The sequence below is a fragment of the Phalacrocorax carbo genome, chromosome 15 (genome assembly GCF_963921805.1).
Source record: "Phalacrocorax carbo chromosome 15, bPhaCar2.1, whole genome shotgun sequence".
Classification (NCBI taxonomy): domain Eukaryota; kingdom Metazoa; phylum Chordata; class Aves; order Suliformes; family Phalacrocoracidae; genus Phalacrocorax; species Phalacrocorax carbo.
Window position 1 is genome coordinate 6,532,842 of NC_087527.1, and position 58,824 is coordinate 6,591,665.

General features: G+C 41.6%; 5 protein-coding genes across 14 annotated transcripts; 3 read left to right on the forward strand and 2 right to left on the reverse strand.

The window, feature by feature from the left end:
• The first annotated feature begins 2,929 nt into the window (after window positions 1–2,929).
• On the forward strand, window positions 2,930–6,222 carry XBP1 (X-box binding protein 1). Its single transcript, XM_064465940.1, is given in 6 exon segments — window positions 2,930–3,223; window positions 3,299–3,395; window positions 3,476–3,604; window positions 4,209–4,262; window positions 4,265–4,372; window positions 5,210–6,222. Coding segments are annotated over 6 exon segments (1,161 nt in total). The 5' UTR covers window positions 2,930–3,008; the 3' UTR covers window positions 5,768–6,222.
• A 4,565-nt stretch (window positions 6,223–10,787) lies between these two features.
• Window positions 10,788–18,024, reverse strand: CCDC117 (coiled-coil domain containing 117). Of its 2 annotated transcripts, none has more exons than XM_064466772.1 (6): window positions 17,911–18,024; window positions 17,329–17,663; window positions 16,550–16,600; window positions 15,948–16,181; window positions 14,379–14,516; window positions 10,788–13,843 (listed from the first exon to the last, which is right to left on the reverse strand). In XM_064466772.1, the coding sequence occupies exons 2-6, from the start codon at window positions 17,658–17,660 to the stop codon at window positions 13,591–13,593; spliced, it is 1,008 nt and encodes a 335-aa protein (XP_064322842.1). In that variant the 5' UTR covers window positions 17,661–17,663; window positions 17,911–18,024; the 3' UTR covers window positions 10,788–13,590. The 2 variants fall into 2 exon arrangements, with proteins under 2 accessions (XP_064322842.1, XP_064322843.1); XM_064466773.1 differs by having other exon boundaries at window positions 17,329–17,666.
• Window positions 18,025–18,200: 176 nt separating this feature from the next.
• On the forward strand, window positions 18,201–32,652 carry LOC104053711 (solute carrier family 2, facilitated glucose transporter member 11). Of its 4 annotated transcripts, none has more exons than XM_064466763.1 (13): window positions 18,201–18,333; window positions 18,731–18,820; window positions 20,860–20,958; window positions 22,617–22,777; window positions 23,383–23,507; window positions 23,782–23,911; window positions 25,163–25,311; window positions 27,944–28,131; window positions 28,625–28,735; window positions 28,846–28,947; window positions 30,459–30,534; window positions 30,803–30,930; window positions 31,844–32,652. In XM_064466763.1, the coding sequence occupies exons 2-13, from the start codon at window positions 18,767–18,769 to the stop codon at window positions 32,015–32,017; spliced, it is 1,497 nt and encodes a 498-aa protein (XP_064322833.1). In that variant the 5' UTR covers window positions 18,201–18,333; window positions 18,731–18,766; the 3' UTR covers window positions 32,018–32,652. The 4 variants fall into 4 exon arrangements, with proteins under 4 accessions (XP_064322833.1, XP_064322835.1, XP_064322834.1 ...); XM_064466764.1 differs by having other exon boundaries at window positions 18,272–18,445; XM_064466765.1 differs by lacking the exon at window positions 18,731–18,820 and having other exon boundaries at window positions 18,248–18,333.
• Window positions 32,653–33,176: 524 nt separating this feature from the next.
• HSCB (HscB mitochondrial iron-sulfur cluster cochaperone) lies at window positions 33,177–37,142 on the reverse strand. 2 transcript variants are annotated; one of them, XM_064466774.1, is made up of 6 exons: window positions 36,910–37,142; window positions 36,745–36,841; window positions 36,178–36,267; window positions 35,484–35,628; window positions 34,585–34,632; window positions 33,177–33,344 (listed from the first exon to the last, which is right to left on the reverse strand). In XM_064466774.1, exons 1-6 carry the CDS (start codon window positions 37,140–37,142, stop codon window positions 33,253–33,255), a joined length of 705 nt encoding a protein of 234 aa, XP_064322844.1. In that variant the 3' UTR covers window positions 33,177–33,252. The 2 variants fall into 2 exon arrangements, with proteins under 2 accessions (XP_064322844.1, XP_064322846.1); XM_064466776.1 differs by lacking the exons at window positions 36,178–36,267; window positions 36,745–36,841; window positions 36,910–37,142 and adding an exon at window positions 36,331–36,601.
• A 15-nt stretch (window positions 37,143–37,157) lies between these two features.
• CHEK2 (checkpoint kinase 2) lies at window positions 37,158–57,793 on the forward strand. 5 transcript variants are annotated; one of them, XM_064466769.1, is made up of 15 exons: window positions 37,158–37,279; window positions 39,006–39,260; window positions 39,835–39,959; window positions 40,233–40,380; window positions 41,212–41,302; window positions 42,262–42,370; window positions 44,308–44,361; window positions 45,140–45,201; window positions 45,696–45,795; window positions 47,464–47,550; window positions 48,322–48,485; window positions 48,710–48,825; window positions 50,169–50,254; window positions 56,886–56,966; window positions 57,565–57,793. In XM_064466769.1, exons 2-15 carry the CDS (start codon window positions 39,011–39,013, stop codon window positions 57,655–57,657), a joined length of 1,566 nt encoding a protein of 521 aa, XP_064322839.1. In that variant the 5' UTR covers window positions 37,158–37,279; window positions 39,006–39,010; the 3' UTR covers window positions 57,658–57,793. The 5 variants fall into 5 exon arrangements, with proteins under 5 accessions (XP_064322839.1, XP_064322837.1, XP_064322838.1 ...); XM_064466767.1 differs by having other exon boundaries at window positions 37,190–37,279; window positions 38,638–39,260; XM_064466768.1 differs by lacking the exon at window positions 37,158–37,279 and adding an exon at window positions 37,935–38,173 and having other exon boundaries at window positions 38,638–39,260.
• The last annotated feature ends 1,031 nt before the right edge of the window (window positions 57,794–58,824 follow it).

A 58,824-nucleotide genomic window follows, 5' to 3' on the forward strand; every position in this document is an offset into this window, starting at 1 on the left:
TTGAGTAACTAAAGCACTGTCATGTGGATCACAGGCTTGAATCCAATGACTGAAAAAAAAGAAAAGTAGAAAAACAGGAATGTGTAAACACTGAGTTTGAAAAAAAAAAAAAGTGGAAATCAGAATTAAATTTGAAGTCTTTTAATTAAAGCTTTCTGAAAGGGTATCTCAGTGCAAGACCAGCTTTATTGAACTTTTCTTTGCCACTCTTCTACCCAGTCGCTTAACCATGTATTTAATAGAAGCCTTTATGCATTGTAATGGTGGTAACATAATATTTGTGAGCCTACATGTATTCTCAGTAACTATATCACAGATAGCCTTAGCAATGCTACAAAAATTTTTTCAACAGGACTACATTGCAGGGTGTCATGCCCTTCGTTTGCCAGCTATGACTGCCAACACTAGACATGCTAAAAGAAGCCATTATTGCGTTCATCAAAGTGGACACCACCAGTGGGAAGGGCAGCTTCCAGCTTTGTGCCTGCTCACATATCGCTGTGAGGTGGCTCGTGTACCACTACTAGTGCATATGCCTCTGCACTTCGGAAGTTTCTTCATGATCACAATTGTTTGTTGCAAAAGAAAAAAGATGCTTTTGCTCTGGTTCCATATAAAATTAATTAGGAAAATTAAATCACATACAGATAGGAGGTTAGGATTCTTCTTCAGCTGTAATGCTAAGAAAGCTGAATATATATATGATAAATCACATCATGGCTAGTCTCAGCACTGTAACTATAAATATCACAAAGCCACACAAGCGGGGGCAGCCTGTTCAACATTTTTTTGTTGTTGTTGTAAAAAAGGGCAACTTACTTGAAACGAATGTCTGATATTAGAAAAAGATACTAATACCGGACCTGCGTTTTGTTAGGAAACAGTAAAGTTTTTAAATGTGAGTTAGAATTATAGAAGAAACATGAGTCCAAACCCAGAAGAGACAGTCAAAGGAGAAGCGATTTTTCAGTGTTTTCAGTGATGGGTTTCTGAGGGGCTTAGCAGGACCAGAACAACTTTTTTGCACTCAGACTAAAAGGCTTATTGAAAAGTCGCCATATTTTTCACTAAGGTGTCAGAGCAGAAAGGTGAACTCTCGGCCTTAACTAAATGTCATGCTGCAGCAAGTAAGGAAAGAACAAACACAAACTTAGAAATGCAGGGTTTGTTCTTTGTATCATGAAAGCCTGGCAGAACTCCAATACTGGAGTAATGCCAAACCAGCACACCAGTGCCTTTGAACTTTTAAAGCTCATGTTTTTCCTTCACTGTTTTAACACCTTAACTGATTTAAATTCCATGTCCAAATGGATTTCAGAAATAAACCTAAGTAGCCAAAGTTTCAACATTTCATAACTACTCGGGTTGTGGGCAACTGCCACGAGTGAAGCATGGGAAGCTTTGGGCACTGACCTAAAGCTGACATTTAAAAAAAACCTCAGCGCCCGAGGTGGTTGTGTATCGCAGCTTGCATGTTGCTAAACAGCTGCGTGCCCATCTGCAGTGTTTTACGGCTTTCTACTTCCAAAACTTTTGCTTGTCTGGGCCCAAGATATCTGAGATCTGACACTAACCTGTTTTCCCAAAAAGCAGGTTTGTTCGCCCAGTGTGTGAAACGCCAAACTCCACACAGAGTGGAGGTATTTTATTCATTTAATTTTTGCGCAAAGATGGGTGCTAGGTGGTAACTCCAATAAGCTAGCACTCTGCACCAAGAAACCGCAAGGCATTTATGCAGTTAAGTGCATCAGTCACAGCTGATATGCACACCCCCAGCTAATAACTGGTTAATTTCTTTCTCATTTCAGCTTAAAGATACAGCTCCCTTTAAATTTGCCACACATGCTCAGAGTGAGGGGTTTATTTGAGTGGAGGGTTTTCTGGCCTATAGGCATGAGTTTTAGTAGTATAATGAGGATAGTTCACCTAAAGAACACTTAGCTTTAGTTCTTATCAACATTCCAGTTGGTTGTTTTCCTTGACTATACACTTTATCACCCATTTCTCAGCCACCTTCTGTGGTGGCATGTTTCCTTCTGTCAGTCTCTCAGATCTCTTCAAGGATATAGTCGCAACACAAATGCTTCCCTATCTGTCAGCTCTCTTCTCTGGCTGCCAAATTCTGTTTTGCAAGGCTCACATGGTTCATTGTTATTAGCTAGAAGAAAATCCTCTTTTCTTTGGGATATCAAACCCACCACGGTACAGTGGAGTCCTTCGTCAGACAACAGGGAAAGCACTTTTCACTCATCGCACAGGACCGCTACTTCTAAGGAACAGGCTGGATTCAAAGGACAACCCCTGATGTATTTCTGCATGCTCTCTTCCAACTTCTACTGAGCAATCACTAACCTCGTCTGCTTTTTTGTTCTTTTTAGCCCATTTTTAGCCCATTCTCATGGCATCTGTTACAGCACCGTTCTTGGCACTTGGGTTCCCACAAAAGCTGTCCCATTCCCTCGGTTCTGCCCGTGATCACTTTGGGACAGATCGCCTCTGGGAAGGTGGCCACAGAAAAGCTTTAACTGCATCGCCACCTCTGACCCTACCCGGTCCCTCCCCGGGACTCTCCTCAATCCCCACCCAGCGAAGGGACGCCATCGCGCCGCAGCAGCGCGGCGAGGCCCGGACGGGCACAGCCCTGGAGCCGGCCCGGGCAGCGAGAGGCCCGCGTCCCCACATGGGCCGAGCTGCGCTGAGCAGAGCTAGGCCAGGCCAGGCCGGGCCGGGCCGAGCCGGGCCGAGCCAGGCCGGGCTTAGGGGCCCGCGCGCCCCCCCCCGCGCCACGCACCGACACCTCACCAACCCCAACCCCCTCGTCTGATGCAATTCGTTCCCCGCGTACTCTCAGCCGCAGGCCAATCACGGGCTAGCCTGGGCGCACCGTCATGCCGTCCCGGCCAATGGGGAAGAGCCACGATAGTAGAAATCCGGGCGGGGCGCCTGGGCCGCAGAGGGCCGGCAGCCGTGGTGCCGGGCAGCGCCTCACCTCGCCCGCCGCTCCAGCCATGGCAGCGCTGCCCGGTGCCGCAGCCCCGCGGCTGCTCCTCATCCCCGGCCAAGCGGCCGAGCCGCCCCCCAGTCCCGCGGCCGGCCGGCACCTCTCCGTGGTCCTGCCGGCAGGAGCCGCCGCCCCCAGCCCCACGGGCCTGGAGGCCCCGCAGCCGGCCCGCAAGCGGCAGCGGCTCACGCACCTGAGCCCGGAGGAGAAGGCGCTGCGCAGGTGAGTGAGGGCCGGCCGTGCCGCGGGGGTCCCGGCGCGGGGTCCTGCCCCGCTGACCGCCGTCCTGCCCCGCAGGAAGCTGAAGAACCGCGTAGCGGCCCAGAGCGCCCGGGACAGGAAGAAGGCGCGGATGACGGAGCTGGAGCAGCAGGTGGTGGAGCTGGAGGAGGAGGTAAGGGGCCGGGTGGGCCCGCGGGGCGGGGGGCGGCCGTGGCCGGCGCTGGGGCCTGCCCGCCTCACGGCTCTCTGCAGAACCAGAAACTGCTCCTGGAAAACCAGCTCCTGCGGGAGAAGACGTGTAACCTCGCTCTGGAGAACCAGGAGCTCCGCTGCCGCCTGGGTTTGGATGCTCTGAAGACAGAGGAGGAGAATGAGTTCAAGGTGAGCTGTCTGCCAGGCTGGTGGCTTGTCTCCATCTTCCTCGGCCCAACCTGCCAAGAGCTGCTGTGCTGCAAGAGCTGGCTGCGTGGCAGGGGGCGGGCAGCAGTGCTGAGAGCTCTCGGGCTGAAACTGCTGTGCTGTGAACGGGGATACTTTGTGTGCCAGAAATGCCCTTGTCCTCCAAATGGGGGCTTCCCCACAGACTGAACAGATACCGAGTCTGAAGCAGGTGCTGCTGGTAGTGTGGGAGAGAGCAAGCTGACTAGTTTCAAGCTATTTTAAGGTTATCTACTCTTCTATGTTATGTTCTAGAAGTGAAGTAGTAACTGTTAGTCGTGTATGCCTGTCTTAAAAGAACAGGGAGGGTATAGCAGAGGGGGGTCAGGCTCTCATTTAAAAGTGGGGAGCAAAATAAATCTGTGAACGTATGGAATTTTGCGCCAACTTTGGAAGTGGTCGTACCTGCAGGTTCCTCCTGTACAAGCAAGGGGTGAATCTAAAGTTGGAAGCCTTTGCAGGAAGAGGTGATTTTTCAGGACTAGGTGCTGTATTGTCTGCCAGAGCTTCTGTGGTGACTGACTGGAATTTTTTTTCTTTGGTACAGACTGTGAAGGAATCGCAGGTGGATGCGATTAGATTGGTGACCGGGTCCGCTGAGTCCGCAGCACTCAGACTACGTGTTCCTCTGCAGCAGGTGCAGGCCCAGCAGTTACCACTTCTGATAGCTTCCACATGGATTCTGATGGCAGTGACTCTTCAGACTCAGAGGTGAGCATCCACTCCTAGCCAAAATGCCTATGAAATTCAGAACCACTGTGGATTTAAGACTAGTGGTGTAACCTCTTGATGTAAATTCACTTGATGGCTTTCTGTAGCTGACTTGTTTTCTGAGTTTTGGAATGCCATACCTGTGGCTCAGAACAGCTGTGTTAAGCTATATCCAGTGAGTACAGGAGTTTGTTCAAGTCCAGTTTCCATAAAATCTTACAGGATATTGCCTGAAACAGTCTCTTAGCTCTTCCAGCAAAACTGTACAAATAACAAAAGCATACTGTGCTTTTACTACTGCTGAAAACTAACCTGATCATTTTGCTGGCACTTTGCAAAGCTGTTTGAACTTAAAGTCAATGACTTCCAGAAATGTAAGGACAGGTGTCTTTCACCTTAAAAAAACAAAACAAAACAAAAAAAAACCAACAAAAAAACCAACAAAAAAACCCAAAACTCAACCCAAAACAAATGCTGCCACTTTGGTTGTGGGTGGGTCTGCTGAAGCCAGGTTCTGGTACTGGCTGTGTGGAGCCAGCAGGTAGTGTGGTAGTTGTATCTGATGGGTCTGAGATCTTGAGGCTGTGAATAACGAATGCATGTAGAACTCTATGGGGATTGTCAGTAAGTACCCTTACAAGAATTAATGGGCAAAATTGCTGAAAGAAGTAATTGCCTTAACTGTCTGTTCTGATAGTGGTGTTCTTACGAAAACTCCTAGTTCTATGACCATATTAGTGTATTTTAACTTCTAGATGAGGGTTAAGAGATGCCGCAACTAATGTTTTGCTGTGACAGTAGTAGGCTGTCTTTCTAAAGCAGTCTTTCATTCTGCAGTCTGATCTCCTATTGGGCTTTCTGGACAGTCTGGACCCAGAGATGTTTCTCACATATGCTGATTCAGAGTCAACGTGCCTGGAAAAGCTGGAGGAAGAGATCTGTGGAGAAACAAATTCCATACCAACCTCCCCCTCTCCCTCTTTGGGGTCCCCATCAGCTAAGCTGGAGGCCATTAATGAACTGATAAGGTTTGATCATGTGTACACAAAGCCCCTGGTACTGGAGATTCCTGCTAAAATGGGCAACCAAACCAATATGCTAGTGAAAATTGAGGAAGTAGCGCTCTCTCCATCTGAAGACAAAGCTATCCCTGAGGTCCCAGTATCTGTGAAAGAGGAACCTGTAGACAGCTTCATGCCTGAACTAGGCATCTCTCATCTGCTTTCCTCTCATCGTAGCCTTGCAGCCTCAAGCTATCTGTTGGATGCCTGTAGTGACTCTGGATATGAAGGATCCCTCTCACCCTTCAGTGACATGTCCTCTCCGCTTGACACTGACCGTGCCTGGGAGGATAGCTTTGCCAATGAACTCTTTCCCCAACTGATCAGTGTCTAACTTGGTAGTGTTAACTCCCCTTGTAAAACTATCCTGGCAGGATAACAGGATATACCCCTTTGGGGAGTGGGGGGGAAGTCAAGTGTATTCAGAAAAGTACTCATTTCTACCCATGCTAGTAGCTGGAGTGATGGACAGTGCAGTTCTCCTGGTAGAAGAAGCCTAGGGTGTCCTGTCCTGCCTTCCCCCACAGCTGTCAGTGTTGGCTTGGTTTCTCAATAACTTGCCAATTCTACATGAACCTGAAAAAAGTTCATTTTGTTTTCCACTTAATAATTTTAACACCAAAAACTGCAGTGGGATATTCATGTATAGACAACTGGGTTAAAAACTAGTCTGTACATCTTACAGATTTACTATGTAAATGCTTGTTTTCCATTTGCTATGTAGAGTTGCTTTCTCCATTTAATATTTAACTTGTATTGGTGCAATTAAAGTGCAATGCAGCTCAGTGACCCTCTTTTGCCTTGGATCTCAGTGGGGAGGGGAGAGTATCTGCGTCTTGTGGAATTTGGAACTAAAGAAGTCCTAAAGCCTCTCAGCGTCTTGTCCTTCCACTGTCTTAATGCACCAATCCAGCAGCGCTTCTGTGGCGTACGTAGCTGGATGCTTTAGCAGCTTCTTTCTGGGAGTGCTTGATGTTGCAAACTCTCTTCAAGGAAGGTGGGTTTGTATGCTGGCCAGAGCTGCTAGAGCAAAATCTGCAGCCCGACTAGGGAACGCAGGTGGTGGTAGCTTGGTGTCTGAATAAAATGAATACCTTCTTGTTGGCAAGTAATGCCATTCAAAATGCTCAGCCTGAGTGAAGGTGGGTGCATTCCAAGTGGTGTGTCTCGTGTTTGTGAAGCAGTGTGAGACATACATGGTGTGAAAAAGGTGTTACCACAAGAATTCCTGATACATGAAAATAACTTTGCAGGAGCTAATTTCAAATACAGTAGGATTATTTTTGTTATCCTCATCCATTTGTTCTGACTTCACAGTATTAAAAACACTTGAATTGGAGTGACAAGAAACTGAAACTTTATACTGAAAGTGACAGCTGTTCCAGGTGTTTGCACAACTGTTCTTGGTTTAAGTGTTATTTCATGTTTTGCATTTGATTTTCACAAAAATAGCTTGAGGTGGGGGAGGGACAGAAAAGGGGGATGGGACAGGATGGCATTGGTCACATTCAAGGTGACAGGACTGCTGTTACAAACTTGCTTGTTGTAATAAAGCATTCTAGCTGAATATTGGATAGCAGTAAAAACTACAGCTGTGCCATACAGCAGAGATTTAGATAAAATATATAAGTAGTCTGAGAACAAGTTGCTTTACTTCCAAGCTGGAAAACAGGAATGACTGCGGGAGGACCCTTAGTAGCTAATACAGGTTGTTCTGAGTCCAAAAAGCCAAATGGGCAACTGAGAATTTGATCCATAGTTTTGCATTACTTTTGTCAGTATTATTGGAACTTCATATGAAACAAAAAATGTAAGCATGGCAGAAGTAACGTAAGGAAGTTTCATTTCTTTAAAGCTCAGCTCTGTTCTCTAGCATAGAAGTCAAAGACACAGTTTACAGGGATAAGTATGTCATAGTTGAAAGTAGCACCTGTAAAAGGACTGGTATTTCATACAGTTTCCCTGGGGCTAAAGGAAGGTTTGAGACCAGCACACTGAAGATGTGCAGCCCATCCCACTGTTCTTGCAGCTGTTTTTCCTGTTCTCACACAGGCAGCAGCTGGTCTCAGAGGTAGTGCAGTAGAAGACTAAACGTGGTAACTGATGGGACTGTGTCTCAGTTCGGTTGCTGTAGTACTTCCAGGCAATGTGTGTGTTCTTGTGAATTCCATGGTCATGACTGAGTCACTGTAGACATACCCTGTTCCTGTCTTTATGAGGCTCCTGATGATTTTTATATGATACTGCCCAGTATCATATACACATGTCAAAATAACTAAATCCAAGGACTTGATGAGACTAATCCAGCTCAAACCAAGACCAAAGTAGGGCAATCTTCTACCAAATTAGTGAGGGGCACAGAAAAACGGAGCTGCTGTTTTCTTTAAAAAAAAAAAAAAAAAAAAAAAAGGCAAACCAAAACAACCTGGGGAAACTATCTAGGCAGGAAATGGCTGTAGGCAGCTCTCAAAGCTGTTTTTTTTCTTTAAGACAACAGTTGGTGGAAAAACTGAAGGGCCTGCTACCACTGACATGTCTGACAGACATTGAAGTGCAACAGCTGTACATGAAGGGTACGCTGAGAGAAATACGCATACATGCAAGACACAGCCATCCTAAGCAAAAAATCCTGTACCAATACAGCCTTGCCTGCGCTTAAGCCTTAACCAAGACAACCACCAGAAAATCCAACGTTGTAAAGGACCGCTTTGGACAACGTGTGGAATAAAAAAATATTATACCTCTACTGTATATTACTTTCCTGTGTTCTTAAGCCAGCCAAACTACAGTTGTCAGCTGCTGGGCAAGCTTCTGCTCCAGTACTTTTTCTGAGCCACTGGTATAAGAAAGATCAGTGCTCACAACTTTGAGATTTTAAATTACTTTGATAGTCATAGTTTGAAGTAGCATCTTGAGTAAAGTATAGTTTGATAGCGCTCCATGTAAGCTTTCTGGGTCTCCTGTAAACTGAATTCAGCTGAAGAGCCTGCCCTACAGCAGCCAAGCGCCATGAAGCAAAGGCAGCTACTGCAGCAGGGGGAGGAAGCCGTGCTGGCATAGATCCCCTTTTCTCCACCGTAATCCCAGCAGCTGCCAATTGTCACTTTGAAGTAGAGCGCTGCAATCCTCCGAATCATCCTTGTGCTACCGCAGATAGAACAGGGCAAAATGGTAAGAGTGGTGGGGTGAGTGGTATGGAGCAGGAAGCTACTGTCTTCTGTTTGAGGAGTAACTCTACTGCAGCATGTCCTGCTGCTGCCCTCATGGGCAGGAAAAGCACTTCTTGGGTCCTGTGGCCTGAAATGCTTCCAAGTGGGGACTGAAGTACTTCACTGGTGCTGCATCTCTGTCCCTCTCTTTTCTCCTGCAACTGCTCTGGAAGGCTGGAAGACCTGTTATTTTACCACCCCTCTGCCTTCCTCCAAAGCTGCCTCCATGACATGGCTCTTCTACCCAAGCAGCTCGTATGGGTGCCTGCAGCCACCACCCAGCCCTGTCCACCTCTGCAGGGCCAGACCTGTGCTGCCCGGCCGCTGCAGCCCTGTTTGCGTGAGCGTGCGTTGGATGAATTGTGCAGGTGATGCAAGATGAAGTGAAACATAATTCTCAACGCTGCCTATTGAGAATCGCTTCCATGCTCTGATTCCCCAGTAGCTTCCCAGGTAGGAGTTACCAATTAAAATGGGGGCAACACCGCCCCCCCGTGACCCTGCCTAGCGCTGCACAGGCAGCCCCTGCACCTTTTGGTAGCGCATCACCGGGCTTACCTCGAGCCGAACACACTTTGTGTCTTGATGAGCAACACATTTTTAACGTCTAAAAAAATTCAAGGAAAATTCTGTTACGGTCACATTTCCATCATACTTGGAGATGGACTCTGTTTAACAGGTTTACACCCAAACCTTGTTAAGCACAGTACACAAAAACAATGAAGTTGCAGTTACGCTGTTTTGCTTCCCTTTTTCAACTTTACAGCTGGCATGGTTTATCCTGACTTATCGGCAGCACTGGGTTCCAAGACAAGCTGCTAATATTTATTGAGATCTCTTCCACTAAAAGCACACAAATAATTCTTGATTGGTATCTGGAAGCCTAATAGCATTCAGTATTTCTATTAGCGCCAGTATTTTTTACTAGAATCAAGTCCTCTTAGGTGCTACCACATAGGATGAGTATTTTTTTTTTTTTTAAAAAATATAGTATATCAACATCCACAAAGTGTGAGAATTTAAACTGTCAGCAGGGGATCTTTATCTGAGATCTTCCTGTAGATAAGAGATACTGAGTTAAACTAAACCCAGGCAAAGCTGGGGCAGCAGATTTCACTTCTGCCAGCATGCTTCCTTAGGATGACTGCTTTCTGGTTGCTCTAACTTTTGTTTTGGAGTCCTACTTGCCTCACAATCCAGACCCAGTCGTTCACGTGTACGTTACATCTGCATTTGAGTAAATAAATCATCTGTGATGGAAGCCACACATCTGCTCTAGCTAACTGATACAAGGCACATGCCCTGAACAGTTCCAAGTCCAGTTCCAAGTCCATGCCAAAATAAATTCTGTCCCTCTCCGCAGGGTTGGCTCTGCAGCTGAGACACTCCTCCCATCTCTACAAGCTCCCACCCACATCCCCAAGGAAAGTCTCAGCCAGCCAAGAGCGCCTTACACAATCCTAAATGCATTGGGGTTTACATTGTTCTTTCCCTCTCTCCAACTCTGCACTGGAGAAGTATTTAAGAGTCCAAATCCACAGTATAATTTAAGCAAGTCAATATTTGACTCTGTCTAGAAATCTCAGGGGTTTTTATTTTTTAATATGCACCTGAAGTGCTATTTTCCCTTCATTTTAAAAGCACAGGTAACACTGGTCTGGCACACCTATCTTTATCCTTCGGCTGCTTGAAAAACTCTTTAACAGATGTTAAAGAAAAGAGCAAAGTGTTACATTCCAATAAAATAATTATTAAAATTCAAATTTTTTAAAAAACTCTTCTCAAGCAAGTCTTGATTTTATACAGAACTAAGCAAGCTAGGTATTCTTAATTTTAGTCTGAAGTAAAATGAAAGATCTGAAAACACAAGTTATAGCAACACCTTTTGGCACACCTTTGCTTTCTTAGGGGCCTTTGGGTCATGACAGAGTTACAGCAACTCTTCCTTTCTGGCAGCTTCAGGTTTATTCTACCCTGCTGTTGCTCTCCGCTGTCCTGTTGAACACCTGGAGGAGAGTGACATGCCCTTGGGACTGTGTAGTTAAATTAAAAATCTTCTTAGGCCAGAAGAGTATTTTACCCTCCCGTTGAAGTACTGGACACTCTCAAGATTTTTACTTTTAATAGGAATGAAACACAGCCATCTAAAAAATATTTTAGAAAATTTATTGAAAACTGACATACAAAGGGTGATTTGGTCCCAAGAACAGAAAGACCAGAATCAGATCCTCCATCTTTCAAAATAAATTTTTTCCTAATACTGCATCACCTTTGCCATCCCACTTGTAAACAGCATTCATAAAAGTCTTTTAAGGAAGCCAGCAACAAAAGAAACTGTTACAAATACAGAAGTTTGAAAACACCCAGTAGCTTGCTCTCTCTTACCCTCTCCAAACAATTGCTACAGCAAGAATCTTGCTCAGTCCCACTAGATTCTTGGTTCCTGCTCTACCCCACTCTTCTCCTCCCCCACCAATTTAAGCAATTCATCCCTTTTCTCTCCTATCACAAGGGCAGAAATGAATGATGGAAACATTAAAATAAATGTTTTCTACCAAAGCAAATTTCTTGGACACAGTTTTTTCCCATCTCATGGTCTTTGTCAATAGTTCACCACTATACTCTTGTTTCAGATGGCAGAATGAGTCAGTGATGTCGTATTAGCATCAAACAATTACAAGAAAACACATCTCTGAAAGTCAACCTCTGCTACAAATGTTAATGGGAAAAAAAGTATGCTTAAATGCCATCTACAAAAATTTCTTCCTCTGCAAATCTGATATTCAATTTGACATTTTTATGAGGAAGAAAAACTGTATCTAGATTTGATGTATTTAGGCCTCCCACAGTTTTCTACATCCTCTGTCACAATTTTAGTGTTTCTGAGATGGTTTCATCAAATTTTTGAAATTTTTGTCCTTTCTTTTCAGCTTATTTAGAATTCAGAGCTATCAGCTAAAACAGTTCCAGCCTTGAACTTTCACTATAATCCTGCAAGCTTAAAAGCAGGTAATTATTTGGAGGCACCACATTCTTTACCTGCAGTGACTACAGCTTTCGCCAAACTGCATCGCTTTACTTTATACTTAAGCAACGTAGCATGTCAAAGGCTGTAAAATATAAGCATGTTCAGCTGCTTAATATTACATGAGAAATTTTACACAGTACATGCAAAAGATTTATAGCAGACCCTGAAATGAAATTAGACATAACAGCAAGATAAAGCTGCACGCTTTCTCCAACTTAATAGAAGTTCCAGAATGGTGAAGTTATACATCGGTTTCCAGAGTAATACCTATTCAAATGTTGGAATGTTTTTAGTGAAGCTCTGAAATGTTTTAGCAAGAGGCAGCAAATTTCACACAACCTTCAATGAGAGAAGCAAGATAGTCAGGACCTAACAAACAGGTATCTTTTGAACAAAGCTTCTGCCGTCAGCCAAAAGGAAAGGATGGCTGCAAAGAGAGCAGCTTGATTTTAAACTATCGACTATGGGTTATTCAACAGTAAAAGATATCGTCACAAAGATTATCAATTAACTGTGCAAAGGAAGAGTAGGTTTTCTTAGGCAAACAGCTGCATTACTGTGCACTTGCTCCTTTACATTAGCAAGATGTCAAAACCAGACTGGGATACTAAGACTCGGAACAGAATCTGTTACTTGGAAAGGAATTTCTTATGAAAAGCCCCAATTCAGGTATCTCTGAGAAAGCTCAAGGTCTTAAGAACAGAAGGTAAGATTCTCTGCCTTGTTTATGGGTTTTAAACATAAACTGTTGTGCATGGAGGAAAGGTACAAGCAGTAACTGATTGAGCATTCCTTTTCTTAACGCCCTGACCAGGGTACAAGATTCTTTTGGCATACGTCTGTATAAACTACATAACATTACATTAATGGCACATATTCTGGCTTAAATTTTAAGTCTAGATTCCCTCAGGAAGAAGACAAGCATCTCTTTTACTTCAGGAATGCCAGCAGTCTCAAAGTTTGGGACTTGCTTACAGATAACAATCAGCATTTGACCCTCTTTACGCCAGGAAGTCAGCTCCCTGTTACTGGATTACTTACAATGTTTATTAAAACTAAAGGATGCCACTTATTTAATCAGAAGTTACACTTTTGCAACTGACTTTCCAACTGGAGGCATTCAAAGAATAACAGCATAAGGTAAAATGTGAATCAATTGGCTGAGAACCACTTTCTCCAGACTTTGCGTCATTTGGGGAGGGGGGCATCAAAAACCCACAAACACAATTTAGGATCCAATTAACCAAAAACTACTAAAGTTAATAGATATCTTGCAAGTCAGGAGCTGGTTTTACTTTCTACAAAGCAAGAGGTTATGCTCGGCTATAGCATTCCTTCCCTACCACACTGCAGAATGCGTAATTTCTACATTTGAGTTTATATCAAATACAAACCAGCCACAGATGAAACAGTGTGAAAAGCTGTATTTCCATAGGGCTTGCTTTTCTATCTGTGACTAGACTCAAAAGTGTTTCTTCCTTTCCATACCTTTTTGTAATTAAAGTAAAACTACCTGACCAAGCATGGTATGTACACCAAAGTCTTATTGGCTCAGTAAGGGAAAGATGTGGTTTAAGCCACAGTTACATTCAATATTTGGATTTTATACTTTACCAAGGACAATTAAGAGGATATTACACCATTAAGCAAGATGGAAAGCTACTTCCTTGTTCCAAAGGCCTCTGGATTACCTTCTCAGTAAAAACAAGAATATTTAACTAACCAGAATACAGAAATCTTGGGGGTTTTTTTCAGTTTCCTTGTGTCTGGCCAATCCATGTTCTTATGATTGTTAGTAGGAAAACAAAAAACAAATAATAAAACTTCAGATTCACACAGCAAACCAGAAAGAAAGAGGGAATCAAAAAACATCAACAAAAAACATCAGAAGCTCACCACTTCCAGTCTAAAATCTGGTATCTACAACTCCATTTCTTCTTCTGCACACCCAGAGATTCCCAAATCAGCATACGGATCTGAGGACATGGCAGTCTGTTGTGACTCTGGGAATGTTTCAGTCTGTGAGTCAAAAGCAGCTCTTGCTGTTGACTGCTTAGCTTGACACCCTTCTGTACTCTGCTGCTTGAAGTTCTTAACAGAAACAGACTTCAGTTTATCTGTTAGAAATTCTGGAAGAGGTTTCCAAAGCACCAGCTCCATAGAAGGACGGCTCCTAGAAGGGATGGAGTTTCAGTTAAAATTAAGTTCTCCAATCACAACTATTAAATGCAGAAGACAAGTGAATATCTTGATCCATTGTGCTAGCCTAGAACTACACTCCAGAATCCATATACCGTTTTTTTCTCCCTATTACATTTCCTCTTCCTTAACTAATGTGATTACTTCTAGTTCTAACCCTGTATTTTCTTTCTTTTGCACCAAACTTGATGACCACTGTCGGTCACACTTCAGGACCTTCTTTTGGAAGCTGACATACATAAAAATCGAGATATAATGGTTCTTTCAACAAACTTCAATCTGTATGAATGAGGAGCACAAAACAGACAGCTTGATGACCACTATAGTTACACTTACTTCTCTTTTACGTTAGGAGAGTATTTCCTATTTTTAACCAGATGAATGGTTTGTTATACAGTGTTGGCTGCATCATGCAGTAATTAAGGACACGTCCACAAATATGAGACTGGGTCTCTCTTTTCATTTGCATGTGTTAGCTACATAGTACCATGATTTCCTCCAGAACTTACATAGATTCTATTATTTTCTTTGTCAGGACTTCACCAAAATCCCTCTTCATCCCTTTTTTAAGGGTATCTGACAGGATAAGAGTGGGCAGATTGCTAACATTTCCATCAGCATGAACTTCCTCATCTTCATCAATTATCCTAGGAATGGAGGGGGAAGAGGGAGATAAACACTATTGAGCATACTGTTAACAGGCACATCCACTGCAAACTACAGTTATAGCTACGTGCACTGCGTTGCACAGTGTAGGTCTCTGACCTAGGCTGGGTACCAGAAGCAGCGGGGCCATGTTAGACAAGTCTCTCTTGGGCCAATATACCCTAAGAACGACTGTTACCACAGAAGTCACTTGAGCAGCTATGCCACTTCTGGTACCTGAGCTAGCTTTGTCATCCCTGCATCGTGCAGCAGTGTGCGATGCAGACATATACCAAGAGAGAATAGAAAAATTCGCTTCAAGGGAAAGTGTATGATTGAGTCGCGTTACAAAAGTGAGTCTCAGTTATGAGCAGCTTCGCCTGCTCAATTCCCCATTTCTTAACTTCGAGAAGGTGCTCAATACAGTCCTTAACCTTTAAGGATGTTGCACCAACTTCTCAGAGATTAAAACCGCACAAACAGTTGAAGCATTTAGAACAAACTGGAGGTATCTCCTTTGTTTTTGGTAAACCTTTTAAAGAAAATTTAGCAGAAGAGCTGGGAAGGATGGGGAACAATCCTCTAAGAAGTCCAAAGCAGACTTTGTAACGCAGATATAACCAGCTAATAAAAGATGTATAGCACTACTCTGATTTACCCACGAAAAAGTAAAATAATCTAACAGTACCTTGCTTCCCTTCACGCATCATCTATGGAGTAATCATCTAAAAAAAAATCTTGTTTTATAATTTATGTAACTTTTGGCTTTTCTAACAACTGTCTGCAGTGGTCATTTTAGATATTTCAGAATACTAGCTCAACTGCAATCAACTGACATATACACATGACATTCCCAGAAATGTTTCAAAGGCAAGAATGCACAGTATGTTTGTTAAATGATTGCAATAGACTGCCGATAGCCACCCCACTACCCCAATATCAAGCCATCTGGTATTTAACAGCAAGGTGAACTATTGCATATATGCAGAGAGATCTTTCTGGTTCATGCTATTCTCTACACTGACAAATCCACATCTGTCTTGAGTATGTAGAAGTATTAATCACAGAACAAGCTGCAACTGGTTGAACAAAACTGAGCTCAAGTCTGACCAGATAACATCAGTTAAAACTTGAGCCCTGGATACTCATGAAAGAGCATAAAACCCCATTATGGTATACTGATGCTGCATAATGGTAGTGAAAAGGTGATTATTTATTCAGCACCTCTGCTCTAGCACCCTCAATTTCAGATCATAGTATCGTCCCCAAGACTCAGAGGACCATAGGTAGCCTAAAAAGAAACCACTTGAACAGAAGGTTCATCTGAAACTTACAGTAGTGTCATCACACTGCTAAGTGCTAGATTTAACCCTTAATGCCCACCAAAAAAGGGAAAGCTCAGCAAAGCCAGTCTACTCAATCCCTGCATTTACCTGTCCTCAATTTCCTGAAGCTTCCTGCGAGCAACCTCGCATTGCTGTTCCCCCATTGTCTGATCCATTTCTTCACAGGGAATTTCTAACATGGCAGTTTCAGGACCGCTGCCACCATACTGACTTGCTACCTCCCCAGCTGCCTGCTGACCTGCACAGAGAATCCATTCTTCAGTGTTGGGATTCAAAGGGGAATTTTTGGCTCCTGTCAGTCTCTTCTTCCTCACAGGACAACTAGGAAACAAAATAAGTTAACAATTGTCAAACGAGAAACATGGCATTGTACAGAAAAACAAAAGTTACAGAAAGTTGTGCATTTCAACAGATTTGCCATATTATGGAAACACAACCTGCTCAAAGAAAATAAATCCATGTTGCTCTTATTAAAATGTGGGTACCTGTGCAAGAAAATCAGTGCTATACAACTAATTAGGTAACTGAAATGGATTTGGGGTTCTGAGCAATTCAGGGGGAGTTCCAAATGGAAACAATGACAGAATTTCCCTTCCTGCGTATGTTGTAGGTGAGATGTGCTCAAATCTTTATAGAAAACAAAAAGCAAATTAAGATTTTTCAGGCTATAAGAGACAAATTTAATTTACCCTTCCGCCTCTTCTTCTAGCTTATGCTTCTTTCCACAGCGAAAAGAGACACTGCAAAAGGAAAACAAATGGTTATTTAGCTTCTCATTATATCTTCCAGTGGCACTCAGATTTTCAGACACCACTTTCCTCCCTTTTAAAATTTCACTTGCAGCTAAGAGCCACAGTCACAGTATGTTACCAGCTGTGAAGGGACTGGAATTTTTGGACAATAAATGACCACTTTGTTCCAAAGAATATCAAAGGCTGCTGTAATTACTCAGTTCTCCAAGCAGAAATCCATGCTACTTTCTCCTCCTTTATGTTTGTTTTTTTTTCCCCACAAGGGGCATGACCAGTTTTTGCTTAAAATTCAAATGCTTCAAGAAGCAACACGTGATCCAACTTCAGTCTCTCGTCTCCCAGTGACATACTCAAATTAAATATGACCAAACAACAACACTTTATGGAACAGTTTAAGTTTTTTGTGCTCACATATGAGGAAGAGCAAGTTAAAAAAAAAACAGTTAAAAAAAAAAAGTACGTGAGCTTAAGAGTATGTCCAGATGTTGATAAACTTAATCACATGTCTTTCCTTTTAGAAGGCTCCTTCTCGCCCGCACCAACAAGCCCCAAAGCCGTAAGGCGAGCGCGATACAATTCTAACATTGCACGAGCGAAACGGTACTAGTAGAAAACAAATTATAACCCATCTCGAAAAGAAAAGTTATTTCACGCGGGCAGCGCAGCTCAGAAGCGCGCTCCTTCCCCGCCCCAGCGGTAACTGGTTTTGCACTCACTGGCTGTGGCCCTGCTGCTGGTGCAGGCCTTGCGGGGGCGCGGCGCTGGTGAAGGAGCCCACCGGGGCGACCGTCAGGCCCTCGTTGTAACTTCCGAGCGCAGCCAAAGCGGCGACGTCGAAGCTGCTCTGCAGATACAGGCCGGAGGCACCGCCGCCATCGGCGCCCTCGCTTCCGTTCCCTGCCATTATCATCACGGGGGGCTGGAGGCGATCGTGGCCGACGGCCCCCGGCGGCGGCTCGACCCGGTCGGGGACGGCGGCCGGAGCCTGGGGGAACTCCACGGCAGGACCCGCGGGGATGCCCTGACAGGATCTGCCCAGCGCTGCCATTTCCTGCTGCCGGGGAGAAAAAGGACATCAACGCCGCCCGTCCGCACCGCCGGGGGTGGGGGGGGCCCGGGGCCGGCTCCCGCCGTGCTACGGGAGGCCCCGGGACCCCGGTTCGAGGCCGCCCTCCCGGCCCGAGGCGCTCCCGCAGGAGAGCCGGCCCAGCGGCACCGCCGGGGCGCGGCCCGCCCCGCCGCGACAGCGCACAACAGCTGCCCGCCCGCCCCCGCCTGCCCGCCCGCGGAGCGCTCACCGCCGGCCCGGGCCGGGCCCGGAGCTGGACGACACCGCCAGAGCCCAGAGCCTTTCCAGGCCTTTCGCCGCACTTGGAGAAGGCGGGCGCGGGCACTCTGGGTGTTGTAGTCCCGGGCGGCGGCCCGCGGGGCGCGGCGGGAGTTGTAGTCCCGGGCGGCGGCGGCGGCCAGCGGGGTGCGAAGTCCTCAGCGGCGCTGCTGTGGTGCCGCGGCGGCCATGGGGTAGCAGGGACCCGCGGGGCAGGGCTGCCCCTGCTGGGAGCGGGGAGCGCCGGCCCTCCCCGGCAGCGGCAAGGCTCCGGTTCCTGAGGGAGCGTCGAGACAGACCCTCTTTTGTCTGCGGCCTGCGTAATCTCCGCGGCCGGCAGCCAGCCCCGCCGGGCTGGGGCGGCCCTCCCCTGCAGCCCCCAAATCCCAGTCAGGTGAGGAGCTCATTCCACAGCTTTCCCCCGCTGCGTGGGCTGTGGCCGTGGGGAGCAGCGAGCCAGGGCTGTAGCTGTGAGCTGTCGGGAGGTTATGATTCCAAAGCCCAAGGTAATCGCCGTGTCCTTTTCTTTGGTAGCCGAAAGCTACAGCTAGCAGGTGACTAACGGGTGTGTTTTCTGCTCTGACTCAAATGAAGAAAGTGCGTTTCCTGTGGTATTAGATATAGGAAAGCTTTCTGTAACTACTGAAGGCCTTACAGAAGTTGGAAGTTTCCGCCACTAAAAAGTTGCGAACCCTTGAGAAGAATCGCAATGGCTAGAGATGGAAGGCAAAAAACCTGTGTTTTAATACGATAATAACTTTTCTTTGGCACCTTTTATTCCTGTGGTATAGTTTATTAAATTTTGCAAAGGAAATCAAATTCAGCCCATGCTAAGAATGGAGTACCAGCCCCTGCTGAGAGGGTCTAGCACGCAGAGCAAGGTAAGCAGTACTGCCTCGGTCTCTGAAGGTGGATCCTGCAGAGGGCTTGTAGCTTTAACGACGCTGTACAAATGCAGAATTCTTTGTTTCATGTTTACTTTTAAACAAAAATAACATTAGATGATCAGGCTGGTAAAGTTTTCTATTTTCCTTACGCAGCTTGCTGTGTTATAAAACGGAAGCTGTAAAAAGCACGTTTTTCTGATTCTTATGTTTTACGTTGAATGTATATTGAGTTTTGTTTGTGGCATGTTTCTGAAATGAGGTAAAAGTGCTTATAAACTGTCGCGAGTTAAGTAGCTTACAGAACAGGTAAGGCTGTCGTCCATGCTCTGAGGAATTGGGGCCCAAACTCCAATGTGACTCAACGTGTTAATGTAATGAACAGACTGATTTGGGCAGGAAGAAGCACGGAGCTGTTGTAACAAAACATGTTACGTGATGTATGTTAACGATTCTGAGGATTTTTGTTCGTTTGTTGTGTTTTCTGTCTCTTCTAGGTTCCAGGTTGTACCCATGAGACACACAAAATACCTTGACAGTATTTACTTAATAGAAATATCTGAGTGTGCTGAGCCTATATTTACCACCTCCAGTTTTATTTTTTCTACTGTACTCACTGCAGACCGTACTTATTACTCTTATTTCATTGCTTTGGTTCCCATGCAGAGAAACAGTTCTTATTCTCAGGAAACCGTAAGGAAATGTTAATTGGATTTTACTTTAATAAGATCGGTTTCAACTTCTTCTGAATTTCAGTCCTGACTGAAGGAAGTTTTGATTAATTGTCTTCAGGAAAGACACAGCTCTTTCAGAATTCAGTACAGCATCTGCAATAACTTAACATTTCTGGGAACTGGACCAAGAATGAGAAGGATGAAGAAGTAGTCAACATGCCTTACAATGAGAAATTCAGGGAGTACAAGCTTATAAAAAAATTATGTGCAGTCTTTATGTATGAAGGAAGAGGAAATTTGATCACGGAAGTGCCTTTGACGTAGAAGACATTGTTGTGTCCAGCTGAAGTTAGACGAAAAGATACAATGAGGTGAACTGAGGACCTAATTTTTAATAAAAGGGTGGTTAAACATTTGAACTGGGTGTTGTTATTAGTACTATCATAGTCAATAAAAAGTAGAGTCAAAAAGCATCACATCAGAAAGCCAGGCCTCTAGAGATCTCTGAACCAAAGGCCTCATCCGAAGTATGTTCTATGATCAATTAGACTCTTGAGATTAGAATGTATCATAGTAGTGGTTTCTGTTGGCCTTAAAACCTATGAGTCTGTGAATCTATTAATTTCAGTTCCTAAATATCCATTTAGGAACGTAACTAGGTAATCAATATTGAAAAATTAAAAAAAATACATGCTAATAAACTTTAGATTGAACACTATTATCAGTGAACAATATGCTGTGATTTAAGATGCTAAGGTTTAGCACCTGCTAACTTGCAGACATCCGGCAATCAACTTCGGGACTTGCTGAGGGAAATAAAATATTGTTATTTCTCACATCTCAGATGAAATGTGAGTCATAGAAATTTTATATATATAATAATAATATATATTAAATATATATTTTTATATATCCCAATAGAAATTGGGATTTGGTTAATTCTTAGACTGAGTCATTGTATCTCTAATACCAAACATAAACAGTCCTAACATTCTTTTATAAAAATCCTAACATTCTTTCATAAAAAACAGACCCTGTGAGCAGCTTGGTTCGTGCAGAAAGCATTTGCACAGTTCAGTAGATAAGCTGTCAGCAGTGCAATGGTTGTGTTGCCTACACTTAATCTGGATACTTGTAATTGTTCCATCTCTGAAAGACGTTAGTGATCATGGTACAAGTCAGAGAGAAATGTTTCTCCTGCTGCAGGTTTTTGAGAGTTTATGTGGTTCTCTAAACAAATACTTGCACTGTGCAAAACTAAGTACATGATATATTTCACTGTGATTTTCTCCTAGATATTATATACATGTGGGTTCAAGGCCCTGTGTCTTTTCATGCCTGTTACTCTCTTTTGTTCTCTAGTTCCCCAGCTGTACCTTGTTTCTGGCTGTTTGTGCTGTTGGAATTGGAGGGACCTTTCAGTATGGGTATAATGTTTCCATTATCAATGCACCCACCCAGGTAAAATACCGTCTCTTGTTCACAGGGTTCTTTTACAGTAATGGAGGTATCCTGTCTACCTGGCCGAGAGGCCAAACACACTTTTACTGCAGTTGCAGCGGGAACCGAGACAGGCTTCCGCTTGTATAAAGGATTCCAATTGATTTCCAAAATGGTTTCATGTGGATTTGTTTGTCAGTACCTCCCATCAGAGGCATTCTGTGTCAGATAAAAGTGCCAAATACACCACATAAATACTTCTGTTAAAGTCTGTTTTAGAAGGATTAAATGAACATCTAACTAACGTTCCAACTGAACATTAGAAGGATTAAGTGACATCTTCCAGTTACAGTTTTGACTAAAATATCCCAGAACATTAAGAACAGAATAGAACAGAATATTTTTAGTTGGAAGGGACTTATAACAATCATCTAGTCCCAACTGCCTGACCACTTCAGGGCTGACAAAAAGCTAAAGCATGTTATTAAGGGCATTGTCCAAATGCCTCTGCAACACTGACAGGCGTGAGGCATCAACCACCTCTCTAGGAAGCCTGTTCCAGTATTTTACCACCTTTTCTGTAAAATGTCTCCACCGTTTCTCCTAATGTCAAGTTTAAACCTCCTCCGACGCATCTTTGAACCATCCCCACGTATCACTAGATAACAGGGAGAAAGGATAGTTACAGGTGTCCATCACAAGGCGGCTTAGTGAGAAAGATCTTAGAGAGCCAGAAAGTTGCATCTGTAGTGTCTGAGTATCTTGTAGGCATTTTCAACTACTTGTTGCTTGTGTCCATTGCCATGGCCTTGAGGATTCTGTATATTTTGTGGATGACTCAAAAGGATCTGAGCAAATGGTCTTGTGAAAGTAATGGGTATAATTTTCTGCTGTCAGATATTTATTTTCTCGTGAAACTGTGAAGACTGAATTTGCTACAAAATTGTATGCTTTCTACAAGGTTAAAATAAGCTGTTTGTGAAAGAATATATAATATGCTGGAAACGGAGAGTTCAGCAAGTTTGTTCTTCTGTTAAGTCCTTGCTATCTAAAAACAGGACCCTTTGATGACAGGTATATGCCAGTTCAGAGTTTCTAAAGACATTTTAGGAAACCAAGCATGTGGAATAACAGTTTAAAAGTTCTGACACATGAATACTGCAAGAAAGGTGGAGGAATGTTAGAGCTGCAGAAAGGAATTTTACTGTGGCTTGTTGGATTACAGTAGGGCAGGGAGATTTAAACCAAGTGTCAGAATGAATCTCCTGACAGTAAAATTTGTTAGGTCATGTGAGACCTCTGTGCTCTGAGGTGTTCCTGAAAACCAGTAGGACCTACCCATCCATCCTGTCCCTGCTTCACTCAGAAGGATCTTAGAGCTCTTCTGTAGAAATACATGGAAAGGTTATGTCTCTCCTCTAGTGCAATATAGACTCTCCTGAGGTAGGGCACGAAAGCAAAGCTACTGGGCAGTCCTTGAGAGGTGTGGGGAGTAGGAAATAGTAATGTGGTCAGGGAAGATACTGCTAACCATCGATGGTTTTAATATAATACAAGTAGGATAGTACCTTTTGTTGGCTTCCAGAATTAGTTTTCAGGATTGATGTACAAGTTATTTATCGTGCTATGCTGTAGAGCTACATACAATGCTACACAATCATCATTCTTTTCTACTGCAGCATATACACAGGTTCTTAAATAAAACCTGGACTAGTCGTTATCACAAGGAACTAAATCCAGATTTGCTGACTTTTCTTTGGTCTGTCATTGCTTCTATATTTTCACTTGGAGGCCTGTGTGGAGCCCTTATTGGAGGCAGCATGGCGATTCGGCTAGGCAGGTGAGTTACAGCAGCAGGCATATAGCTGTATGTTTTCCTTTCCTACTTTCTCACTGGAATATAGATTAAATAAATGGAAAAAGAGTGGGAGAAAATGTACCGTAGGTGACTAGAAATATTTTTAATTTCAAAGCCGAGTTTTCTAATAGAATTTTACGGTTCATTCCAATGGAACTTTAAAAGATGAGCCCTGAATTATAGCCTTCCAGTGGAGTTTTCCATTACATATATTGAAATCTAAGTAGGAGTATGCACATACTGTATGGTAGGAAACACAGGTCCCCCATACACATTTGTAGCCTACATGCCAGAAAAGACATGCTGTAACATTTCATGTGCATTCTGTATAGATAGAGCATAAATGAACAAAACCCCACTCCTCCCTTGTCAGGCATTTCTGTCATATTTATGCATTATCCTTGTGCTTAGATTTTTTTTTAAAATATGAGTAAAAAGTTGTATCAGATGTCTGCACTTCCAGTGAGTAGCACGTTTCTCCAGTATAAAGCCCATTTTTTCCATATTAACAGAAAGGGAAACTTTTAAAAAAACATGCTATTGCAGGTTTCCTTAATGTTGTGGGTTTTTTTTTTCTTCCTCTTTAGGAAAGGAGCTCTTCTGATGAATAATGTTATAGCAATACTGGCCTCCATTTTAATGGGGATCAGTTTTCCTACAGGATTGTTTGAGTTACTGATTGCTGGAAGGTTTTTGATTGGCATAAATGCAGGTGAATGATTTCCTATTCCTACTTTGAATTCCTCCTTTCAGCTATGGTGAATGATAAATGATTGTCAGTGCTGATTCTTTAGGTAATATGGTACATGTTTGTATGGTGCTTTGTAGATACAATGACAAAAACGTTCTGTAGTCTAACTTGGAATCTGAAAGCAGCTAAATTAATAGAGAAATTAACTAAGTCCAATTTCCTACATGTTTTGGTTCGGTAACTCTTTTCAAAGCAAAATCTATTAATAGGAAAATGTTTTTCCATTTACTTGCAGGTATTGGGATCTGTGTGCAGCCTCTGTACATTGGGGAGGTTGCCCCAAAACATCTTAGAGGTGGCATGGCCATGGGGAGTTCCATCTTTCTGACTGGGGGGATTCTGATGGGACAAATAATTGGTTTGAGGTGAGAAATTTTTTTTCCTGCCTTGCATTACTTGTATGTAAAGAATTCCAACTCCCTGCAGCTCCCTGCAAAACACTCGTTATGGCCATTGTAGCATTAGGCAATCAGCTTCACACAGAAGGTGTACCTGTAAGAAGAAAACCCTGCTTCTGTCACCTTATTCCTACAACTGCAAACCATCTGTACTACCTCTCCAGGGAAGTATTCTCAGTTTAGATGGGTCAGCCAGAACAGCATCAGTAAAACAGGTACATTTATGCTGACTTCATATTTTCTGCCAATTTCTTGCTGGAGACAGTGGATGTCCATAAGACAGGAGTTGAGAGCAAAGGACTCATCATTTCTGTATTGTAGCACTACTGCTGGTTTCATCCCTTGTGAGATGAGGTGAAGTTGCAAGGGGCTTTATACAGTTGGATCTTAAAAAGTTCCAAGAACAGTGACTGCACAACCTCAAGATGAAAAGTGTCTTTCATGAAGTCTGCTAGCTTTCTGCTGCCCTAAGAGCAACTGCTAGTACCCTGAGTAACATAACATTATCTGTTTTTTCTCTGTCCCTCTACCAAAAGCACTTAGACTTCTCTTTTTCCTTATTCCTAGCTTCTGAATTAACTGATTCTGCTAGATACTTTAGGTGTGAAGTGCTACATAATAGAGCAGAATATAAACTTCAGACTGCATGATCTAGGGTCAGTATTTAAAATGCAATACACTTTCTATTTTAACAAATTTACATTGCCCACAACACATCATCCTGCTGATTCTAACCATACCAATTTTAATGATTCCTTTCCATGTAATACACCTTCTCATTAGATTAGCTTTGAATGGGAGGTGGGATTAGATGACTTTCTGAGTTCCTTTCTCTCCTAAATTATTGTATGATTCTCAAAAGCAGATGCAAATGCTGCTGCTCACCTTAAGGTGAAGTCCATATGCAATTACTTTCTCGTATTGCTAGAAAACACTGCTTTGGCAAACCTGAAAATAATGCTTCGGACCAACACAGCAATAAGCAGCAGTAAAGTAGTTTTGCTTCTCTCTTCCCGAGTGAAACCTGATTTCAGAGTGGCTGGAAGATATTTTCCCAGCCTCTTTCTGCTGAGGATCACAAGACATAGGTACCTGGTTACAAGGGAACTTCTGTTGAAGGACAAATACCTTGCTCCTGAAGTCTTCTGAATAGTCACCAATAGCTAATTACTTGTTGGTTTTTGTTCTTTTTTTTTTCTTTTTCCACACCTCTCCCAGGGAATTATTAGGTGCAGAAAAGTATTGGCCTTTGTTGCTATCCAGCAGCTGTTTCCCAGCATTTGCCCAACTTTTATTCCTGCCATGGTTTCCTGAAAGTCCCAGATATCTTCTTATTGACAAAGGTGATGAGCTGAGCTGTGCCCAAGGTAACTTAGAGCATTTCTACTTTCTCTGTGTCTTCAGAGGGGTACAATGAGTATATCAGGTTCTAGATTCTCCTTTTCTCGTTACTAACACAACATAGTTTTATCACCTAGTGCTTTTTGGCCCATGTTTTTCCTCCAGTGAGCTTATGGGGAGAAGGGATTGTGGATCTCAGGAGTCTGTAATAGATTGTGAACAAAACTTCATTCTCTCATTTCAAATATATGTTCATGTTTTTTTACTCTCTGATGAAATATCTAAACATTTAATAATTTGTCTCTTGGATGAAGTAACATACATGAACTCCTTAACCTCTCACTGGATTGCTCACTTCTCAGGTTATGTCACAGGTAAGTATCACGTCAAATATTTTCTTCCATTCTGCGATACTGTTGTACTTCTCCTGTAAGAAATAATTGAAAATAATATAATAAAAAGGAGACAGCATAAGCAGCTGAAAAATTAGAGAGCTTTTTTTCTGAAAAAGAGGTGATGTTAAAAAAGTGATTCATTGGCTATTTGAGCAGAAAACTCCTTATCCTCCGTTTTCTAAATATTTAGTTATCTTTTAAATACTTTTTTTCCCCTGTTACATCATGTGGGAGAACTATGACAGCTGAAACTTTTCACTTTATCTTTGAGAGAGCTATGATTGTTCTCCTTTTATTCAAACCCTACTCAAGAAATAACTGTCATGTGGTAAGTGTGCAGTACCACATAAATGAGCAAGTAAAGCCTGCATACAAGAAGAATAATTTGAAAGACAAAAATTCAGATTAGTTGTGATTTTCTTTATCCTGAAATTACACAGTTCTCTTTACACTGCAAGAAGAAACTAAATAGCACAAGAGAGTTTTTTTTTCCACAACAGAAAGCCAAAAGGAGACATTGAGGTAGCTGTTTGTATCTTCACACACCATGGGTAGTATTTTACTCCCAGAGAGACCCAGTGGAATAATATTCCAGAGAGTAAAGTGTTAATCACTAAAAGTAAGCGGGTCTGATTAATTAATTCAGTTTGAAGGTCTGCTAAATAAATATGAAAAGACTCTCTATGGAATAACAACTAAGTAATAAAATCAAGAGGACAGAAGAACTTAGAAGATACTCCAATGTACAAATGTAGACAATAAAACAGTCACATATTTTTTCAGAAATGGGTTCAGAGTTTCTACTTCTGCTTGGTACGCTAATTCTGATTTAGCTCACAGTGACATGAAATTACTCTTGTGATCCCTGGATTTTCCACTTAAAATGCTAAACGAGAGAAATGATCAGAAGTTTGCCTTGTAAACATTTGATAGGGTTGTATTTAATTGAATTTTCATTGTATGCATAAATAAAGGAAAAACATTTCTTCCTTTGATTTTCTTGTGTTAATTCTTTTGAAGTGCTGTTGATGAGCATATGAAGTTTTACTTGTCTAGAAAAGGTATTTGTAGATAGGACAGTGTATCTTGTGGAAAGATCTTCAACAAATGAAGGTAAAGAGGCTCAATTCATTAATTTAGGCCAAGGTGAAATTTGTTAGGAATTAGAAAAGAGGCAGGGTTCACAGAGTGGGTAACTGAAAATCAAACTGACCAAAAAGTTACATTTTTACATAAAGCCATCTGTGCCTGCATGCCTGTCTCCTTTCCCCCCTCCAAGTCTGTCAGCTGATCCAATGAAAATACCTCTCTCTCGGCTTACCTTGCCCAAAAGTATTCGTAGACCATCACAACTGCAAAAGCACAGTGTCTACCAGTGCACTCTAGAGTTAATTATGTCTAATTTGGAAGCCACAGACAAGATGACCATAACGTCCCTTTTGGATTATGATCTAGTTTGAGCTTCATTTAAATGTAATTTTCAAAATGTAAGTGAAGCTTGCATTCTCCATATCGTATTCAAGGTTTTTTTTAACATAACGTAATAATGGATTTTTTTCCCCAAGAATCATGGTTGCTCTTGAACTCAGACTGAAGAGTGGCTAGAGCTTCAAGCTGGTTATGCTGTTAGTGATAACAATAGCATTGGAAAGTTTGCTTTCAGGATCATCAAAAGTTCTCCTGTTGCCCTTAAGAAGACAAATTGTCACAATATATTTAATCTGAACTGATGTTATGTACTCTTAGGTTTTAGGACTATTAGCAGAGATTTTAGTCTTGAATCCAAATGACAGCTGATGACACTTGCCTTAGAAAAATTACTTACCATCTTTACTCTAGTTCAGTAAATGCATTCCACTGGCAAAATTAAAGACAGGGACATAACAAAAGACTCGATACCTGCCTAGAATTTAAGCGAAAGACTTCAATCTGGTTAGAAGGCGCTTTACTGAAAAGACTGTTTGGAGGTCTGTGGTCCAGATATAAAACACTTCAAAATATTTTGCTTGGTGAATATTTCAAAGTCAGATATTCCTCTAAAAAAGCAAAGCAATGCCACTGAAATCTCAAAATCCACCACAGCAAAGCATGTTGGAAAACCAGCAAGCAAAAAACAAGTCGCAAAGCAAATGACTTTTTTTTCCCAGCTTCCTAAAGCAGGAAGTTTTCATATCCTAGCAAAAGCCAGGTCATTATGGAAAGAGGTAATTTTCCAGAAGTTGTGGTCAATAGGTAAACATGAGAGATTTTCTCCTTTTTTTAGCTTTGAAGCGATTTCATTGTTCTTCAGAGTATCGAAGGGAGATGGAAGACATACAGCGGGAATGTTTTGCCTTAGATGGGGAGAAACCCAAGAAGCCCTGGCAGTTATTTGTTGATCGTGGTGTGAGATGGCAGCTCATTACCGTGATTGTGATGACTATGGGCCAACAGCTCAGTGGGATAAATGCTGTAAGATTTCATACATACAAACAGCTTAAATAATTACTTAATTTGCATCTGGTTTTTAACCTTCTGTTAACACAAAGGATCCACATAGAGAAGCTCAGAGAAGTGGGATAAGTGGGAAAGAATATCTTTGTATTATTTCTGTTTCTCTTTTTGCAGTATTTTTTTTTTTCATTTCTGTGTTTCTGGTATGTAAATTTCTTGAAAGGAGGACTTAATACCTGTGTTTACATCATCTGAAAAGTAAATAAAGGTGGATCAGCATATCCCACTGTGTCTGGGATATGTTCAGTAAGTTGAATAATTATATTTTCTTCTATGATAGCAATATATTTACCTAGACATGAATTTAACAGATACTTCTTGCTGTTTACATCAAATCAGTAACTTATAATATAAAATACATTAAGCTGTATGTTTAGTATGAACTTGACTTTGTTCCCAGCTCATGATTTAACTACTGGCAACATCCCAGCATTTTTTTTTACTGTTGTAGATTTATTTCTATACAACTTATATTTTCGAACAAGCTGGGGTCTCAGCAGAAAAAGTCCCATATGTGACACTCGGCACTGGAGGTTTTGAGTGCCTTGCAGCCCTCGCCTGTGTAAGTAACAATATATTCTCCCTGCTAGCATAAAGAGTAACGATTCTTCTTGAAGAACATCGGTAAATATGAGATCAATATGGTAACGGAAAATTATGTCTTGTCCACAGGGTTTACTGATAGACTACATGGGAAGAAGATCTCTCATCATTGGGGGTTATCTCCTCATGGCCCTTTGGAGCATTGTTCTAACATTCTCTCTGACTTACCAGGTGTAAAGGAGGACTAATTACACAATATTACTATAGTGGGTGAAAATCTGTGATGCTCAAAAGAAGCTGGAAGATAAGAGCTGTATAGGTTTGAACAGCAGCATAAAAAATGACAGCAGTTGAAGGATTTGATCAACTCTGCAGCCACATTTCCCTCAAATAAGAGAGTGCTCAGCTAAGATTTGATCATGTATTTGTCTTAAAGCTGCAGCTGCGTTTAATGCTGACAAAACTAAGTGATGACAAACAGCATTTATCCTAGCTTGTAAAGTAATTTTAGGATGAATTACTACAGAGTGATGATACTAAGCATCAGGGTCCACTTCAGTCACTTAACTGTAAAGCAAACAATAGAACAAAAATACCGTAAGGATGCTGAAATTCAAAAGACACTTAAATCCGTTAAGTGTAAATTCACGAAAACTATTGGAAACCCACAGGGTGCCTTAAATTTATCATGTGAAGCGACATCCTGCCTCGCTTTTTGATGTAGTATAAAGAGATGCATCGTAAATTGTTCTGTATACCCTGTCAGCTCAAGGAAGGCAGCGCCACAAACCTCCTGAAATGACCTTTTAGAGGAAATCTATCGCTACATGTGCAGACTGTATTATACTAAGTTTTTATCATTGCCTTCAGGTAATCCAGGCAAGATGATGTACACCTGTAGCTCCAACAGAGAGCAACTTGATTTAGTCAGTATTTGGTTGCCTGATAAATCCTTATCTGAAAAAGGTAGGATTAAAGAGCTGCAATTCTTTCTACACCATCAGCGTTTGGAGCTGGCTTTAAGCAGGTGGATCACATGCAGCCAGGTTGCAGGTTTGATGCTTGGAGGGACGGTAGGGTTAGGGGCGGCACAGATTAGCAAGTGGGACACGGAAGAGGCACCTACAGTAATTTCTGTGTGGTTGGGGAAGAGTGAGCTGCTCTTCCGGCCGGCAGAATATTGAATGAGCCAGCCGTTCGGCAGAGACCTAGGTTTAATTATTTTATTGTAAATTTCTTGGTTTGGTTTTGAATAATGGGATTTCAAGCTTAGGTTTGATCTTTCTGATGCCCCTAGTTTCTTAAGTACATAGTAATCCTAATGTTTCTTTACTGCACTGTTGGTATTTGTGTATACATGAATAATAATGAGATAAATCTGTTCACGCTATGAAAGTGCTCAAGGACAGCTGACTCAAGGGATCAGTATAAAACAGCAAAATAAGCCAGAATGTTAAACTACTAACAACACAGAATTGTTACATTAAGTATTGGTGAAAAATTTTAGCCTTGGAGGGCTAATTGTAAATCATGGCAGAAGTACTAGACTCCTTTTAGCAAAATTATTAAATGAACAATATTTAATTTCTCTGAAGCAGTACTCTTAAATAAATTAGCTGTAAACAGCCATGAATGACTGTTGGTCTTGGATGCAATAAAATAGCAAAAGGAAATTTAACTGTTAAGCTAAACTTTAAAACTGGATTATCAAAATCTGAACTAAACCTTCTCTTCTGTTCCAGGAACTGTACTCATGGGTGCCTTACGTGAGTGTGACATCTCTGTTTGCCTTCATCTTGAGCTTTGGGTTGGGACCAGGTATTAGACAATAATGTTTTAAAGCGGTGAGACGCGTGTCTCGGGCCGAGGGGGAACGTTGGCAGCTCTGCTGCATGAGCCAGGCAGGAGGTATTTACTGTAAGGCGGCTGATGCTCTGGCTAAGGAACACAAGTGAGCCCATCTCATCAGAACAGTTTAGTCTCCCATAGCCTTAAACCGAGCAAATGTATTTTTCTGGCATTGGAAATACTGCAAATGGACATTTAGCATAATAACCTATTCTGTTTCTGAAATTCATTCCCCCAGGTGGCATAACGAATACCCTGATAGCTGAACTATTTTTACAGTCTTCACGTCCTGCTGCTTACATGATAGGAGGGACTATTAGTTGGATTAGTTTCTTCGCAATTGGAATGCTCTTTCCCTTCATAGTGGTACGTTTGCGTAACGCGTTTTCCTAATTGCCTCACCTCCCATTTAATCTTCTCTCAGGTTCCATCGGATTGCTTTTTCTGATACAGCAACACTGCCCCTCAACCGAGTATAGCTAGATTCAGTCCCTCTTAAAATACTTTTTAGATATCTACAGAAGAGAATAAAAAATGAGAAATGAAAATTAAAAGGAATACATAGGGGTAATTTTCATCTTCAGGTGAAAAAAAATGAAGAAGGTACCAAAACTAGAAAATCTTAATCAGGTATTGAGATTCAAATAACACATTTCTTAATAGCACCTTGTGCTTTTGTGTCAAAATAAAGCAGAAGTAGTACCTGGGGCTACTGGTTCACATCTCCTCTGAGAGCTCACAGAGCTTACATAAAGAGGGTTCTGGGATCAGGAAGATTAGGAAAAACGATATAGGCTTTTTTTTCTAGCTTTGTATTTTCAGCACTTACTCTTGAGAGCAAAACATGCAGGAACAGCACACAGCAGGGTATCTTGATTGTCAGGCCTTCTTGGTTGAACTCTGCTTCTCAGTAAGATAGTTGGGGTTTTTAAGATGTATATCATTGCAAAATATTAATAAAAATTCAGAAAAAGATATATAATCTTAAAATACGTGACAGCTAGGTAGCAAATGCTCACTTCTCTAAACAATTCATGATGTAATGTGTTTGTAAATGGTTTATCTTTTTCTTTATAAAAGGCTACAGCACTTGGTAGTCTTATCTAAAAATAAAATTTTAAAAAATTTACATGTGAAGTAAGGATGGGTTGAACGCCTTTTTATTACAAATGTCAGAGCAGCAATGTGAGGTGTGAATGGAAACAAAAAGCTTTTTCTCTTCCCAAACCCACTGTTCTACTTGAAAGGCGCCGCAATAAAATACATTTTGTTTTCACAGAACGGACTGAAGCAGTATTGTTTCGTGGTGTTCTTAGTGGAGTGCTCCTTAGTTGCTGCCTTCATCTTCCTCGTAATTCCTGAGACAAAAAACAAGTCTTTTCTGGAAATCAGAAAGGAATTCCACAAGCTTAATTTTGGAAGAAATATCAAAAAAGAGGAAACAGCTTTATGAAAGATGACAAGTCCCTGATGAATTTTTAAAAAATTCTGTGTAACTTCGCAGCTGTAACAGAACAGTGTAATACCATGAACAAGTAGCTTATTAAATCCTCCTGTATATTTAGAGGAAGTTTAAAGGCAAGTTAATCTTTCTGAAATGCTGTTAAAACATATATTACTGAAATGCTATTAAAAACCATTATACATAGAAGACTCAGTGTTTAGATACAACTTGATGTTGTAGGGACGCAGAAATGCCGGGAGAGGGTGTTCAACCCACTCCTCCCCCCCGGCAGGTTTCTTCAGATAATTCAGTAGCTCTTTTATTTCTAAGCCCCTTCTTCAGATTCAGATAATCAAGCATGTTATTGCTTTACTGACTAAAATATTCTGAGGCATTAAAACCCAAGCAAGAACTGACCTACTGAGAAACCGGTATTTGAAATATTCTAGTTTATATATAAATTGGGGCATTTAGTTGCTGTTTTTCACTTAAATAACGACTTTGAAAGATTTAAGGACATGCCTCATCTAGTCCTACTACTGTAACTGTACAAAGACAGTACAGCACCTATCTCAGTTACTCTTATTTGTAATAGACTTCATTATTCCTGAAAGGGTAATAATAAAACAGATTCTGGCATTTGAGTTTGGGTTTATTTTTTTGCGCTAACCTCATATCTTAACATTTTAAACTCTGCCGCAGGGTAAAACCTCTTCTACTTTTGAAGTTCAGTTCCTGGCAGACTGAGATCAACATCACAGAAAGCACCAAGCAGCAGAAAGGACAGATGATTGGAATTAAATACATTTCACCTTTAAAGACTTTTCAGGAAGGTCTGATAGAACCCACCCAAGGAGACTCAGTAGGTCCTTCGAGCTCCAGCATTTCATCCAGGGCTCTTTCTCAGCTTAAACTCTTCATATTTAGTAGTCAGAAAGTAACAAGCCTTAATTACATATGGTGTTTGTGTGCCTGTCCAACACTCCTTTCCACACCCGAAACTGCTCAGACAGAAGCCCTACCGTACCTAGTACAACTTTTCCTGGTTGTAAGTATTGCCTGATTCCATCTGTTACTTAATAAGTGCTACAGTAAGCACAGGATTTCTTTTACGTTTATCTTCTCTCAGAATTAAAGCTTTTAATGAAAACTTAGGAAGCAAACACCATTTTTCTGATTTTTGATAGCTAAATCAGCTGTTTAATTGAAAATAACATTAACTCTCAATGGTAAAGGAGGCAGTATCAGGAAGGGATCTTCTTGTTCTTTAGTTTATCCTCTAAGTTTGCAAAATATTTCATTTTGGCTAGAAGCTTCTTAGCTTCCTGAAGATCATCTGAAATGAAATAAAACATTACTAGTTTACAGAGAGAGGGCTGAATTTTCACTTTCACAACGCATCTCAAGATTTCAATGACAGCACCCATTTCAGTACTAAGAACTGCAAGTCGTACAGACCCATACACTATTAAAAACATGTCGCCTATTATTTTCATCGTGGATGGTTTTGGAACACCTCAGCTGAGATGTTCCACAAAACATGTAAAGATGTTCAGTTTATAAAGGAAATGTGACATGAATACCCTTTAATAACTTTTCTGTAAAGTGGCTCCAGTGTTGATGTAGCCGCCGGGGAATTTTAAGTATACAGACAAGACAAACGTTTGTGGCTTTTTTTTTTTTAAATGTATGTAATGAGACCAACTGCCATCACTGAGAAATGCAAAAGATCTGTAGGACTCTGGTACGGATAGTGTCAATTCCAAAACTGATATCGGAACCATTGGAGGGGAAAGGTGGTGTATCACCTACTGACAAGGACCCACGCCATCACAGTCCTTAACTCTTGTAGTAAAAAGAGCGACAGATTATAAGGTTATAATTCGTCACACGCAGGCCTAGCCAGCGCTACTTTGCATTTCGTGTTTACAGTTACGGCACACCTAACAACAAACGCTTTCCAAGACCCAGGAGAGAAACGTGGAGGTTTCTTCCCAGTTTAAGCTAGCCTGAAGTGGTTCAAGCTCCCACCTATCAACTGGTTGTGGAATAAAGTTATGTGGATTATTGCACATGAAGTGCCTAAAACTTGAGGCTAAATGGGGCATCAGGTCTTTTCCTGCCATACGCCAGTGGTAAGCAGCAGAATTGTTCCTGTCTTGACATTCACTGCAAAGAACAGCACCTGCTTGTCTGCTGACAGCTGCAAGTCTGCCGAGCCAGATCTCCCACATCCAAGTTTGAAACCTCAGAATAGACACTAAGTTTGATTAAGAAAAAGAGTCCTTCCTTCCCAGTAGTCTGGGAAACAAACAAAAACTTCTTAGCATCTGCATTCCCACCTGAAGCGCTCATTTTGATGCAAATTAAGTTAACTGGATCTGGTCCTGAATTTCCTGAATTAGCACAAAGGTCAACTTAGAAGTATTTATTCTAAATACCACACAAAGAACACTTGTTTATGCAGTATTTCTGTTCCGTAGTTCAGGAAATATTTGCCAATAAGAGAATGTGGATTTTTTAAGCATTTATAACTGATAATGTATGCCAGCTAAATACTTCATAGACATAGCTACCTCTTTCAAAAGCTGCAGTCACCTCTTTGGTCAGTTCTTCTTGCTTAACTGTAAAACAAATTATTTCATTCACATTTTGTTACTTAGAATATATAATAGCACTGCATTCTGATTGTCTGTGGTGGGAAACTTAATTACTAGTCTGATATTCTTTTGGGAGCTAAGAGAGCTTTCCATAATACTGCTGTCAATTTTTTTTTTTATTTTACAAATTCAGACAGACACATTCCTTTGTTTAAACAGGCTCACAGACAGCAATTCCAATGCAAACCAATAGTCGCTACCTTCCCAGAAATCTAACTTGCTTTTGGTGTATCAGTTTATCCTGGTACTGTGAATTATTTTCTATGCTACTTAGTTTTTATTCTAGTTATTCTAATTGCTTATGGCACATATACTTCAATAAGCTCAACGTTTTGGGTATCCCCAACAATATAAACAAGAAAGTTGCTTGTATAAGGACAATAACCACTTAATATAACAGTTGCTAAGTTGGAGAAGGCAAAAGAAGTACAATGCCTGTATAAATGATAAAATTTCATGTCCTCAGTCAAGCATTTTATTAAACTTAATTTTGAGTGGTTCCTTCTTTTAGAATACTCTACTTGCCCTGATCTGCTGAAGGTTGAGTAAGAAGTTCCTTTTTATAGTCAATATATACACCTCTTTTGCCACTAGAATACGTACTGTTATATGGATTTTCTCAAGCCAGATCTGATGTGTAGGTGGCATAAATTGATAAAGACAACATTGGTTTGGGGGAGGAAGCTCTTGCAGTGAGTCAGTTCGAGACTAATGCAAGTTAGAGACACTAAAAGGAACACACTGAAAAAGCCTTCAGAGAGACTCTCAAGATACAGTAAATTAGTTCTGTACAAAACCCTCAAAGCATAACCTACCTTTAATTAAAGTTTCAATTTCTTCAAGGATAGCCTCATTTTTAGGCTCTGCTAATCTCTCATTAATTTCCATGATTTCCGTGAGAAACACTGAGTCTGCATCACAGTCTGTCTCCTGTGCCGGCTCCACTCCATTCAGCTCCAGCTAGGGAAGAAAATGGGAATTTGGAAATACACATTCTTACAGCTATTTCAATGTGAATTATCTTCTTGAATATTAAGTCTTTTAGTAGAGCTCACTCAGATTCATATCTGATAAACTTCCGGTTTATTCCATGAAAGGTGCATAAACAGTCAGTCTTGAAATGAGCTCCATATGTAGACCATAAAAATCTGCAGTTAACCAAAGCAAAAAAATGTAACAACAGCTGCCAAGGGCCAGACTGAAATTTCAAAGGGACAGCCGTGGCCAAATACAGTGTGGAATGCAGGAAACAAATTAGTGTAATGTCAGCATCAAATGAGATAGTAATAATCACTAAAATGTTAAAGAATATAGTGGAAAAGCTGGCTAATTTTCAGACAAGCTTGTTTGTAGTCTCCCTTCAATCCTTGCAATCCTCCTCTTCAGAGGAGCACAAATTTGCATGTTAATGCTGCAGTCAAAGGTGTGATTCATTGCATCACCAGCAGCAGCCCCAGCACCCATGCTTAGTTATAGGAATATTGACAAAATACATAACGGACACCTTACTAGATAGAGGCCACGGCTCAGCGGGTTCAGGAGGGTTTGGTAGGCCTTGTTTATTAAGGAGGAGTGTTGCTCAGAGTAGTACTGTTCTTTCTGTAAACCGACAATAAATAGTAAGAAGTTAATAATAGGCAGCAAAGTATTACACTTTGTTACCTGCGAGGAGAGGTGCTCCCGCCACATCACAGGTGTGCACAACTGAAAGTTGGTGTTTAAGAGCGATACGAAGCAGAGGGACAGGGCTGTCTGGGCTTGGGAGCCGTCACCTCGCACAACTAAGAGCTCAAGAACGGCAGCAGCCCCTTCTGGTCATCGCCCGCCGCGAATCTGTGCCTCTAGTCTCTTCTGCTCATCAGCAAACAAAAACTGGAGAGTCCCTGTAACCCCAAAGCCGGAGGGCGGCGGGACTCGGCGCTCCGCCCCGCAGGGCCGTCACCACCGGAGCCCGCCGAGACCCGCCGCCGGGCCCCGGGGGCGCTGGGACGGGGCAGGCGGCGAGGCCCGTCCCCCCGCCCGGGAAACCGCGACCGGGAGGGGTTGGGGGCGAACCGGGCGCCCCCGGGCGCTCACCGGCGGCCTCTGCCCGAAGCGGTCGGGGTGAACGGCGCGCTGCAGGCTCCGGAACCGCCGCTGCAGCCGCTGCGGGTCGATGCGGAAGGAGCGGTCACTGCGGGCGACAGAAGGCGCGTGAGGCCGGCGGCCGGCCGAGCCCGCCGCCGCCCCGCCGGCACTCACCACTCCATCAGGCGGAAAAGGTCGGGCCGAGGCTCCGGCGGCTGCAGCGCCCGGCAACCCGGGCAGAAGTGAGGCGGCCCCTCAGCGCCGCGCAGGGGGCTGCCGCAGCTCCAGCACCGCAGGGCCGGGGGGACGCCCGGCCCGACACAGCGGGGCCGCGGGGCCGCCTCGGGACCGGGGCCGCGGAGCGCCCGCCGCAGCCCCCCCAGCCGCCGCCGCAGCGCCGCCTGCATCCTCCGGACTACAGCTCCCGGCGGCCCCTGCGCCGCTGGCCGGGCCCTGATTGGCTCGGGCTGTAGCGAGGAAGCGCGTGGCGCCTGCGCACTGAGGGACGCGGCACCGGCTCCGCGCGGCGAGGGCTTCAGCACGCGTGAGTCCGGATCCACTCTCCCCCCACTCACCACCACCCCGCCCCGCCTGCAGAGCCCGGCCCGGCCTTCGGGCGCCCCCGCCCCGCCGGTACCGGCCGCCACGGGCCGGTCTCCGCTGCTTTTCCTGGGGAGGGTCGCGCAGCCCATCCGGCCGCGTGGTGCCGCCGGGGACGGGGCTGTAGTGCCCGGGCGGGGCGGCAGGGGGCGCTGCGGCGGTGCCAGCCCCGCGGCCGGCAGGGGGCGCTGCGGCGGTGCCAGCCCCGCGGCCGGCAGGGGGCGCTGCGGCGGTGCCAGCCCCGCGGCCGGCAGGGGGCGCTGCGGCCGGCGCTCGCCCCCTCGTCCCGGGCGCGGCCGTGCTCAGCGCCGCGCCCCGCAGCCGCGGCCGGCGCAGCTGCCCCCGCCCCCGGTACCGGTGCCGCGGGGAGGGCGCTGACTGAAAGGGCTTCCGGCAGCGCCGCGCCCCGGCATTCCCCGCCGCCTCGGGGCTCCCGCCTGCCCCTGGCGCCGCTCCCGCTCCAACGGGCGCTGACTGCGAGCCCCGGCCCGCGGGCGGCCTCTCCCTCTGCCTTTCCCGAGGCCGGGGCTTTTACTCTGCGTTTTCGCGGACAGACCTGAGTATTGATACAGTCTTCATCCTGTGATCATTGAACTCAATGGGTATAGGCTTAGAAAACTCTGTGGGAGGTTGCGGGCCTTGCCGGCGTTTCCCATCACCTGTAAAAGAAAAAAAAAGCCGCATACAAAGTAACGAGGGTGCTGCTATGATTTTATGGCTAACGGTGAGCTGTAGTAAACTGCTAAGGAGACTTAAGTATCCCGAGCATACGCTGGGCTGGATGGCAGCCAGGTTAAGAAACAAGAAACGCTGGCAAACCAAGGCAGCGGGCGGGCAGGTAAGCGCGGGTGGCCCCAAAGGATGGCAGCGACCCTGGGAAGGCTCACGGACGTCGTAGTAGCCCCTTGGCACGATGAACGCAGATGCCGTTGGCCGGTGGAGTGTGTTTTCTTAAGTGGGAAATCACGACACCGCTGTAAATTCCCCTGTGTAACCAAGGCAGGCAGATACCATTTGTTGCCTTTCTTGCTCCTGTCTTTGATAGCACCTGCTGGGGCTACGGTGTGTATCTGAGTTTGGCCGAGTTTTGTACGTTACTTACATATAGGTGCAGCTATTTTGTAAATAAAATTACTGAATAGAACCTGCACAGAAGACACATGAAAATTCATGGGTTATAACCTATATTAAAGGAATATTCAGCCAAACACCAAACTGACTTGCTGTGTGATAAATCCGTTGGGTGCTGTCAGCGTCAAGAAAGCGTACGCCATTCTATAGTTGTTCTTTTTCTTTTTTCAGATTTTCCCTTTGTGTTTGGGGAGCTGCAACTGTTACTGCTTTGTGTGGGGATGCTTTGTCAGAGCGTGCTGCACACACGTTTGTGAAATAAAGTGTGAGCCCTGAAGAGCTCAAGTGAAAATCTGGAAATAAGATTTAGCTGTTGTTTTAGAACCAGCAGAGGGAGCACCACATTCTCTTTTTAAAAGGAAAAACATTATGGTTTGCAGAATTCTTGGGGTTTTACATATAAGCCACACATGCATGCTTTGGTTGAAAGTTTTACTTATTTGAAGACTGAGAATAGACTTTGATATTATAGTACGCTGTGAGAATGTTTGTCGGTTTTACTTTGCTGTAGTAACCTTTTTTAAACATTCACTTTGAAGCCAACATGTCTCGAGAGACCGGAAGTGAAGCACAGCAGTCTCAAGGTACCCAACCGTCACAGAGTGGTACCAGTTCCTCCTCCGGTGGGTCACAGAGTACTAGTCAGTCTTCCTCAAGTTCTGGGACCCTCAGTTCTTTGGACACTGTTCCCACGCAGGAGCTTCCCTCAATCCCTGAGGACCCAGAATCTGAAGAGCTTGTTCCCCAGCCTTGGGGTCGACTCTTTGCACTTGGAAAAGGTTTCAGCAACTGTGGTACGTGCATACTGTAATAAGCCTCTCACTTCACTTGTAGTACCTCAGAAAAGTTTTGAGCAGCTTGGTAGAGAGCAGTGTCTTTTCGTTTTCAAATTAAGTACAAGCAAATTTAAGTACAAGCTTGCAACTTGTGCAATAATGTTTTAGTCTGTACTACAGCCTAGTGTTTATACTGAGTACCACATACACAGCTTCCATCGACTTGGAGGAATTCTGCATTCATTCAACATTCATTCAACAATTCAACAAGGAATTCATGTTCCTTGTTAATTGCTTCATTTTTCCATTTCATAATTTACATTGTTTATATATCATATGAGTCTCTCTGTATTGCTGAAGGTTAACTGAAGACTCTACTGATACTAAAGAGGATGAAATTATTAAAATATTGTACAAGGTGTTGATAGTGCATGGTGCTTTGTCTGAATTAAGACAAATAAACTTGATTGTAAGGAAGAATCTTGTCTTTGTTATCCTGCTCACTACCATTTGGCATCATCTGTAGTGCCGTAGTTAATAAATTCCTGCAATATTGTGTTCTCTCTCTGCTTTACTTCCCCCTCCTCTACAGACTGCGTGAATGATGAACACTGGTTTGGAAGAGACAAAAGCTGTGATTATAGTTTTTCTAAGCTAGGATTGTCTGAGACTGGCTTCTACCAAAACTATAGCAAGAAGCATTTCCGAATTTTCAGGGTAGGTGCTAAAGAGGTTAACTGTCTTTTTCTATCTTGGCATAATTGAAAAAGATTGACTTTAGTGGGGGTGAATCCTAAAGAAATCAAAGTTTGAGTACCTTCAGTGTTGAATCCTTTAACAACACTCTTGGCAATGCTCCATTAATCCAGTTTATGAAATAACCTTAGTAGTCTAATTTCCTGAGCCAACAATAGTAAATTTCTGTAGTCTCATTTCTTTACAGTAAAGTCATTTTCCCCTTTTATCTTTTCCATTTTTTTTCTCTTTGAGGAAATGGGTCCAAAAAATTCTTATGTTGCCTACATTGAAGACCACAGTGCAAATGGAACTTTTGTTAATAGAGAGCTCATTGGAAAAGGGAAGAGGCTTCCACTGACTCACAACTGTGAAATTGCATTGTCTATACAGACTAATAAGGGTAAAATATCCTATAACATAAGTAGGTTCTTCATGTGTTGACCGAGAGGTCATTTCTGCAGTGATTTGAATATATTTGAAACGGGGGGTTGGACAAGATGATCTCTAGAGGTCCCTTCAAACCCCTACAATTCTGTGATTCTGTGTTTCTTGCAAGCTGAGATTCTTCATGAGCGCTGTTAAAATGCAGCTATGAATTGATAATTTAGTACTCACGAATTATCCATATCTACCTCAACCCTAAAAAAAAGCTGAAAAAATTTAAAAGAAGCTGCATCAGGATCCACCTTACTAGAGTATAAACTTTTATAGTTGTTTTCCTATTTTTGAAACACTTTTGTGCTTCAGTAGCTGTGTATGTGGTGGTAGGAACAGGAAACAGACTATTCCAGGGAGCTGAAAAAAAAAACCCAGGTACTTACCAGATGCTGCATAATAATTTAAAAAATCCTCTTAAAAATGAGCAGCGTTGGGGTTTGTTTCTTTGTCTTTCCACTAAGATGCTGTCTTCCTGATTGTCACTTGTCTTTGCTCCTGCTGGACACTGAAATTCTTGCCTATTTGTCCTTAAATGTAGTGTTAATTGATGAAGCACCGTTGTGAAATGAATACCAAATATGTCAGCTTTCAGTAATAAGATCACCCTGCTAACCCACTGCTGATGTCATTTATAGTCTCAATTAACTTTTTTACATATTCATGGTGTTTTTTTCTAGCCGGCAGCATTTTCTTAGTTATGTTGTTGACTATAAAAGTTCAGGAAGCATAGTTGTTTGTTATAATAAATTTTTAAAGTTCATAACAGGAAAATGATCTCCACTTGTCTTCCTAGTGTTTGTATTTTCTGATCTTATGGTGGATGATCAGTTGGTGTTTCCTAGAGAATTCAGAGAGAAATATATCATGTCAAAGACACTGGGAAGGTAAGCATCCTTCTTTCCACAGTATTGAGCGTTAATTTTGTTTCCGTTTTCAGTACCTTGTGCTGGAATTATTAGCAGTGATAACTGAGCTGCTCTTTTAAAGCAAAAAGTAAAAAGTAAAAAAGACAAAAATGAATAATGACACCCGAGCAGACCTGTTCTTTACAACAGCTTAAACAGGAACTTTGGCTTTGATCCTGTGATTGACTTGGGTTTTGCAACCTACCATTAACTGCAAAACCGACTTTTTTTTTTTCTTTCGCAGAAAATAAAGTCTGTAGATTCTTAACAAGGTTTAACATTTTGTTTATTCACTCATTTATTGGAAGTAGAAGGAAGAGCTTTATGTCAGAATATAGCTTTCTACATCATCACTGTTGAGGCCTTCAGGCAGAAGGGGAAAGAACTGTTTTCAGGAAGAAGGAGAGAGGCTGTCTTAAGGGGAGGTTCCTTTTTTATCTGATGGAGAAAATGGTTAGTGAAGAAATTGGAGGAGAATGGTTAAGTGGAAACAAATCCAACTGCAATAGACAAGGATTTCTTCCTCGGTGTAATTGCTACCGAGTAAAAAGAAAAGTAGTATTATACCTATTTTTCAGGTTTGTGCAGTCAGGTGTTGAGAGAACTCTTCACTTGGTTCTCTTCTCTTAAATGTATTTGTGTGATGGAAACACTGACAGAGCTTGTCCTTGATATTCATTGGTACCCTTTGTACAGAGTCGTCACTCTACATATTTACTCCTGCGTTTTTGAACGGGTGGCACTTGTTGTTTAAATAGACTTCCTAACTTTGAATGCTTTCTGAGAAAGTTTTGACAACATGCCATATTCAGAAAGCTTGAAAGCAGCAGCCTCAAATTGTGCGTAAGCCAATGCTTTCATTTCATTTGCCTATACTTGTTATGCGGATTTTTTGAAAAGTATTTGTAAGCATTAACACGGCTGTGCTTTTGTGTTAGCGGTGCCTGTGGAGAAGTCAAACTGGCATTCGAGAAGAGCACTTGTAACAAAGTTGCGGTAAAGATAATCAATAAACGGAAGTTTATGACAAGTGGCATTAGAGAGGCAGTAAGTATTTTTGGTTGTCTGTCTGTCTTTTGGCCGTCTTGCAGTGATCTGGACTAGATGATCCCTGAGGTCCCTTCCAACCTGTGATTCTGTGATTCTGTGATTCTGTGATTCTGTGATTCTGTGATTCTGTGATTCTGTGATTCTGTGATTCTGTGATTCTGTGGCCATGGAATATCTGATAACCTCTCTGACCGCCCAGCTCTCTTCAGCTAAAGAGGATTTTCTCACTTAATGTCTCCTATATGTAATTCCAAAATGCCTTTTGATCTTACAGAATCTATGGAATTCTGTAAAAAATGCTAGCTTTTATTCTTTTACCACATTTCATTATGTTCATAATTTAGGGTTGTTTCTTAATGTGGTATATACAGAGGGTGGTGGGGAGTCTTGGGGGTTTATCTCCTAAAATGCATCAAATAGGCATATCATAACCAGCGGAGTCTGACGAAAAATTTACAAACTCTGCTAATTTTGTTGTATTCTCCATCATAATACCTTTTAATAAAATCATATGAAGCCTTTTGGGAAGGGCTTTTCATGTTTCTAGTCTTGTAGCAGAAGCCTGAATTTGAAGGAGAACAAGCCATGAGGCTTTATGCCAACATGAGAAAGAGATCCAAGCAACTTCTTATCTATTACTCTCATTTTATATAAGGGTATAGGATGAACTTTGAAGAAAAATACTGTTAGAGGCAAAAGTGCGTGGAAGGAGTAGTTATGTAAGTTGTGCTGCTGTGGATTTACTAAAGTTAAGTTGGATTAACCTTATTAACTTCTTTCATGAGAAAATGGGCTTCAGAGCACAGATACGATATATAGAATCTGTTCAAACTGACGCAGTATTTCATCGGGCACTCTGTGAGAAACTGCTACTTGATGTGGAAAATATTTTTGTAAAGACAAAAATTCTAAGATGGAAAGGTAACTGGCTGAAGAAGCGATGCAAGGAGGCTTTGGTGGGAGCAGAATTAGTTACTCATGGAAGTTTTGAGAATTTGCCTTGAGGTTTGTCTTGTGTGCTGTCACGTGTAGAGATCATAGCACAAAAAGTGGGAATATGCTAATTCCGCCCTTTGGCACTGACCCAAAGTCTCTGTTGATGGAAAGGAAGGTTGCAGTATCGTGTATGAAGAACTGATACTTTTGTATGCTGGAGTAATAGAAGTTGGATAATGTTTAATAGTGCAAGACCGGATACTTCAAGATCAGTGAAAATTCCTGCTACAATCTACACTTTCCCTAGCTCAGAGGAGGAGGTAGATATAGTTATCTGCAGATGAATGTGTGACATCAATGTGATTGAGAATTGCAAAATGCAATTTTGGAACATTTCTAATAAAGATTAAGAAATGCTGCTATGAATTGTAATTATTAAGAAACGCCACTGTTCAAAACAGAGGTAGGGCTGCATTTGGCATGTTGTATATGGATTTGATCGTGTGTGTTCAAAGGTGATTGATTTGGCTTGGGAGAAGAGCAAAAAAAATACCTGCTGCGTTGATTTCATGAGTTGAGCCTAAGCCACAGATTAAAAGAATCTGTTTATGTTGTCACGCAAAATAAAGGCTAGGAGAGAGTAGCGTTTAATTTTAGGGATAGCCCATACGCAAAGCGTCTTGGAGGGAGGAAACCTGTTTAAAGGACAATACCGATATAGACCAGATTTTTTGTAGTTTGGAGATTAGGTGGAGATTTCTAACCTGCAGTGAAATGACATGCCTGGAGCAATATCTTGCTACAGACAGTGAGAGCAGGCTGTTCATTTAATTCACTGAAGGTACCCGATCAGCTTATGGGAAAAGGTTATATGTTATGGTCACTTAAAGTAGCAAGGGACATGAAATGATGGCTTTTCTGGTACTGTCTCTTATTTCTCATGTGTCTTATTCCAGAACAGCACTCTTACCCAATATGATATTTTATTCTTTTAATAGAACCCAGCTTTTAATATCAATACAGAAATTGAAATTTTGAAGAAAATAGATCATGTGAGTGTTACTGTACATTTTTATTCCTTTTTGCTGCCTACTGTACTTCTGTAGTTCACTGACCTTAGTGTAGTAACTAAAGATCAGTTTTATCTGTTTAGAAAATATTAAACAATGCATATAATTTTTCTTATAAATAAGTCTGTTGAACACGTCTTTTTTTTTCTTTTAAATATTCGTCATTACAGATTTGATGTTTTAAAACCTTGAATAACTGAGATGTAAATTTGAGAAGAAACTTCACAGGAGAAGTTTCAACCTGAACCACTGTTGTAGAAATCGTTCCTTGATGCATGTTTTTGTAAATACTGCCAGATAACCAAATACAAAGATTGGATTCCACTGGCAATCTTTTGAATTTGTATCCCCTCTTTCCCCGCATCGTCCCCCACTCCCCTGCCCCTCAAAAGGCATTTCTTTTACTTTTGTTAAGTAGAAGGTTTGCATAGCTTAATGAACTTTCCGTTGCTTGCCAAGGTAGTATTGAATATAAAATAAATATTGAGGGTATGGTAACTCACAACTGGAAAAAAAAAAGGATACTTGTTGAGTTTTTTGTTTTTTTTGTGTGGAGGTACGGGGGAGAAGACACTAGACTTCAATAGTAAGTGTTTGCCAAAGCCTGGGGTGCTAGACACTTGTGTTGTGTTAGTTTAACTGGCATGGTTGAAATCATACTGAAATAGGAACTTTAGCATGATAAACTGTGGATAATGTTAGTTTTTACAGATGATTCTACTTTTCTGTGTGTGCCCATTTGTGTTTCCTTTTTTATTAGCCTTGCTTAATCAAGATCAAAAACTTCTTTGAAGCAGAGGATTACTACATTGTTTTGGAACTGTAAGTAACTTGTTTGAAAGTAAATGCATAAAATGAAATGTTTTTTATAGCCACAAAGAATGTGAATAGTTCTAAACTCAGGGAGGGCTGTTGTTTTGTTTTGTTTTGTTTTGTTTTTCTTTTGCTGGCCTCCACTGTTCTCTGAAACCTCTGTAAAATTAGGAACTAGGATAACCAGGAGAGTAATCCTTCTACGCTTTGAAGGCACTTAGTGCCTGGATAGTTGCCCACTACACTGCTGTTGCAGATTGCTGCTACTTTTTTGATTTTTGAGCTCATAAGAGGAGGCTGATGAAAAATCTTTTAACAACTCCCAGTGAAGACTCAGGCGATCAGGCCTAATTCAGCGGTATGTGTGCTGTGTTTAGGACATTGCTTATTCATTTTCAGAAATATATTCCTTCTCTGTAGTCAAATTAGTCAAATGTTTTGGTCTCTAATGAGATGAATCTTTTGGAAGAAATATATTGACTTGTTACCTGCATTTCTTTTAGGATGGAAGGAGGAGAATTGTATGACAGAGTGTCAAGGCCAATCAAGATGAAAGAAGCTACCTGCAAGTTGTATTTTTATCAGATGCTGCTGGCTGTAAAGGTACATAGCCATGAATTGTACCAAGAAAAATATAGTTATGCATATGAACGTCAGTCAGATGGATTTTTCTGTCACTTGTCACTTCTGAAATCCATGCAAGCAATCAGCACAGCACTCTTAAGTTGCTTTAACAAGATTCATTACCTCAATGCAGCCAAAGAACATTCAAACGCTCCTACTTATTAAACACAGGGACTAAAGTAATAATACAGGCTGTGCTTATTGATGGCAGGATATCGTGAGACTTCTAGTAGTGTGTGGGCAAAGACTCATCAATGTAGTAGCCTTCAAAAAAATCAGCAATCAGATGCTATAAGCATTTCAGTTCAGCAGACAACAGATTAAGACTACTTTAATAGATCTCAAGTACTGAATATTGAGTGCTTAGATAAATTTCTTCTAAACTCATGAAATTATAAGCATATTTCATTAGTAACTTCTGCAGGATTGCTTTCTACATCAAACTTAATCGTCTGGACCTGAATATACTTTCAGATCAATTCTTTTCCTTTTTTCTTTTGACTCAATTTTAATGTCTTTGCAACTGCCAAATAAAAACTTAATAGTTGTTCTGTGGGAGGTATTAATAAATAATAAACCTAGAGTTATCTTCCTCATTACTGAGTAAACCACTGTATTTTTCCCCAGTTCTTGTTTTTGGGACAGCTGTTCATATAATAAAAGTGGTGTCATTACCTTCTACTTCATAATGATACTATATCTTCAGATATAATAAAGAAAAGCTTCCCTTCAGTGTAAATGTGAAGACATCTCTAGTACGTATTTTGTGCTACTAGTTAGAATCAATGTTGTTCCTAGTTTTAACACAGACTTAACTGTATCTTAATATATCAGTCATTTATGACTAGATTTTGATCCTTCCTTGCTGTCAAACGTTCTTCTAATGAGAATCTAGCTCCTAGTGAAGCTAGATTCTATTCTCAGATTTGGAGCAGTAGAAAAGTGGATAGTAGACTTGCATGTAGACTGCAGAACTACAGATAAGGAAACAATGGTACACTTGCCTCAAGGAAGTGACTTTTTTCAAAACCCTTTGTATATTTAACCTGACATTGATCTTGTATCTCCTCATTCCTCGCTTTTCCTAGCTATATCACCAGGTTTTTGAACCCTTTTTCCGCCTCCAGCTCTTTGACAACTGAGGTGTTTTTTAAATCTGTATACTATTACCAGTGTGAGGACTGTTGTGGCATGGTGAACTTAACTGTCTCTGCAGTCTGAAACATGGACTGGTATGGGTATGATCAGACAATCATAATGACTAAAAGAAAGGAAAAGGGGAGAGATTGAAAACCAGAATTCCTACAAAGGCAACAGGACTTTGGTCTTCCTTAGTTCTGTTGGTTTTACTGAGATGAAGAAAGAAGCATAGCTTTCCAGTGAATGGGAACAATGGAACACCTTGCCAGGTCTACACACTGTGCTTGCGTTGAGATTTGATATTTGAAGCATAATGCTTTCTAAACTTGGTGGGGGTTTGTATTTTGAGAAGAGAGAGTCATAAACTGTGTAGCTTTAAATGCACGCATGCCTCTTACACAACCATTTCAGTTATCCTGCCATTGTTATATGAAAAATTGGAAAGCTTACATTTAAAAAAAAGTTAATTGTCTGTTTTTCTTTGGTTATATGTCTCTATATATCTAGTATCTTCATGACAATGGAATTATACACCGAGATCTAAAGCCAGAGAACGTGCTACTTTCATCTTCTGATGAGACATGTCTTATAAAGGTAAGGAAAGTTACATTTCTTCCTGTTAATCTAGAAATTTGGGAGTATTCCTTTCCATTCTTCTCAATATTTAGTTAAACATAGCAGAAAAAAATATTATAGAATTAGTCATACAAACTATGAAGCAGCTTAAAACATTGAGGTTTTTTTCATAAATTTAATTTTACTTTTGTGGACATTTAAAGCCATATACTTATCTAAGAACAACTGAGAAATGTGCTTGTATAGCACTTAATTGCGTACACAACTTCAAACATCAATACTTTTTTTTTTCAATAATATCTAAATTATTTCTACATATATCCAGGCTGTATGGTGACAGGTTTTTTTTGTTGTTGTTTTGGGTTTTTTGGGGGGTGGGGGTTAGGGTTGGGTTTTTCTCTTTTTGTGGGTGGGTTTTTTTTTACCCCCCAGATAAAGCATTGAATAGATTTGCATGCTGAACATCTTATTTTTCAAGTAATCTCTTCTCATAGGCTACAGTTCCTTTATTCTGTGCTTGTCCATTTACATCCAAATCTGAGAGTACTTTGTGCTAGTGTAAAGTGTGATCCTCTGTCATATTTCTCCCTATTCCTCCTCTCCTGTTCTCAGTTGTTGTTTACTGAATACTTAATGATGTTTGGGGTAAATTTTGTTCATAGTCATGTACTGGAACTGACTTGGAAGGAAGAAACGTAATGTTACCTCCTGATGTATGTTGACACTATGGTATGTTCTAGTACAATCAATCCTAATATATAATGTGGTGTTACCATTTTTAAATACAAGATTACAGATTTTGGACAATCCAAGATTCTTGGAGAAACTTCTCTTATGAAAACATTATGTGGTACTCCCACGTATCTTGCTCCTGAGGTTCTAAATTCACTTGGGACTGCTGGATACAGCCGAGCTGTGGACTGCTGGAGTTTAGGAGTTATTCTTTTTGTATGGTAAGATAATGTGTAGATGCTGCGTACCTTTGCTGGGCAGTCATTGACATACATGGCTCAAGACTTGGCAACTTCAGTATCTTTATTAGGAAGTGAAAGTGTGTTTAAAACTATATATGTGTAAAAGATGCTACGATAGCAGATGCTTTAAAATGTGTGAGTTTAGTGTTTCATTTGCTATGACAGAATCTATGTTATTTATCTTATTTTCTTCTTTTATGTAGCTTGTGTGGATATCCACCATTTAATGAGCAAAATACTCGACTGTCTCTGAAAGATCAAATCACTCGTGGAGAATACACATTCATTCCAAAAGAATGGAAGCATGTATCAGAGATGGGTATGACTCCATTACAATGGGTAGCTGAATATCTAGCTCTTTTTCTGTCGTTTTTGTTTTCCTTTAACTTCCTGTCAGCTGTATGACATATAGCATGTTGATCTGTTTAAATTAGTGTCTTAAAAATGTTTTTGGTTTTTTTAAGTTCAAATTTGAAGCATTGGAAAGCGTAGATACATTTTCACTGAAGAGATTTCTTAGTAATGTTTAGCTTTATTGACTACTGAAGTATAGAATTTGTGGGCACCTATGGCTATTTTTCCTCTTTTCACTTTTTCTTCTGACTTTATCCAGCTGGTCTACAAACTTTGCCTTGCTCAAAGAATCTTCAAGCATTGAACCAAAAATGCCAGGAATTTAAGGGGTATGAGTTAGAAATCCAAGAGAGGAACGTTAAGAGTAATTTCATGGTGTAGTCTTTGAGCTTAAAATAGTAGCCAAATTTGTGGAATCAACTATAAGTTTGGCCCACTCTAAGCTAAGTAGTCTGCAAAATTAGTTGAGTTCTTGAATAGCAAACTAAAATGATAGTTGCTGTCTGCATGCTTTTCTTCTTCAGGATATTTTATATGCAGAAAATAATTGTAGTGTTTGCCTTAGATACTCCTTTGTACATGCAGAGGAGTTTCTAATAAATGATGTGATGATTTTTTTTCTAATAAAATTACCAGATATAACTCCTTCCTGAATTATTTGAAGCTTATTCAATATTAAGTCAGACATATAAGAGAATGGAAATTATGTTAAGGTCATATATAGTCCTAATGGTATGTATAACAGAATAATCAGATACAATGGAAAATAAATGTTGCCAAAATTCCTTTATGGGAAATTTGGAGTCATAAAATATGACAGAAATGCCATATTTTTCACAGCGTCTATTAAGCAGTTTCCTAAGAAAATAAAGTTTATGTGATTAAGTTGAGCATACATGTATATGTCTTGTCTCTTCTTTCCCATCTTCCCAGATGGATAACCTGCTTTCCAAGACAGTGGAAACGAGGAGACTAAATTAAGCTGTCTTTGCTTGTCCACAGTAATACTGAAGCTTTTAGGAAAGCGCTAAACTTCCTATGCATGCTTATTACATAAATTGTGGACATGCTCGGTATATCCACTGGTAATTCTGGTGCACTGAAATCGTGCGCATGTGAAGGAAAAATGGTTACAGCCACCCTCTGCATAGGAAAAAGTGAGCTGCCCAGCCAGTATTTTTGGGCACTGTTCTGAAGTGTTGTAAGACACGTTGTTGCACATAGCTTTGGCGTATGCATATTGCAGAACTTATTTTCAGGTAATTAATTTATTGATCATGTGCCAACCAACTATCTTTATTATCTTAGCACTGGATCTTGTGAAGAAGCTGTTAGTAGTGGATCCAAGCAAACGTCTTACAACAGAGGAAGCCTTAGAGCATCCTTGGCTTCAGGTAGGAATGGAGTTTTAACAAAGCTGGGTTGTTCTGGGGATAACTTCTTGATGTAAATTCAAAGGCAGTTCAATAGCCTGAACGTTAAGAGGTTTTGTTGATAGAGTGTAATTTGCTTCTTCAAGGAAGCAGGGGCGCACTTACTGCTCTGGTCACCAGGGATGGAATGCGTACCTGATCCTGCTCTGTGGAGAACACCATAAAAGGGATACAATGATGGGCAATGAGAGCTTTAATTCTTTAGCTTCATGGGAATAACAACTGTTATCTTAAGTCAGAGCTTAAGTCTGCCTGTCTGTAGATTGTCTCTGACAGCAGCCAGCAGAAGAGCAGCTGTCGTTTGGCGCTTCTCATGGGCACGCACTGCCGCCTGCCTGACAGCTGGCTATACAGCTTCTGCTGGCTGCTGTAAGACTGGACAGATACTGCTGCCTACTTACAGAAAGAGAAGAGAGAAAGAAAAGACCAAATGTTTAGGAATTATTTGTTTGTTTTACGGGCATTGTCAGTGATGTGCAGGAAGAGGAGCCATCAGATCCCAACCTTTAGGATGACATTACCCCAGATACTGTAGCCACCACTTTCCTGTTGGACAGTTCTAAACCGAACAGACTGCTTTCGTGTCTCTCTGGAAGCAAGATGATCTTGCAGCACCTTGTTGTGTCAAAGTCTTTGTGGAATGGAGCCTTCTCTTTCTTGCAGCATACAGAACAGGATTGCTTCTTCGCTCTCCCCATAAGCAAATGCTGCCTCTGCAGCACACAGATTTTCTTCTTTTCCTGTTTTTTTTTTTTCCTCTTGCAAAGGCAGCTAGACCCCCTGTTGTTCATCAGTGTGTTTATTTTCTTGGCCCCTGTCCCTGGCAAAGTTTTCATTAGCTCCTACCCCTTCCTATTGCTGTTTTACAGCACGGTATGCTTTCTCAGTCCTTCAGTTTCATGGTCCTTTTCAACAGTTGTTGCTGCTATTTGTAGTCTTGTAGCATCGCCTGATGCCGATCTGTGCCTTTTCCCACCCTAAACACATCTTTGCTTGATTTTGCTTTTAATTTGACTTCTCCTTTGCCCTCCACCTTATCATGAAGTCCCCGTACGTAGGTTTTACCTTGCCACATCACGCACTCTTCTGCCAGAGTGAAAAAGGAATCCATAACTTATTCCTCTCTTCTCCAAAGTGGCCACACTATCCTTAGTTTTTTGTCTGTTGCCTTTTCTCTTTATTATCTGGATAATGCATTGTCTTTGTGACTTAACTATCTAGCAGCACTGCAGCTCACACAACCTCGTATACCCCCTCTGCACAGGCTGAGGGCATTTCTCAGCCTTGACCAATTTGATTACCTCCTGATGCAGCCTGACCCATGCTAGAATGCGTCTTATTGCTACCTGTGTCGGGACCCTTGGCAACAGCCGTAAGAACTTGTATAAGAGAGCTTTTTGTCCTTGGTCTCATGATCATTATTACATCGTCATATAATAAAGGTGGCTCAAAGCAGCTTGGGTCCTTGCCAAGTAATGTAATTCTCTTGGACTAAATCTGCTATATCTCATGGTTGATACATCTTCAGTAACCTGTATTCAGGAGTGGAGAAGGACTCAGATTCTATAACTTGTCCACCGGTCCACCTGGAAAAAGGTGTTTCACAGTTTATATGTTCACTATTCTGTGGTTATCCCATGGATGCTTGACTCTAGATCATGTTTTATAGGCATTGTAGTGTACCAAATAGTCCTGTCAAGCTAAAGTAGGTCCTGTTCCAGCCTATCACCTTTGGTTAGTAGTTTGTCAGGACTCCTGCAATCCTGTCATCTCTGGCCTTTCCATCAAATCAGCTGTTTTTCCTTTGTGGGAGGAAGATAAAACTGATTTTGATGTTAAGAGAATCAGAATTCAGTGGCCTTAACGGTAAATGCCAACAATAAGATCCTCATAGTCTGCTCAGGAAGACATGGAGTAGGTAGAGCTTGCAAATATCTACCTGGGTCAACACTCTAGATTAGCAGTTGAGCACAAGTGATAGGTACAGGTCTTTCTGTGCCATACCATCCAGCAAGTGGCAAGTCTGTTGCTCTATTTAATGCCAACTTTTCTGTCACTAATTCTTTCCTACCAGCCAGCTGGCTTCTGCGGGAAGGTGTGGTGCCAGCTCAACAGCAGAGGTTGACAGGTCCCTCTGTTTTTATTTTTGTTCAAGGATACTGGTATTAAGCTACTCCTCTCCAAATTCTTGTCCTGTTTCAACACCCTTTGTACACCTCCATGATCAGTTCTGAATTTAATGGAAAATCCTGGGTCTCTGGAATTTTTTTCTCAGAAAATAAAGCCTAGTCGACATCTGCAGCTAGTCTGTGCTTTCAGAGTTTTAGTCCCCACAGAGAAGACTTCATAAAAAGCATGGAGTATTCTGCTGAATACCTTCTTTCAATACAACCAACAGCTTCTGTATCCTTTGAGACACCCTTCTCAGAGCTCTTTAACATCTGAGACTACAAGATGTGTTTTTTAGAGACCAAGTCTGATTGTGGTTCTGACAGGATGGACCTCCTTCTTTGAGCATTTTAACAGTCCCACTTCCTTGTATTGTTTGTGTGGGCAGGCAGTGTAGAATCCTGCAGTTTCTTTCTGGCAAGTGTCCAGGACTACTATGTTCTTACTATGATGAACATGAATTAAGTGTCACTGGTTTGGGAACCCTCTGAGCAGGAGGTGATGGTTGCCCTGCCTTCTGTTATGGTCAGGTTAGGTTTGTGAGAAGTAGTCTTTAGGTGGTCTTTTGGCATTCCAGAGGTGACTACTGAGCTTTTCTGGGTATTTTTGCTTGAAAAGGCTGAAGAAAGTCACCCAGTCTACCTCTGAGCCACAAAACGGGTTCTATTTACTTGTGCCGAACATAATGCTATTCATATTCTCCCGCTGGGAACAGTGTCTGGTTTCAGATGCTTAGGTAAAGACCATAGGAAACAGAGTGGAAGCGGGGGAGTATCACTCAGTGCTCAACAGCTGGCAGCTTCCCGAGACAGAAAATGCATTTGGATGACTCTTTTTAACTCATTAACTTGTCCTAATTATACTGCTGGGCATCAGAAAATTATTCCTGGCATTCCTGGCATTTACTACTGTAGTTTTGTGTGTAACTTCTACAGTGAGTTAACTGATGTAGATTCTTACATTTGGATTATAATTCTGAGCAGGAGATGTTATTGATAAACCATGCTACACTGATTTTTAAGAATTGCTGGTATATGTAATGGGAAATGGGAAATAGTGATTTCAACAAGCTAAGAATCTGAGATATTTTGGTATGTAAATGCAAGCTGTTAGCATCTTGATTATATATTGACTTTAGGGACACCTCTTACATTTAATTTTGAAGACAAAAAGTTTCAGAAAACATCATAACCGTGAATCCAAATGTCATCTAGCATTCAGATGCCATTCTTTAAACCATTTCCCTTCATGGGCTGTTACTAAGAGTGTCAGTTGTTATCATAAGATAACAATTATAAGAGTTGTCAGATGTTATCTGATATGTTATCTCTATGTTGTTATATCTATATGTTATCATAAGATAATATAATGATAAGAGTTATCAGATGTAGACTGCCTGCTTGGAAGGCCAACATCCAGTGTGTTCAGTTCTAGATATCACACATGTTGAGTACTACCACCAAAAGAGCTCCTTGAGTCCTGTTTCTGTGAGTAGTGAGGAGCAGTTACTGGCTCCCCACTCCCTCTTGTGTTGTCTGTAAGTATTGTCTTTAAAAGTTAGTGTGGAAAAAAACACAACAGACGCATACTTTATGCGTACAGCTAATGCCTGTTAGCCCTCTCTAATGATTTTGGGTCCACTAGGGAATTTTTCAGGTATTAAAAGTAAGCATGTTCTCCAAAAAAAATCTCCAAAAACCAATTATTTAAACCTGTAGTGCTTTCAAAGTAGTGGTTTTAATACCTGTGCTGTTTAGTCCATTCTTTGCTTTAAAACTTACTGGGCTGCTTATACCTAAGTACTACTCAGTGGAGATGTCTCATCAGTATTTACCAGGTACTTAATAAAACATTTTTCAAAGGCATATAAACAATTGCTGTTTCTGCCTCTGAAAACTTCACTGGCATCTTTTGAATTGGACAAGATTAGTTTGGTTGCATGCTGAAGAAAAACTCGGGTGTTTTGTTACATAAATGGAAAAATATTTATCTTACCTATCTTACCCATTAACTCAAATGTAGCCCCAGTCAAATCAGGTGCCACTGGAAAAAAAGACAAGTCCCAGTTCTGTATAAAATAAACTGGATATTCACATAAAAGCCTTTTTGTAGCCATTAAGAACATATTTAAACCTAAAAAGGAGACACTGCAATTCTCCATAGCTTAGAAAAAACCTCCCCTGCCTTCACTCAAAAAACCTACTTAAAACACTTGAAATCCTTAGGAGCTAATGATCCTTATTTCTAAATGACTCTAGCAGTGAATGTCCCATTCACTTCTCTTTGAGTTTCCCCATCTTTGCTGTGATAATGGAACAAAATTATACAACCTGTTAGTTTCAGTCAGTTGTTTAGAATAAATGCCTGGTTTTGGTTCTAGATCAATTGTTCATTTGGTGAACACATAGTTGCTGTTCAAAGCTCAGCCAAAGGAAAAGATCTGTATTAAACCACTATGAGCAGTCCTGGGAAAGGTTTAAGGGCTTGATTTCAGGATTGGACGCCTGATTTAGGGTTTGCAGCTAATCCATAACAACCCATCCTAATCAAATTCCTGCAGGAGAAATTGCTGAAAATAGAGAATGAGATTTTCTTTTTACAACAGGGAGTATGTGATGTCAACTAAACATCTTGTTTGCACTGATTTCCTGTTCCCTGAGGTTGCCGGGCATATACCAAGAGCACCCTGGTTACTGTCAGCTGAACCAGAATGAGGTTCTGTGCTAGATTTCTCTCTTGAGACATGCCTGACTTGCTGCTAAACTAGCTTCTCTTAACAAAGGATCTCTGCTGCCCTTCCCTCCCCTGTGCTGTCCTTCCCTCCTCTTAATGCTTCTGCAACCAGGCCTGTTTATGCACAAATGAGACTAGTAAGTCCCCTTCATCCACTTTTGCAGTGTGTTTCTCCCAGACGCTTTCCTTCCACTAATGGCAGCTTCTGGCTTACCGCTTCGGGTAAATAGAGAATGAACTGTACTATCCAGTGAACTTGTGTCGAGATGTGAATGCTCGATGAATAATGTAACATTTGTTGATAATCATTTGGGTTTTCAAAAGGGAAACTTCACTTCAGTGAAATGCTCCAAGGGTTTGTGTACAACTTTTAAGACGTTCTATGGACTTATTTATGTTAAGGATAACTGCGGGGTGCTTTTTAGGATAATGTTTTGTTTGAAAGTTTGGTATGTGGGTTTGGATGTTTTTTGGGGCGGTTGTTTTGTGGGTTTGTGGGGTTTTTTTGGTTTTGTGTGGTGGGGTTTTTTTGTTTGGTTTTTTTTTTTTTAGGGTGTACAACAGGTTTGCTTTGGGGGCGGTGTGGTAATGAAAACTACCCAAATTTGGGATACTGATGAAGCTGAGCTAGTGGAAGTGAAAATATGCTGTTAGAAAGGGAAGTCGTCATGAGACCAGAATGCAAGACTATAATGCAAATACTTGTTTTTTCAAGAGTGAATAACTCTGTTTTGGTGAAAGCAGGCCCTAAGTCCTGATGAGGCCTCTTCTGATGAGGCTGACTAATGAATTACTTGCATAAACTCCTAGCCTCTATGTTCTGTTCTTTCAGTGTTGTTCTACTTTGTTGAATGATACTGCAAGTTCAGTTTTAGCTTGACTAGTATTAGCTAAGTAGTTACTGAGAGGAAACTGTGTCTTTGTAGAATGAAATAGAACTATTTTTTCTTACCAGGACTGTAAGAAAACCATCTGCTCAAAATTCTACTGGGGGGCATATCCCCCAGTCTGTACTGATATCGGGGGTTGCCCTGACCCAGGTGCAGGACCTTGCACTTGGCCTTGTTGAACCTCATGAAGTTCACATGGGCCCACTTTTTGAGCTTGTCCAGGTCCCTCTGAATGGCATCTCATCCCTCAGGCGTGTCAGCTCAATTGCACCACTCAGCTTGGTGTCAACTGCAAACTTGCCGAGGGTGCACTCGATCCCACTGCCTATGTTGGTGATGAAGCTAGTAAACACTACTGGTCCCAGTTCAGACCCCTGAGGGACACCACTCCTCCCTTTCTCCATCCAGGTATTGAGCTGTTGACCACTACTCTCTGGATATGACCATCCAGCCAATTACTTGTCCATCCATCAAATCCATCTCTCTCCAATTTAGGAATAAGGATGTTGTGGAGGACCGTGTCAAAGGCCTTACAGGAATCCAGATAGTTGACATCTGTAGCTTTTCCAGTGCCCACTGATGTAGTCACTGCATCACAGAAGGGCACTAGGTTGGTCGGCAGGACTTGCCCTTGGTGAAGCCGTATCAGGAAGGTGTTTGCTTTGGGAGGAAGCAGGGGAACCTTCTTTTCTCCTTCATTCATTCATTCTTTAATGACTGATCCATTTAATTAGCCAAAATGTAGGCTTTTCCCTTAAATATTCCATAACTTACTTAGAGTTACTGCTGTTTTTTCACAGGATGAGGATATGAAGAGAACATTTCAACAGCTACTTGCTCACACATGTGCCAGTATGAATCCACCACAAACATCAAAAATGGTACGGGTGACAGATTACTTGAAGATTAGTACTTGAATGCATAGAGAAACTAGATTTCAAAGTAATCCATAATAAGAAAATAAATTAATTTTGAGAACTTAGAAATGTGCATTTTGGCTATATGTAGCGGTCTGCTAACTATCTCTTCATTTCTGAATAGAAGCAACAGACCCTTGGCAAGCCACTTTGTTTAAATGCATAGAAACAGTCTCTTAGGCTTTAAAGTGTTATTCATATATTTAAAATTAAATTGTTGAACATGTATATTTTGATGGATTCAAGTCATAAATGTTTAGTGTTCAAGGAAAAATTCTCATGTTAGTGAAAGTTTAGAATGGTATTGCGGCATTCATTACCAGATGCTAATTAGGAGAGTATTAAATGGGAGTGGAAGATAAAGCTGAGGGCAGTGTCTTATATGAGAAGGATCTAATATAATTAGATAGATCTTGGCAGAGAAGCATTTGTTAGTCATACTGCTTTTTTGGGTCACAGAAAGGAGATTTTATTCAACATCTGTAATTCCATAGCAAGCAAAACAGTTAGGTTCTGTCTTAACCTGATTTTATGTAGTCATCTTGCTGATTCTTTCTTTTAGCCAACCACAACAAGAAAGCGTCTCCATGAAAATGAGGAAGAATCTGGCTCTAAGCGTGCTGTTCCTTCTACATCATTTCAGAAAATGAGGTGAAAAAAAGAGGAAGTGACTTCTGTTAATTATAGCTTTTTTATGAAAAGCAGGATTTTTTTTATTTAAGAAAAATCTTAATAATGGAATAACTGTTGAAGATGCAATTGCTAAATAAAAATAACTTTGTAAGACTGAAGTGACTGCTGTGTATACATGAAAACACAAATAGTCATGTTCCCTTTCATCCAGCTCTCTGACTCAAGGAGAGTATCAGGAAAACTCATGAACTAAGTTACTAACATTTTTTAGGCTAGTTTCATCACCATCTACACTCCTTGTTTCTTCTGTTCCAGTTTCTAGGTTAGGCATGGAACTAATGCTTAGTCCTCATGGATGAAAAAAAGGAATACTAAGTTTGCTGAGCTTTTGCCTGAGACATAGTATTACCTGACACAAAACGCTGCCGACAGACTTCTGAGGACACTTCATAGAATCATAGAATACCGTGTTGGAAGGGACCTCAGGGATCATCTGGTCAAACCTTTCTTGGCAAAAGCATGGTCTAGACAAGGTGGCCCAGCCCCCCGTCCAGCTGAACCTTAAGTGTCCAGTGTTGGGGAATCCCCCACTTCCCCAGGGACATTATTCCAAGGGCTGATTGTTCTCATTGTGAAAAATTTTTGTGTGTCCAGTTGGCATCTCCCCAGGAGTAACTGGTACCCATCGCCCCTCGTCCTTTCCGTGAGACTCCTTGTAGAAAGGGAGTCTTCATCTTCTTTGTAGCCACCATTTAAATACTGGAATGTGGTGATACTCCTAATATTCAGTTTTGATGCAGAACTACTGATGGAGCTTGTGGCACTCTGCACTTCAGGCAAAGCTAAGTGCTGGGCTGGTGGACTCAACAGTGTGGTGATCTGTGGAGCGGTTGATAGGCTTTCAAAGCAAAGTTATCATCTGCAGGTAGGTTCTAACTGGTCTCTTCTTAAAAAGCGTGTACTATGTTTATTTCTCTTAGGACGGACTGAGTAAAAGACAACGTGATAACAAGCGATGTATGTAAGATGTGTAAGTTCCTGCCAGAGAAGAACTAGGAATTGAACTGAGAGATAAACAATTTTTTGTTTACCTGGCTGTTAAATGAAAATTTTGGGCTGTGTGCCTCCTCCTAGAGGATATTAATTTCATTATTGACTAAGAGGGAGCAATTCTGTAACTTTGTTCTAA

Excerpts from the sequence above, each read along its gene's own strand:
- CCDC117 (XM_064466772.1), bottom strand. The coding sequence starts at position 17,660 with ATGGCAGCGCTGGGCAGATCCTGTCAGGGCATCCCCGCGGGTCCTGCC. Across the intron at positions 16,182-16,549 it reads CTAGAAGAAGAGGCGGAAGG|TTGTCCTGTGAGGAAGAAGA; the intron begins GTAAATTAAATT and ends TTTGTTTCCTAG. Across the intron at positions 14,517-15,947 it reads CTTCAGGAAATTGAGGACAG|GATAATTGATGAAGATGAGG; the intron begins GTAAATGCAGGG and ends CTCCATTCCTAG.
- LOC104053711 (XM_064466764.1), top strand. Across the intron at positions 28,948-30,458 it reads CATTCTCTCTGACTTACCAG|GAACTGTACTCATGGGTGCC; the intron begins GTGTAAAGGAGG and ends CTTCTGTTCCAG. Across the intron at positions 30,535-30,802 it reads GAGCTTTGGGTTGGGACCAG|GTGGCATAACGAATACCCTG; the intron begins GTATTAGACAAT and ends TCATTCCCCCAG.
- HSCB (XM_064466774.1), bottom strand. The coding sequence starts at position 37,142 with ATGCAGGCGGCGCTGCGGCGGCGGCTGGGGGGGCTGCGGCGGGCGCTC. Across the intron at positions 35,629-36,177 it reads TGAGCCGTGGCCTCTATCTA|CTGGAGCTGAATGGAGTGGA; the intron begins GTAAGGTGTCCG and ends TTTCTTCCCTAG. Across the intron at positions 33,345-34,584 it reads GACTGCAGCTTTTGAAAGAG|ATGATCTTCAGGAAGCTAAG; the intron begins GTAGCTATGTCT and ends ATTTCATTTCAG.
- CHEK2 (XM_064466769.1), top strand. The coding sequence starts at position 39,011 with ATGTCTCGAGAGACCGGAAGTGAAGCACAGCAGTCTCAAGGTACCCAA. Across the intron at positions 39,960-40,232 it reads AGCATTTCCGAATTTTCAGG|GAAATGGGTCCAAAAAATTC; the intron begins GTAGGTGCTAAA and ends TTTCTCTTTGAG. Across the intron at positions 48,826-50,168 it reads GAAGCATGTATCAGAGATGG|CACTGGATCTTGTGAAGAAG; the intron begins GTATGACTCCAT and ends TTATTATCTTAG.